Raw genomic sequence first — 72089 nt, forward strand, 5'->3', positions numbered from 1 at the left:
TGGAGCGAGCCGTGCCTTCTCAGAATGGGCTCATTAGACGCAGCACGGATGACATCTTGGAGAAGCTTGCGGCTGCTGTGAGTGCTGAGACTCTGACAACATCTGACAACATCTTGGAGAGGCTCACAGCTGTCGTGAACACTCATGCTCTATGAGCAAACTGGATAACATCTCGGTGTAGCTGGATAACACCGTGGAGAGGCTCACGGCTCTCAAACGGGAATGGTGAGGAACCAGTGATGGACATTAGATCGACTGTAAAATTGGCATGCAGTGGTTCACAATATAGCAAGAACACCACCATTATTTCATGCGGCTACCATATCGGCACCAGCTGCGGTCTCAAGGCTGGAGCTGAACATAACAAACAATTTCTCCCCTGATAACAAACTGTGTTTAGACTCTTCGTTGCAAACACCCTCGTACGCTTATCTCCAAGGCTGAGTCGGACGGCGGGTCTGGGCCCAGCGCTGGATGAATAGCTGCAGGGCAGGATGGCTGTGTTTGGATTGGCTTACTTCTCACCCCTTACCCACCCCTGTTGCTTGTCACGTGCTTCATAATGTTGTGATGTGGACCTTTATGTGCTCTTTGTGCAGAGGAGGTTTTTTTTGTTTTCTGTTCTCATGCTGTCCCCCCATAGGAGCCCAGCATGAGTAGAGGTCTCTTTTTTCCCCTCCTCTTGTCCATTGTATTGTACATTTCAGTGTTTTTCCATAATACTACCGGTCTCCGAACTGTCTCCCCATGTGATGTCTGTGTTGTGTATGTAAGGTCGGGGGGGTCCCATTTCGCTGCAGGCAACTTGCATGTAACAAATAAAGGCTTTCTTGACTTGACTTGACTTCTTCACAGTCCTCATATAACGCGACTCTCAGTGCTACTACCAGGCTTGGAGAATATTCCCACGCTGACTGTCACCCAGCTCCGTGGTTAAATAGTCCTCACAAGATGGCGGATATATTAGAAACAGCTGTGTGCCGCATCGGCGTGGCAGCTCCCGCGCTGAGGTACTTCCGGGTCGCAGGCCACCCAGCGTCAAAGGGCTGGTCCGCGAGCCGGGTCTGTAAGTAATAGTAAGGGTGAAGCGTGCAAAGAACAGAGCCCACCTGGCCTGCCGAGCGTTGAAACGTGTAGCCGCTTGGAGATACGGAGGTTCTTATGATCGGTCCAGACCACCACCAGGTGCTTGCTGCCCTGCAGCCAGTGCCGCAATTCCTCCAGGGCCAACTAGATGGCGAGGAGTTCCCGGTCCCCAACATTGTAATTCCGTTCAGCAGGGGACAGGCGTCGGGAAAAGAAAGCACAGGGATGTAACTTGCTACTAACCTGTTGGGAGAGGATGGCGCTGACCCCAGAGTCCGAAGCGTCCACCTCAACAAAAAAAGGATGGTTAATGTCAGCCTGCACCAACACTGGAGCTGAGGAAAACAGACTTTAGTAGAGTGAGCGCCTGCTGGGCGCTCGAGGACCACTGAAATGACAGTTTAGGTGAGGTGAGTTTTGTCAGGGGCAGAGCAATTTTACTGAAGTCCTTGATAAAGCGCCTGTAGAAATTATCAAATCCAAGGAACTTATGCAACTCCTTACGGGTCTTGGGCTCTGGCCATTCTACAGCCGCTTTTACCTTAGCAGGGTCTGCTTTCAATCGTCCCTGCTCGATGATGAACCCCAGGAAGGAAACAGTTTGAACGTGAAACTCACATTTTTCCGCCTTGACGAAGAGCCGGTTCTCCAGCAAGCACTGCAGCACGAGCCTGACATGCTTGACGTGCTCTGCCTGGTTCCGGGAGAAGATGACGATGTCGTCTAGATAGACAAAAACGAAATGATTTGTAAAGTCTCGTAACACATCGCTAATCAGTGTCTGAAACACTGCAGGGGCGTTAGTGAGCCCGAAGGGCATCACCATATACTTGAAATGTCCCAGGTGAGTATTAAACGCCGTCTTCCACTCATCCCCTTCATGTATCCGCACCAGATGGTAAGCATTGCGGGGATCAAGTTTAGAGAAGATGGTCGCTCCCGGAAGGAGTTCAAACACGGAAGCAAGCAGTGGAAGGGGATACTTGTTCTTTATTGTGATCTTATTCAGGGCACGAAAGTCGATGCAGGGACAAAGAGACTTATCCTTCTCATCTACGAAGAAAAATCCAGCGCCCAAGGGAGATGTGGATGGCCAGATGATGCCAGCAGCCAGGGAGTCTGTGATATAGCGCTCCATTGCCTCGCGCTCAGGTTTGGAGATGCTATACAGACAACTGGTGGGCAAGGGGGCGTCGGTGATTAAATCCCACAGTCATAAGGACGGTGAGGGGGTAGGGATCGAGCCTTGTCTTTGCAAAAAACTGGAGCCAAATCATGATAGTCCTCTGGAACTGCAGACAGATCTGGGGAAAAGTCAGGTTCAGTGGGACAAACAGGCATTTTATTAGGCATAGCAGAACGCAAACACTGTTCATGGCACAAAGCACAAAGTAACATGGCACAAAGTAATATTAAATTAATTCTAACAACAAGCTTAAGCTTCGCTGAGCTTCGCTCAAGCTTAAACTTGCTATTGTTGTTGACTTGCTATTGATTTTGTTCACATCAGGTGAACTCCAGGAAGCCCTGAAAAGTATGCCCAATAATAAGGCTCCAGGTCCAGATGGATTTTCAGCAGAATTCTACAAAGAATTCTGGACAATTCAGGGACCAGTATTCCGCAGAATGTTGCAGGAAATCAAGGAAAATGGCAGACTACCACCAAATATGAATTCTGCAATTATTAGTGTCCTGCTAAAACCAGGGATATTGAATGATAGCTGGTGGGAAATACAGGGACCTTAATTGTGACCTTAATTTGCAAAGCTCTCTCACAGAGATCAGAGAAAATAACTCCCCTCATAATAAATCCTGACCAAACTGTTTTCATAAAAGGTAGGCACTCGTCAACAAATACATGTATATTACTAAAACTGATAGAATATTCATGCAGTAAAAACACTGAAACCACAATATTATCTCTAGATGCAGAAAAAGTGTTTGATAGAGTTAACTTTTTAAATTTTTATTTGCAACTTTACACAAATTTGATTTTGTAAACTCTTTCATAAGTTTGGGGAGGCAAAATCCAATCACCACCTCCTCGCTGTGCCTCCTGCATAACCAACCAATGGTGATGGTATTCGATGTCAGGCGGTGCAACACATTGATCAAAGCTTCAAATCGTTGCATCAAATGGCAATGGAAATGTCACGGCTGGCAAGGCAGGCCGTGTGGAGGTGAGGTAAGACCCCAAGTGCAGGCAGAGGTTGTGATGAGAACAAGCTTTATTTACAAGAAGTGCAGGATTCAGCAGGAGCAGAGGTGGTAAACACAGGTGATGTGTCCCGTCCTCGCCCGAATGACGTCGGAAGTCAGCAAGGGCTACCCATTCATGGACAGAGTGGGCTAAACAAGCGAGTCCATCTCGGTACAAACAATATCGGAACCATGACTGGAAGAAGCCGTGAATTGGCCTCTGCCCTGAAGACCCGCCGCATTAACATCGCCTGTGTCCAAGAGACAAAATGGAGCGGAGAGAAAGCCAAGTAAATCGGCAAAAGGTACAAACTTTATTACAATGGAGAAGCGAAAATCCAAAATGGCGTGGGTATTGCGCTGGCTGCAAAACTCAAAGACAGCGTCGTGGCCGTCAACTGGCTATGTGATCGTCTCATGTCAATTGAAATTGACTCCGGAAAGACAGCTCTGCGAGTGGTCTGCTGCTACGCCCCACAAGTGGGGTGCTCGGATGAGTCCAAAGATGAATTTTGGGTACAACTTGAAGATCATCTATGCTCAGTCCGGCCAGAAGAATGCTTGGTCATAGGTGGCGACCTGAATGGTCATGTGGGGCCAGAGATGGCTACGAACAACATCATGGTGGACAAGGACAGGGCACGCGTAACGAATCCTGGATTTTGCAGAACGCAAAGGTCATTCCGTCCGACAACATTGCCCCGCAACACCAGCTGCCCCCCCCCAACAACCGGACCAGCCCGCATCAAATGGTGGAAGCTGGCCAAAAGCAAAGACCAATTCAAGATGGGACTCAGCCAAATTCGGATCCGAATGACTGCCAACAGCATGCTGGGAGAGACCAAACCAGGGACACGCTTTATCGACAAATTGATCTGGTGGTGGGATGAAAAAGTGCAGAAGATTGTCAAGCAAAAGAAGGCCGCTTTTAAGAAATGGCATCAGACACTGGCAACTCCGATTACCAGCAGTATAAAGCTAGCAAATCGGGGGCAAAGAGAAAAGTAGCAAAAGCGAGATCAGCCCACTACAACCAACTACACGCCGATCTGAAAATGCTGGAAGGAGTGAACAAGATCTACCACCTCGCAAAGGTGCACCACTGCTCAACGCAAGATATCGGTCAAGTCAAATGCATCAAGGATGATAACCATCAGGTCCTCCAAGATCCGCCCGCCATACTAAGGCGTTGGAGCAATTACTTCTCTGAGATCAGTAACCAAGAATTCCCCCACCCTCCAATTGTAGGTGCCGACCCAGTGCCTGGACCAGTCCCACCTATTACATCCTCCGAAGTGGAAACGGCCGTCAAGAAGATGAAAAATGGAAAAGCAACTGGACCTGACGATATCCCAACCGAAGTCTGGAAGCTTCTCAGACAATCGGGAACGGTCATCCTGACAGAATTATTCAACAACATTGTCAGCACAGGCCTGGATGACCAGCATCACCATACCCATATGGAAGAACAAAGGGGAAGTAGCTGAATGCTCAAATTATCATCCTATCCACCTACTATGTAGCATGATGAAAATATTCTAAAGAGTCATCCATGCACGTCTTCGGAAAATTGTCAACGTCACCCCTAATCAGTGCGGTTTCGTAAAGGGATGCGGAACACGGCGCCCGCCTCCTGTTGGAGAAGCATAGGGAAAAGAACAAGATGGTACATATGGCCTTCCTAGACCTTGAAAAGGCTTGCGACAGCGTGCCCCACGACCTCATATGGCACTCCGTACAATTGCATGGAGTCCCCGAGGCATATGTCAAATGGATACAGCTCCTCTGCAACCTCACCAGTTCAGTCCAATGCACCGCTGGATTATCACCTCCCTTCCCAGTTAGCATCGGAGTTCACCAAAGATCAGTTCTGTCACCCCTTCTCTTCATCCTCTGTATGGATACCATCACGGACAACCTCCAGTTACCTCATCCATGGTCACTCCTCTTTGCCGATGACATATTCCTCGCCAGTGAAGACAGGGAAGAGACCCAAACGATGACTCAACTCTGGAAGACCCGGCTTGATGAATATGGTATGAGGCTCAATACGAAAAAGGCTGAATGCCTGGAACGCAGGCCCCCAAACTGATGGCACCATCATAATTGACAACGAGGAGTTGAAGAAGACAGAAGAGATCCACTACCTGGGCTCAGTCATCCGCTTTGATGGAAATATCACCTCCAATGTCTGAGCACGAATAAATGCAGCCTGGTTAAAATGGCTACTGGTGTCCACTGGTGTCCTTTGTGACAGAAGAATGCCAGATCGACTCAAGGGAAAAATCTACAAAACGGTGGTCCACCCAGTAGCCCTGGCTCTGCATGTTGGCCTGCATCGACCATACATGAGCAGGCCCTAAACACCATGGAGATGTGCATGCTCCGATGGAGCCTGGAAATTACGAGATGGGACTGTGTTATGAACAAGGACACACAGAAGCGACTAGGTGTAGCTCCAATCAAGGAAAAGATGCTCGAGTCCCGCCTTGGGTGGTGTGGACACGTGATTTGAAGCGATGAGAACTCCGTAGCAAAGACGGCTATGAGGACCGACCCAGAAGGACGCCGGCTTCAAGGCAGACCGAAGAAACGGTGGATGGACAAAATAAAGGAAGATATTAAGGGTGTCAACGTATCACCTGAGGACACCTTGGACAGAACCAAATGGAGAAACCAGTTTATGAAAGTGAACCCTTATGATATGGTCAATAATGTGAAGTGGGGATGAAAGGTGATAGGTTTGACAATCGCATTTAAAGTATAGAGAAATTAAGGTAACATAGTGCCATATAGACCTTTGTATTTTGCGTAAGAAGCAGTGGTGTCCTCGGGATTCCCATATGCTTGTTTGCCATTCACCTAGGGACCATTTGTGATCCGAGGACACCACAAGTGTTACAGGGTACCATTCTTTTTGTTGTAAAATATGCATGGTTTCTTATTTTCATGGTAATTATGGATCTAAACGGGTAAATCTGTTTATTCAGTAATCACAGAAGCTGTAGTTTAAACAAGAGGGGTTGGGGGGGATTCTGGAGGCGACCACTTGTGGGCCACATGGGCAGTATTTGTGGGGGGATTATACACCAGTGGGGCGGACCGGGGGGGGGGGGGGGGGGGATGAGGGAGATGCCTGGTGTTACATGTTTCTCCTAGTTCAGTGTTTTATTAGGAGGTGTTCTTATCTTCACACAGGCACAGTTTATTTTGATAAACCTTATTATGAGTCATTCCTAGAAAGTAAATGGGCTTCAGAATATTATTAAAATGAAGAAAGCTTAACATATTTAAAATCCCAACAGATACAGTTAGCCTTTATACAGGAGACACACCTGACAGACTCAGAAGGGCTTAAATTGCAAAGAGACTGGGTGGGGCACAAGTAAGAAATGTGGCATAGCCATTTTGGTACACAAAAAGCTTAATTTTGTTATTGTGAAGGAGCAAGTCTTCACAGAAGGTAGACTAATGTGTCTGGAAGCAAAAATTAATGGAATTGGGGCTATGCAGTATTTATGCTCCTGACATAGAGGATGCTGGTTTCTCCCATAACAGAAACAAAACAGTAGGGGAATTATAGATGGTCATACAATTATGGCAGGGGACTTTAATCAGGTTCTCAGTGGAGTGTTAGATAAAACCACAATTTCCAAAAACATGCCCAAGGACAGACTTGCTATTAAAATAATGAGGAAGGATCTAGGTCTGATAGATGTTTGGAGGCTAGTGAACCCTAGAGAAAAGGAGCATGCATTTTTTCTCACAATCACAAATCAAACTCCAAAATTGATTATTTTTTGGTTTGTAAAGCATTTATAGAGAATGTTTCAGACTACACAATAGGACCTGTGTTAACGGATCATGCTATTGTACATTTGGTGTTAGTCCTAGAGCCAGAACTGGAAAAACAGACTAGATGGAGGTTGAACATATCTTTGTTTTAAAGGCCAGAGTTTATTAGACATTTGGAAGAGGAGCTTAAAGACTTTTTTTTTTATCTTAATATGGGCTCTACTGAGAGGATTGGTACAGTGTGGGAGGGATCCAAGGCTTACATCAGAGGGAATATTATTGCCTACACCAGTAAGAGAAGAGAGAGAACAATTACAAAGAGTTAAGATATTGGAGAAAAAACTTTTAGAAGGCTATACTGAGGCACTTTCTATCACAAATGTATTTTAAAAGTTTTAGATGAACAAGCTATTTAACAAAAAAGTAGAATATGCCATGTTTAGAATGAGGAGTAGCTTTTCTGAGAGTGGAGAAAAAGCACAACAGCTTTTGGCAAGACAACTAAATCAGAAAGCGGCTAATTACACAATACCTGCTATTAAGGATGAGGACGGGGAACTCACGACAAGTACTGGAGATATTAATGATGTTCTTTTACATTTTACAACAAACTCTATAAGTCAGAGGTAGAGGATGATATGAATAAATGTGATGATTTTTTTCTCTAAGCTTAATTTGCCCAAGCTTACTGAAGACCAGCAAAGTTATTTAGATAGCCCTATGAAGTTAAAGAGGTTAAGAAGGCAGTATCACTAATGAAAGTAGGAAAGTCACCAGGATTAGATGGATTTCAATCAGAGTACTAAAAGCAATTCATAGATAGACTAGCCCCCATTTTAACCAAGGTATTTGAAGAATGCGGAAGGGATGCCAGAAACATTTAATGAGGCTTTGAGCTCATTGAAAGAAAGACAAAGATCCAATGGACCCAGGCAGTTTTAGGCCAGTGAGTTTAATCAATGTGGACTGTGAGATATTAACCAAAGTGTTAGCTCTTAGACTGGAAAGGTATTGCCATGCTTGATGTATTCAGACCAGGTGGGGTTTGTTAAAAGGAGAACATGCTCGGATAATGTCAGGAGACTTTTGCACCTCATATGACTAAATAGAGATAATAGCACACCTGCAACTGCTTTGGATGCCCATAATGCGTTTGATACAAGGGCGTAGATTTGGTTTTGGCATTGGTGGGGACAGATGATTCAACCACCGAACCCTGCCCTGTTTCTTTTTTTTTTTCTCCTTTTTGTCTTTACTTCTTGATAAAAAAGGAGAAATACACTTGCCTATATATGCTATTCTACATGCTTTTAAACTATTTAAAATTACAATTCATAGTTTTATATGTGAATTATATCATGTTAAATTACTATTAAACAAATGACTGAATGAGTTAGGCTTTAGTTTACTTCAGCCATATTCCATATAAATCAGGTATCATACAAAAATAAAAATAGCTTCAAATACAGTCATGACAATAAAAGAATACGACTTTAGGGACTTAACAACATTAGTTCAGTTATAGTACACCAACATCTGTTATACTTTGGCACTAAGGGAACACTGAATGACCTGGTGGTTTTTGTCCATGAAACTACTCATCTAAGATTACCACAAAGTAAAAGATCTCTCAGCAAAATTATGCAATATTTTAGGCACTATTGCCCCGATCAAATCAGTGAGCTGGGATTTTTTATTCTAAACATGAACTACTGTTACAGCAACAGACATGGACTACTGGTGTCCCACACAACAACTCAATGTCCACTATGTGAAAGAGCCAAACACATGCCTTCTCCTCTTGTTAGCTGAGATAAACTGCTGGCATATTGGTTTTACATCTATACTGTCCAGTCTCTCCTGGTGGACATGGCATACAGCAGCATTGTTTAATCTCATTTGAATCATTGTTAACCTCAGCCATCTTTTTAGTCTTCTGAGAGCACTGAAGCTTCTTTCAGCCTCAGTACATGCGTTTAATCCTCAGATTAAAATTATTATTCTGTGCTTGATGTGCCTCACCTTTGTCCCTGGCTCTTCCCCGCTGACTGCACTAGGACATATTGCCACCTGATAAAATAACACATTGATTCGTGCCATATAAAAAGTGAGACATGTCAATTCAGATTCTTTGTCAAATATACACTAATGAATCAATTTACATCAGCAGCCTGACAATTGTTATGATAATAAATACTAGTTAATCTATAGCACCAAAACATCAGTCAGTCACCTGTGACCTCGCCTCTTCACCTGTCTGAGCTACAACATGGCAGAGCTGCCTCTGTCACCTGATAAATAACAGTGAGACATTCCAAATACATGCAGTCACACATGTGCTTCAAATACAGTAATGATCCACCAACTCATCATCCAATTTCACCTGTGATCTTGTGTCACCATTGCTCTCTGAGCTTTGTGTTGGTTCTTCTGTCACCTGACAAATAGGACATACATGACAATAAGAATAAAATGTGTAGCTGCTTCAGTGTTTCTGTCAATTTGTGCAGATCTTGACTCATCAGTAATGTTTGTAGGCTGAGTGCATTTTTAAAACAATTTGTGCAAACTGCACTACAAGGTGGAATATTTGCAAATCATGACTACCTCATGATATTTTGTTTCAAAAATGAACCCTATGAATATGTCAGTACCATTAGGATGAAATTATTGTCACCAACATTTTAATGTTAGACATATAATTTTAACAGCCTCTGTAAACTAATATCCTGGCTTGCTCGAGGCTCCGTTTTCTCTGACAGTTTCAATCAAAATTAGAAATGCTGCTCTGAGACTGAGATAACTAACAGTGCTGCCTGTTGTGCAGTTAGCTTCCAAAACACGTTATTCATGGTTGCATACAATTTTAGACTGATGTGGGCCAAAGCCTAGCATAGCCTGTAACGTTATTATGACGGACACATTTTATGAGTTAACTTGGCTTTAAGTGACTTACAGGTTTCTTTGAAAAATACTTTCTTATATCCAGGTTCTTCCTTTTTGCTGCCATCCTCCTCTCCTCCTCGCAGCGCAGGCTTGCCGCTGCTAAAACTAAACAGAGCTCCCTGAAAGGCACAGCCAATCACATTGGCCATATTTGTCACATGACGTAGGACTCCACTAGAGAACGTAATTTAACTCTTTCTGCACCGCTGGGTGAATGAGACGTTGACAGATCGTTTTTTTCTTTCTATCGGGTTTGTTTTTCTTTACTCGAAGAGATCAAATTATTGGTGGGGACAATTCAATAATCGCTGGATATTGGTGGGGACATGTCCCTTCCGTCCATGCCAAATCTACGCCCTTGGTTTGATAGAGTGGAGCTTCCTTCAATATACTTTAAGGGCATTTGGATTTGGTGCAAGTCTAACTAGGCGGGTTAGTGCAATTTATCCAGATCCCAGGCCAGCGGTACTGACCAATGGAAGGATCTCACCTTTTTTTAAAAATTTGAAACGAGGGACAAAACAGGAAGACCCACTTAGCCCTCTCCTCTTCTCACTATTCTTAGAGCCTTTAGCAGCCGCAATCAAATCACAAAGAGATACTGGGGGAGTTATACAGGGAACAGAAGAACACAAAATGTTTTTGTATGCTGATGATATATTACTTCTTATTAGGGATCCTTCCTCTTCAATTCCAAAAATTCTGTCCACAATAGAAACTTTTTCTAAGATCTCAGGCCATAACATAAATTGGCCCAAATCAGAGGCTATGCCAGTGTCAAAGGGGTGTTACCAGGTTTCTCCATTCCAGTTTAGATGGATCCCTGCTTGGATGAAATACTTGGGTATTAGGTTATTCTCTGATTTAACTAATATTATTTCTGTAATTAAAGTGCATTACATCAGTGTTAACTTGATGGATGTGGTACTGGTGGTTTACAGCGGGCAATGTGATTACACACAAGAAACGATATAGAAAATGTATAAAATAGATATGTCTTGATTGCATAGTTGAAAAAAATCGCCATCTATGAAGGCTGGGAGCACTGTTTGCATGGTCACTCATTCAGGCTGGGGTATATGCTAATGTTATTTCTCTCCTACCTGTCAGTACATGAAGTTTTTGCACCATTAAGTACCTAACTAGGAATGAATGAATACTGCAGTATTATGTTGGACATTTATTTATGGGACATGTGCCTGTTGTTGCACTCTGAGTGTCCCTTTCACAGCTCAACATTTTTTAACCAGAGTATTAAAATAAATCACAAAGATGAAATTACTAAGATTAGCAGCAGACAACTTGAGTAATACCATCCATCAAGAAAGCTGGTGTGACTGTGATCGTTGCAGCTATATCTGTTAATTTGTTTGGAATGGGTAAATGGCAAGGATTACCAATAGTTTTTAAGCACAGTGCCAAAGCTTTGGGTCCCTCTCTTTTCACCGACCTTATTAATCGCAGGAAATGTTTAGAACAAAGCACCACATATTTCCAACAGAAGTACCCATGCACATACATATTGTTGTGCAATCGGAGTGCTTATGTCTGGCTATTTGTATTGCATTAAATGGTAGCTTGCAATCAGTGTCGGGTAAGTTACTTTAAAAAAGTAATTAATTACTATTACTAATTACTAAGTCAATATTGTATTTAAAATACTTATCTAATTACTGTCTAAATACTTCTTAAAATCCATATAAACCTTGAGTGGACAAACAATAGAAATTAAACTCTTTAAATAATAAATACACTTTTTTAAAGATGGACACTCTACAGTACGCAGCGGTAGCATCTGTTCCACAATGTAGCCTGCCAGGGCTGGACTGGGACAAAAAAATCGGCCCGGGCATTTTGACTAGAGACCGGCCCACCAGGTATTATAGGAAAAACCATAAAGCCTTTGAATGAAAACAAACGCTGTTGTCACAGTGATGTACACTGTCTTGTTGGTATATATGTATCAGTCTAATAAACTTAAACCTTCACCATCCTCCCTATTCTGGTATTCTAAACAGTACCCGAAAGTAGACTGCTTGGTCGAGTTAACCCCCTGAACTATCTACAACACATGGTGAAAACCTGAAATTAAGACAGAGAAGACTAGAGGTGAGACATGATCATTACTGATTACTGATGACAGATTTAGATATATTTTCATAAACCATTCATTTACTACATCAATAAACAGCATGGCAGGGCAAAATATTTTTTCTAACATGGCAACCTTTAAAAAGTGAAAGGAGACAGAAAGACAGATGAGAAAGAAAAACTTAATTGACTTTTTGATGGCATTTCACACACAGTACTGGTACAGTATCTAGAAAATGTGGGAAAATGCTGGCATCATATACAGTACTTAGCTACTTCTGAAGAAATTATGATGGGACCCTAAAAAAAATACTATGTACAATAATGGATTTCTATACATTTTACATCAGATGAAAACGTTTGTTGTAAGATTCAGAGCGATAAACAAACAAGAGAGAAAAGCCGATCAGCTGATCACTGATCAGTTTCATGATTGAAGTAGAAACAGGAGAGGGAGGGGGAGAGAATGAGAGGAGAAGAGGCAGCTGTGCAGCAAAGACACAGAATAACTCCAGCTTTGTGTCTTTTTCATTGTAGCTGAAATACGGGACAAACTGTGTTCCTTTTCACCTCAATACCAAACGCGCAATATTTTCTCTGAATACAAGACGATTCCGTTTTTTACAGGACGGTTGGAAACTCTAATAACTAACCTTATAAATAAGATAAAACAAGTTCAACATCAATAATATCATATCATCCGCCCAGCAGTATAGAAACAAGTTATTGTAACTGACTGTAAAAAGTCAGCATAATGAAAATAAACTCCACCTAAACTTGGTTTATATCTGACCCAGATAGACTGCAGGTCATAACTTCTTACCTGAAGTTCAGTTCACCGCCTCGGGTCTCTGCTCCTCCTGCCTTTCCGTCATCCACCTGCCAGCGTGTTGCATCTCCTGGCCTCCACCACTTGCTAATGTTGCTGAATCAGTGGAAGCTCCGCAATAGCCACCACCAAACAACTGAGTTATTTTTACACATCTCCCTTCATCTGGCCAATCAACCACCTTTCAGTGTTGATTTTCAGTGGGAAAAAAGAAGAAAAAAAAACCCATCGGCCCATAAAAACGAAAAATCACCGGCAAATGCCCGGTATGCCCGATGGCCAGTCCAGCTATGTAGCCTGCAGTCATTTTTTAAGCTCACCTTCAGACGCTTTCTGTGCTGCTGAAGTAAAATCAAGTTTTGCCTGCTTAGCAGGAGTTGCTGCGGTGTTATCCATGGATGATGAACAAGAATCAGTCAGAAGTGTTCGTCTATGCTCTGTGTCAGGCGCTTCGGTAGATTACTCGCGCTATTAACAGCAGCCGATAGTTTTTTCTCCCCAGGACATAGCTTACATATTGCTGTAATGTTCTTGTCTGCTTGTTTCAGAAAAGTGAAGAGATGGGAATATGACCATGTCATAAAACAGCCACTCGCTTCAGCCGAGTCCGACATCTTCCGCTGTAGAATACGACTATGCAGCAAACTGGCGCGAAATGACGTGCAGCTGCACTACAGCGATGTTAAAGCGGCAGAGTTTACTTTTACGTTTAGAAGATAAATTAATGAAATTAAATAATGATATTCAGCGAGTTTAATTATTTTACAATGTAACGCAAGTACATTGTAAGTAACTGTAATTAAAATACCTAAAAATGAACAGTAATTAGTTACTCTACTTTTTCAGTGGAAAAGTATTTTAATTACAGCGTTACACCCAACACTGCTTGCAATTAATTATACTATTGCAATTATACTAGTTAGGTCATTTTAAGTGGCTGTATCTGTAGCAGAGCTACAGAGCAACCAGCCTCTCCGATCCTCTAACCAAGGTTTCCTACCTGTCGCTCGCTATGATTTCAAAACTAGAGGTAATCGTGCTTTGGAGGTTGTTGCACCCAAACTTCGGAACAGCCTTCCTGAGTCAATTAGGTTGGCTGACTCTACTAATTGTTTTAAACGACTACTGTAAACAAATTTTTACAGGTTAGCTTTCCCTTAATCTTTGCGCCTTTATTTTCGGCCATAGTTTGGAACTAGTTGTGCATATGTGAGTCTGTTGAAATGAATGTCTGACTGTGTGGTTGATTGTGTCTGCATGTTTTAACTTGTATACTTCAGTGTGTGGGTTTTATTCAAACTGTGAAGCACTTTGTAACCCTGTGTTGTGCTATACAAACAAAGTTATTATTATTATTTCAGACAGAAAATGAATGACAATTTCCTACTTTCAAACTCGTAGTTCCAATGTGTTTTAATAGTCAGGAATGCAGAAAACCATGAGCTAACAGCAGCCATGAGACTTTGTCCTGTCATCTATAATCTGGGTGACAGAGAGCAGGATCACAGTGTCCAGCCCTAGTGATGCATTGCATAGACTAGATATTGATTAGCTCCTCTGGTCTGCATTGATACATCATGTCATCTTTGTTTTCAGAGCCCAATCCAGGACACAAGCACTTCCACTGAACGCTCACAAAATAAAAACCCATGGCACTAATAGTGAGCTGCAAATGTCTGCATGATGATGGATCAGGCCATCTGCGCAGTCCCAGGACTGGACTGTGGAGTGCAATTTTCATCAAACAATGCCTGACAGGGGCGTCCATCATCACAGTCATGTCGATGTACCCGGTCCCTGATGGAACGAAGCCTGTTTACATCAACACAGCGACAGCAACTTTATTATTTTCATCCTTTTAAACGTTCCACTGTTCTTTACATACACAAGTTCATTATTGTCAGGTTACACATGCTAGGAGTCATTCTTTGTAATGGATTCCCCATTTACATGAACAAACTGCAGTCTATTGATACAGTGCAGTACATTTACTACCTACATCATGCTGTAATAGGGGAAAGATAATATTACAGTCAATATTGTGGAGAACTGCACTGGCAGGACAAGCAGGGAGATGAGTCCACCGTCAGAGGCCATAAGAAGATTATTTGTAACCTTCACTAATTAATTATTATCTAAAGGCTTTTTAATTACATGGGTTACGCAGATAAAACCACTGTCACTTGTAACAGGAACAGGAAGTGATAGTCTACTGCAGAGAGACCCAACACCAGGTGAGGTCTTGTATGGTGTGTACTAGTTAAGTCTGTGGCACCAAGACTTTAGAACAGTCTCCCAGCACAGCTTTGGTTAGCAGACTATCTGGATTCGTAGAAACCAGCAGTTTTGTTTAACTAGGCTTTTAAACTACAAAATTACTTCACTTTCACTAATTTTCCTTTTTTATCTTACCATTTTGTTCTATAATGCTTTGCAGCTGCTTATTGCCCTTTATAAATACATTTTTTCTTACTTTTCCTTTATTGCAGAACAGAACAAACAGACAATAAAAAATCAGAACTAAATACAAAAAACACAAGTAAAAGACAACACCGTGGGTGTGTGTACGTGGGCTTATTTTACTTTTCACTTTTTCCTCAGTAGAGTCTGATGAATATGACAGAAGCAAGTGAGCTTGTAAAGGGAAAAAAGGGAATATTAATATTACAGGTAGCATTGTCACCTTGTAAAAATGATTGTGATCGGTAAATGGAAAGTAGTGTGTTGACTCTAGCATGAAGGAGGAGACAGGACACAAAAAGCACCAGTGGGAGGGCATTTGTGTTTGTTTTCAGGAGCACTGCCTGATTTTGGCTCCTTTTTAAGTTACCTCTAGACCTAAACAGGAGGCACCAGGATCAATGGGCACATGGACACTTAACACATGGAGAACATTAGCATCATAAGCTTTGTTCTTTCCAGTCCAGCAGAGACGTTGCCAGTTCATCATCCTTTATTCCTTTAAGTGCCGTCTCCAGTGGTGGAAGATGCTCTTGTTCAAACTGTGAGTTTAGTTGGTGCTGGTAGTGATGACAGTAATTTTCCAGTGGTTTCCATTATTAGTGGTTCCATTTATTAGAGCGGGATCCACCCCCACCCCCACACATCTTTTCAGGCTCCACCAGACTGTCAGGACATTGAATGCGTTCCTCTCTTTACCCACTCGGCACTCCAGAAGGCTGGACTGTATAACACATCCACAGGTACAAGCACCATGCCTTACACCCAACCTTTGAAAGAAACTAGCTCTATATCATTCATGTAGTTTCCACAGTAGTCTTTTCTTTACACTACTTCCAAGCACTTTGCAACTATTTTATTCTCTAATACATGCCTTTCTCATTTTGTATATATCCCTAAATTTTATATATTTATCCTGTTTGCTAATCAGATTTTAATCTGACAGAGTTTGTGTGGAGCACCCACAACTTTGTTGTACATGTACGATGACAACAAAGGGCTATTCTGTTCCACACTGTTCAAACTTAGTGTCCCTCACAATCACGGACTGACAATCACATTTTTCCACTTTTGTTAATCACTAGAACTATACCACTGGATGCACTGATTTCTTTAAATTAATAAGAAAATTGTGGTGAGGTGTGAGTACTAGCACTTCTTCCAGTGTTTAAGTCATTTCTAGCTCGGGGAGTAAATGGACTGCATGAGCAAAGTCAAGTGCTTTGTCTTATGCAGCCAAACACATTTGTCTATGCTTTTCTAGATTAGTGGTTTCTATCCATCCAGCTGCATCGGAGAGCAACTTGGAGCTATAGGATGTTTGGCATGTAGACTAGAGCAGCCGGGAAACGAACCACGAACGAAACCTTCCAGTTAATAGAAAGAAGTAGATTAATAGTACTCTATTTACAGATTAAATTTGCAGACTGAAAGTGAATTTCAAATGCTGTGTCCATTACATTTCATGCCATTCTATACAATTTAATGGGATCTGTCAGCGCACAGCTAGTTTCCCAGTTTAAACCCCCAGTTTAGCTTGAGGCCTTCTGTGTGGTTTACATGTTCCCTGTCAGCTGTATATTGGATGAGTTTTATTTCTATTGTAGACCCAAGTGCTGGCTAAATCAAAACCCTTCACATTTCTACAGGCTAAAGCTGTGTGCAAAGACTAAAAAGTGCCTGTTACTGATGCCTGTGGTTGTGTCAAGCTCTCCCAAACAGATGGTCAGGACAGCAGTGGTCCTTAGGCTAATCAGAAAATGGGGAAATACCAGAGGAGAGAAGAGCGAGAACAGAGAACAGATTGAGTAAGCTGGCAGAGTGGGAAACATATCGAGAAAGTGTCCTATAATCTAGAACCTTCACATGGCTTATTAGAGCTTGTTTTCAAGTGTCTCCAAATTGATTTTGGTCTTCTCCCACCTAGGACTGAAGATGGTTTCTGAAGTGAGCAGACATAAAATAGAAGAGTGAGACAGAGGAAGTGAATGCAGAGCTACAGAAGAGTTTTATTAGACATGCTACAGAGGTAATGCGGAACACATAAGAGACACCGTGAAAGGGGAAACTCAAAAAACAGAAAACCAAGTTGAACCTCCGTTGTTAGAAAAAAATTTATCCTTTAATTGCACCAGCTTGAGTCCAAATCCTTACATTTTGAACTACATTAAAAAAACAAAAACATAGCTTTGACGATAAAAAAAATATATGTATATACACCAGGATTAGTTCAGAACAAATGCCTATGAAATCAGGTTTGTGATTTAAAAATAAAAGAATTCGGTGAACACTTTGAATCGTGGACATTTTCCCCATATACACAACAATTAAAATGCTCTTTTTTGTTCATATGACTTAACACTAAAGGCACAGAAACTTTGGTCCAACTGAGTAGCCCTCTCAAGTAAAGTGTCACATGACAATGCAATCACAGTGGACTCATCTTTTTACTGCTTCCACAGCATGCAACACTTATGTGAGATCCTATCATCATGCATGCTTTAAAGAACACTGTCACCAACTATTAAACCTCACTGCTATAGAAAAGAAAAGCAAGGAAGGCTTCAAAAACACATAACAAAATACTTTACTACATTGTCATAGTTTCTTATGCATGGATTGTGCTAGAACAATCTTCCACTGAACATCCCTTTGGAATAAAGGCGTTCCAGTTAAACTGCCTGTCATAGGCTACCAAAAACATTTTGCCTCAGGAATATTCAGCTCTCCTGCTGCTAAACTAAAAAGGAAAATGTCATCTAAAATTGAAGAAGAAAAACACAGCTATGCCTAGTCAGAGGCACAGCTTCTAGACTGTTCTGTCTAGATGAATAGAAAACATCTTGCATTCTCATCAACTCCCAGAAATATTCAATACTAATGTGCCTCAGTAGGAGTTTGATAAATTAACATGTCCAACTGTAGGAAAAGATTGTTGAGTAAGGCACACGAGTACTGTATCTTTTCATTTAAAAATTAATCACCAATTTACATCCAACTAACGTACAGGGGGACAACCAACCATTTCAAGGTTCTGCTTGACGAAAAAATATGGAGAGACACTTAAGAAAGAGCTGGGGAGATCCAATGTTGTTCTTTTTAAAGAAAATAAAAGGATATACAAACATATCAAGGAATGATACAATCAAAATAACTGATTCAATCTATGTGGTCCCCCTGGTGTTCAGACAGTCTAAGAGCTTTAAATAGTTAAACCATCATAGTCATACTGTCAGGAACCTGTGGGTCACATTCTTAAATGGTGGACTTGGAGAACGAGACTCTCAGGTGCTGGTTGCCTCCCATGTTATAGTTGTGAAGGTCGATCAGTGCCTGGATGGCTTCCTCCACTGTTGACATCTGGATCAGAGCCATCTTGCGATCTCTTGAAAACATGAAGCAGAGACAAATACCACAGATTAACTAGAGGAATGGAAGTGGCAGGATGGAGCTTTTCGGGAATCTTTAACAAATGTTAGCCTGGACTTGTCCAGTAGGTAGGACAGCTGTACATACTGGAAAAATTTGAACGCTTTCACAGTGCCTCCAGTGTTGGAGAAGAGCAGCCGCAGGTCATCTTCTGTCACATCTTGTCTGCCAAAGTGAAGGACACAGACTCTAATCAGACATGATTTTAGCATCAGCTCTTTTCTCCAAGTCTAATCATTTAGCAGTTTTAATATAAACTGTTAACAATGAGATCTGTTCATTAACCACCACACCAAGAACACAGTTAATCTCTTGCATTAACAGCTGTGCTAGTTAGTAGGGGTATTTCAGAAATCCTTCAGTGGCATGTCCTCTGTGTGATGCCGACTGACCTGACTGGTACTTACGGGATATTGGAAAGGTGAAGAGTGGCAGAGGGTGGAAAGATGTTCTGGAAGTTCTTGGAACCTGGTTTCTTGAAACGATGAAGTGGGGAGTTGGCAAAATCCTTGGTTAGACCTTGGTCATCCAGGCCGTCCCGAGGCAATGCCACCGTCTGGTGCTTGGAAAGTGTCACCCGGATGATCTTCCCGTACATCTTTTGGCCATTCAGGTGGCTCATAGCTTTCGTGGGGGTAAAAGAAATATCAGTAGGATGAATGCTATGTATCAATAGATCCCAAAGTTTTTACATTCCTATGCCATTGTAACACAGTGAAATCTTTCAACACATCCACTCAGATGTAATGTAAGATGGCAGTGCGCATGGACGCAGCGGCTCGTCTTGGGACAAGTGAGAGTGGAAGTTTTGTGTGTTTTGCAAATCCGGCATTCTGGCTGTAAAACTTGCGGCCAAGAGACCTTACTAAAAATCAGGGCAAAGTACGTTGTTGGAACTACAATGCTTGCTTGCGACAAGAGCAGGGTAATATGGCCAAAAATATTTATCACGATAAATATTTGAAAATTTGCGATAACGATATAACTGACGATATAACTGATGCGAGACAAAATACAAAATACAACTCCACAACTTTACTAGAGCAAAAAACCCATCCATTAATTTTCACTTAAACAAGCAGCTGTTTTTATGTGCATTAAAGCTATATAAAAATTTAACAGTGCAAATGCAAATTCCTTGCTGAAATTTTTTTCATCCGTTTCACTCAACGATCCGCTTTCCCCCTTCTCATTCTCCATTGCCGCCATGTGCATATGAAAACAAAGGCACTGCGCATGCGCGTTTTAACCATATTCTATCGCAAGATTTTATTTTCTTATCGTTGCCTAACATTATACCGGTATTACCGTGAACGGTATAATATGGCCCAGCCCTACTTGTGACTTGAACATATTAAGTCAGTAAGCTAAATGCTAACCCCCATCACCCATATTATCCAATGTCCGCTCCCTCGACAACAAACTGGACAAGCTACGTCTGCTGAGAGAAGCCCACAGGGAGTGGAGAGACTGCCTTCACGGAAACATGGCTCCAGGATAACATACCGGACACAGCCATACACCTGGAGGGAATGACATTGTTCCGAGTGGAAAGAGACGCAGCTAGCTCCGGTGAGAGTCGAGGCGGAGGTCTGTGCATCTATATTAATTTATATTAAAATTCATGTGTTAATGGCAGCTGAGTGCAGTGTTGTATGACTAATGTGGCAGAGTTTCTCATTGTGAAATGCCAGCCATTCTACCTGCTGAGAGAATTTACCATTGTTATCACAGCTGCTGTTTACATAACGCCCAGCGCTAATACCGAGGCCACTGCTAATGAGGACGGGTACACGACGCCATCAATGAGCTACAGACAAAACATCCAGAAAGAAACCCATATGCTGTCTAAATGACTACCATCCCATTGCATTGACGCCATTTGTGATGAAGTGTTTTGAACAGTTTGTCAAGCTACACATCGGGGTAGCTCAGGCGGTAGAGCAGGTCATCTACTGATCGGAAGGTTGGTGGTTCGATTCCTGGCTTCCCCTAGTCTGCATGCCAAATATCCATGGGTGAATGCACAAGTTATATAAAGCGCTTTGAGTGCTCAGAAGAGTAGAAAGGTGCTATATAAGAACCAGTTTTTACCTGTACATTGATTTTAGCTCAGCATTTAACATCATTACTTCACAGAAACTAACTGAGAAACTCTTACTTGTCCTGAACACAAACATATATGTCTGTGGATCCTGGACTTTCTGACTTACAGACCTGAGTCTGTCCGTGTTGGGAAAAACCATCTCCAAACCCCACTGTGTTCTCAACCTACTGTTGTTTGTACTGATAACACACGACTGTGTATCCAGATATGAGGGGAACCCAATTATTATGTTTGCAGATGACACCACAGTGGTAGGACCGATTTCCGGAAACGATGAATCAGTGTACAGGAGAGAAGTTGAACACCTTGTGGGGCTGGTGTAGAGAGAACAATCTGGTGCTAAACGTAGCCAAAACGAAAGAGATGATCATTGAGATATGTACATTACATATCTAAATCAACAGTCATGGTAGTGTTTTAGTTTAAGGTTTTAATTATCTATCATTCTCACACAGTTATTGTTATTGTTATTGTTATTAGGGCTGCACAATATTAGGAAAACCTGCGATGTGCAATAACTGTGATCAATATTGCGATAAAGATATGACGATAAAATAAATAGCAAAACAAAAAAAACGAATACATAATTTCCGTTTTACTGCAACAGTTTTATTTAAAGAAAGCTGCTGTATTAGCAGTGTAACAACAAAGTGCACTTTAACATTGAAACATTGCCCCCATAAAAATTTTTCTGAGGCTTGAATTCTGAAAGGAAGGTCAGGAAGTGCACTGTGAAACTCATATATGGTTCCATTGTACGACTTGACTATAGGTCTGTAGTGTTTGCGTAGTTTTCAGCTTGGCTCAGTTCAAACATGACGGTCTTGCGGAATGTTTCGTACATTTGTGGAATGGCGACACGGGAAAAGTAGTTTCGTGAGGGGATGCGGTATCTCCGGTCCACTTTATGTATCAGACTGGTGACGCCCTCTCTGCTAACTGTATTTATAGGCATCATGTCTTTAGCCAAAAAATGTGTAATGACCTCTGTTATTTCTTTGTACCGCTTCGACGTTTTCTCATAAGGAATTCCACTTGAAAAACTCTGATACAGAGACGGCTGTTGGACTGCGGTGCTCTTTGTCTTAACACTAGAAAGCGAAAATTTCAGAAGAAATTTTAAGTGTGCCTATGCCGCTGGTAAACAGTGTAGTTTGCCATTCATACAGCTACAGAGAGCAAAACTCAGCAGAGCAGCCATTCTCCACCATGAACTATGGTAAAAACAAACACCGCTCGCGCCTCACAGATGACAGCTTACAATTTTGGGTAAAGATGAAGTGACTTTGTACAGCCCCGATTTGCAGACGCTGTGCACATAGTTTCATGAGCAGAAGTCCCATTGTACCACGGCAGACCCGACAATGTTTGCATGAACACGCTTTGAAGCATTACGTTATGGACCACTTTTCACACATAGTTGGTGTACCCACACAGCCGGCTGTAGCTTTTCAACTCACAGCCTGACACACACCCAAAAAACAGCCGAGAGAGCACAGACTACGCCAGAGAGGCGTGATTGCAGATGCCGCTCAGGTGGGTCCACCTCCCCTGCAGCGGCACTGCAGACCACGCCCCGCCACACACATCAATCACGTAAAATAAATATTTATGCACTTTTGCATTCACTTTTTGTTTTTTGTTATTTTTACACAGTGTTCTGAATGATTAACAATGGTCTACAGCCAATCTTGTGTATTATTATACAAACTTTGGTTGTAAGATGCCCTACCTGGCCCCCTGGCAAAAGCTTTGCTAGATCCGCCCCTGCACAGTTACCAGCTGTCAGCTAAATAAAAAAGGAGCTTGGTGTTTATTTCTCTCAGAAACAGTTCATAACTTCCCTTCAACTCATTCATGTCACCTAAAAAAAAGGTAAACCTGTTTCTCCATCACCAGTTCAGCTCTGATGATTCGGTAAGGTCATCTCCTGGTTTCCACCAGCCGCTTCTACAGCTGTGGCTCCAGCAAACATCAGCTGATACTAGAAATTAAAATCAAATGAATTCTAACAACAGCTGATCAAGCTTAAACGTGCTGCTGTTGTTTAGCGCAATAAACAAACAAGAGAGAAAAGCCGATCATTGATCAGTTTCATGACTGAAGTTTGAACAGGCGAGAGAATGACAGGGGAGGCTGTCATAAAGTTCAACATCAGTAACTTAGCGCGCACACAGCTGTATAGAAACTCCGTCGTGCTAGGTAGCACGCAGTACGAGTTATTATAACTGATTGTAAAAAGTCAGCACAACGAAAATAAACTACACCTAAACTCGGTTTATATCTGACCCAAATAGAGTGCAGTTCATAACTTCTTACCTGAAATTCAGTTCACCTCACGCTCTGACCGGCAGCCGCCTGCTTCTCCTGCCTTCGGTTTCCCTGATCCACGATCTACCACCGGTCGATCGGCGGTCGCCTCGCCGCCTCGTTCCCTGCATGCTCTGTCTGACACACACCGGTGGATAGCTGCCCTCGGTTGTAGCTCCGTGTCAGCGACCACCAAACAACTCAGTTATTTTTTCCACATCGACCAGCATCTGGACAATCCACCGCCTTTCACTGTTTGTACCGTTACTAAAAAAAAAACCCTCATCGGCTCATAAAAACGAAAAATAAGTCCAGCTATGACCCTGAGTCAAAAAGACAGCCAGTTAGCTAGCTAGCTGTCTAGCTCTTTGCAGGCACCGAAACCATCAGAGCTAATATGGGATGTCTTGGTAACACGAGCAGATATTTGAAGTTTACATCTGGCCAATCCACCACCTTTCACTGTTTATACCGTTACTAAAATGAATAAATAAATAAATCATCGGTCCATATAAACGAAAAATAAGTCCAGCTGTGACCACGAGACTTTACGAAGGACCGGGTGTGAAACCAGAGTAAGCCGCTCTCACTGTCATCCAGGCCGGCTGTAGCTTGTTAGCAAAGCCGCGCTAGCCACACTAGCCAGCTAGCCTCAAGCAGAAACGACATCGTCAGAACATTGTCGCTAATATGGGATGTTTTGACAAAACGAGCAGATATTTGAAGTTTACACACCTATATTCTCGCCTGAAAATATCTTAAAAGTTTATTTTGTGACCTAGAAACAGTATTAAGAGGAAAATAAAAACTAAGTGATGGCCGCCATTGTTTGACTCGGCAGAGGCGTGCTATGAATTGTGGGATATTGAGTTTTCCACCAAGCATTACCGTAACTTTTGAATGATTTGCGCAACCTTAAAAATTCCAATGGCTCCTGAAAGCAGCGACGCTGTGCGCACCGTTGATATTGTCATCATTACGGTAATCCAAATAAGGGTAGACAGGCCGTACTACTCCCGGCATACCACTAGAGAGAGCCAACACACCACAAATGAAGTTTGAAATTTGTATCAGTGGGACCAAAAGATGGAGCCAACACACCACAAATGAAGTCTGTTTCTATGGCGCCAAAAGAAGAATCTTTCTAAATTTGCGCTAAAATATTAATATTTAAAAAACTATAAAAGTCATAAACACCAAAAGTGTATACCATACTAGTCCAGCTCCAGCCGCACAAAATGATCTAACATATGTAACCCTATTGTCAAAACTGTTTGGCAGAGAAGCGCGGGAAAATTTTCACTAAAATATTAATATTTAAAAAACTATAATAGTCATAAACACCAAAAGTCATAGCACACCATTCCTGATGCAGCCGCACAAAATGAGGTAACATATATGAAGCTTGTCTCAAAACTGCGAGGCGAGATTCGCTGCAAAATTTCAGGCGGAAACTGAAGAATAATAATAATAATAATAATAATAATAATAAATCCGACGAATAGTAATATGTGTGCCTCTTGGCATAGGCACACATAATTAGCAACCTTTGTTTGGCTAGCCGTATCTTTCTGGAACTCTTCAAACAGTTCTCTGTGGTTGTATTGAAGATGATGGTGGAGATTAGTCGTGTTTCCTCTGGTGGTTGCCACAAGTGTTCGGCAAGTTTTGCAGAGTACCTGCGTTTGGAGAACGTCGTCTTTATCAAATCCAAAGTACCTCCAAATAAGCGAGGTACTATTTTTTTTAGCCACGAGTTCATAGTCAGTAGCGTTCTCGTCATGCGTCTCGCTCTCAGCCATTACAACTCTGACTCGTTGCTGCAGCGTTGTTCAATCCCCACCTACGCAGGAGACGGGCCTCTAATCCATTTGATTGGTTAATGCCGTGAAGGGCTCTATTCGACTGGTCAATGTGTAAAAGGGTTTCTTTGATTGGTAAATTCTTTAAAACACGTGTGTAAACATTTTAAGGTACCCAATTATCGCAGTTTACGCCGTGTTTTGCGATGGGCCCATCGCACAGGCTGATATCGCGATGACAATAAATTTTCAATTTATTGTGCAGGCCTAATTGTTATTATTAGTATTATTATTATCGATATTTTGTATTTCATTTCGTATTTATTTTATTCAAGTGACTATTTTATAGCAACACGTCTGGCATGTATGATGTACGAGTGTCTGAATGTGGGGGATGAGCGAAAGAGATAAATATGAAGCCATCATACCAGCTTGGACGTCGCCCGGACAAGGACCGCAGGGTCAGGGCAGCATGATTGGAAGTGGGCTACTGGAACGGCATCGGCATGATTGGAAGTGGGCTACTGGAACGGCATCGGTGCAAGAGAAAAAAAATAAAATAAAATAAAATAGGGCACTGTTGGAATGCTACTACGCAAGTAACCCCAGCGGAAGGGGTTACAGGAATAGGATGGCGGAACTATGGAATCGTCGATACCCAGCATCCACATTGATGGCAAATTAACTAGTACCTCAGTGTTCCAATATTTGGAAGAATGGACTGCTCTCATGGCTAGAGATTGACAAGGTACAACACGTATGCTATGGCAAAGGGGAGCCAGGATGACAGGTCAGGGGGAGTCATCATCACCCCCAACTGAGATTGGGTACCAAGCCCCAAGTGCAACGGAAGAAAGATCGTTGAGTGCAAGAGGAACTGACCTGATAGGATCATGGCCAAGCTTGAAACCTGGATCCACTTCCCAAGACTAAGTGAAACACCCTCGTACTTCACTTAGTACCCTCGATCGTGGCTCAAGAGTTGGCAGTTTGTCTTGTAATCGGAAGGTTGCCGGTTCGAGCCCCGGCTCGGACAGTCTCGGTTGTTGTGTCCTTGGGCAAGACACTTCACCCGTTGCCTACTGGTGGTGGTCAGAGGGCCCAGTGGCGCCAGTGTCCGGCAGCCTCGCCTCTGTCAGTGCGCCCCAAGGCAGCTGTGGCTACAATGTAGCTTGCCGTCACCAGTGTGTGAATGGGTGGATGACTGAACGTGTAAAGCGCTTTGGGGTCCTTAGGGACTAAGTAAAGCGCTATACAAATACAGGCCATTTACCATTTTACCCTCAGAAGATCTACTAGATGTGAATGCAGCACTACAGACAATACCTACTGCCACCATAACCGAGACTAACCAGCTACACCATGGCAGCAGTGATCAATGAGATGCTTGGCTACAAGTTGAACAGCCACAAGGAGCAGTACCCTCCATGGAGAAGGAGACTAGAGGTAAAGATCAAGGTAGCACAGAGGGAGGTTAGCCAACTATCGGAGAGGCAGAAAGGAGCAACGAAAAAGGTGCCTAAGGAGTACAGCAAGCTGTCCATATCTGAGGCCTTGGAAGCTGCCAACAGAACCATCCAAGGTATACTCCCAGTGACAGGGGAACAATATGAGAACAGCACCACTAAGGCTGGAGACGGAACAATACTGTAAGAGCGTATGGGAGAAGGACGCAACCCATAACGCCAATGCTCAGTGGCTAGTGGATCTGAGGGCAGACCACAGCAACCTCCCTGAACAGTGGCAGACATCCAAGAAATGACCTCCAGTATGGAGAGTTGGACAGCACCAGGCTCTGACATGGCTCAAGTCTACTGGCGGAAAAGGTGACTGTACTCCCTGAGTGTCTGGCAGTACAAGGGAATGAGCTGCTAGTTGATGAGAGACACACGGAATGGCTAATCGAAGGCTGGACAGTCCTGATCCCCACGGACCCCCCAGAAGGGACCGGTCCCTTCCAACTAACAACTAATAATCTGCCTGAGTACCACATGTAAGCCTGTGTCAGGCATCATAGCGGCTAAGATGAACAGGTACATGGGTCAATACATGCGTGGGGCACAGAAAGGATTTGGCAAGAATACCAGAGGCGCAAAATACCAGCTACTGGTAGACAGAGCAGCTGCCAGAGACTGCAAGACCAGGCTGACCAACCTGTGCACTGCCTGGATTGATTACAAGAAGGCCTATGGCTCAGTGCCCCACACCTGGATCCTGGAATGCCTAGAACTGTACAAGATCAACAGGACCCTAAGAGCCTTCATCAGGAACTCAATGGGGATTTGGCGGACAACACTAGAGGCCAAATTCAAGCTCATAGCACAAGTCGCCATCAAGTGCGGGATCTACCAAGGAGGTGTGCCTTGGTAGATCCCACACTGTTCTGCATAGGCCTGAACCCCCTAAGTGAGATCATTGACAAGACTGGCTACAGATACCAACTATGGAATAGAGCAATCGTAAGCCACGTCATGTACATGGATGACATCAAGCTGTATGCAAAGAGTAAACAAAGTGATTCACTGATCCACACCACCAAGATATACAGGACTGACATCGGAATGTCGTTTGGACTGGAAGAGTGTAGTCCAGGGGTTGGCAACCTGTGTGATGATGAGTGCCATCTAAAAGTTCCTCAGAAGTCAATGTGCCATACAATTGCATTAGCAATAAATTTAATAACGCTCTATATTAACAGTTACACACTATATAGAACAACTTTATAGAATTATATTTGTTCGCAGATGTTGGCAGCTATCAGCGAATAGTTATCAGCTATTTTGAAACAAAAAGAAGACTTTTTATCCATAACAAGAACTCCATAACAGCAAATGAACTGTACAACAGAAAATGCAAATGCTATTTATGGTCTCCTCACAACAATGATAAGAAAAATAAACTGGGCCAATATGGCATGCTTGTTAATACAGAGATACACATGTTAATGTGATCTCTGGTCTCCCACTCAGAGACACAGGTCTCCGAGTGTCCAGCATTCAGACAGCTACCTGAGGACACTCTTCATGTGAGAGAAAATCTGCTCACACAGATATGTAGAGCCAAATACTGTCAATAAGGCCTCTGCAATGTTCTGAAGACAGTTAAACTTGTCAGGTAGTGATGTCCAGCAGGTGAAAATGCAAGATCCATGAACACGCACAGCTGTGGATTCCAGCTGTGTTCGTAGTTCTGCAAACTTTGACCCCCACAGAGTCGAGCTTTTCAGTTCAATCAGCTGCATTTCGATGTCTTCTGTGTCCAGCCAGTTAAGGCGAGACAAACCCAGCTGCTCATTAAAGCTTTCTGGTTTGATCAGAAAAGAAAACATTGGTCCATACACCTGAAAGTCCTGAAAACGCATTGTGAATTCTGTCTCGAGTCTACGGATGTATCCGTGTATTTCCGTGGTGCTGATGCTGCGCTGAGCGGACAGCTCCTGAAGCATTTGAAGTGTCGGAATGTGGAAATTTCAACATCGCTTGAAAAAACTGCCAGCTAGCAACGTCCCTCTCACCGGTAGGCTAAGTTATTTTTAGCCAATTACAAGTTGAATCTGGTAGTTGGGGTTGTTAGCTGAGATACCGTCATTAAGAAGCGGCACAACTAATGTGTCTACGCGAGCTAATTTCCGATGTGCACCGCTGGCCCGGCCATTTATTTTTTAATGCACCTTCTCAGATTAATTCACTACGTGTTGTGCCCAGGCCTGGACTGGGACAAAAAAAAAAAAAATCAGCCTGGGCATTTTGACTCGAGACCGGCCCACCAGGTATTATAGGAAAAGCCATAGAGCCTTTGAATGAAAACAAACGCTGTTTGATTTCATTCAAAGGCTGACTCCCCCGGCACAACATGACTCCCCTGGCACAACATCGCCTGCCGGCAAAGACATCGTAGACATCCTGGAGTCAATCGATAAGCGATTGTCCAGTTTTGATGCTAGGCTGTCCCTGGTGGAGATCTTACACCGGGAATTTAAATCTCTGAGAGAATCCCTGGAATTCAGCCAGCAGCAGGTGGAAACACTTGCTGCGGAAAATGCCATGCTACGGGACTCGGTCAAATCTCTAACCGAAAATGTGACCCAATTAAACATAGAAAATAAAAAAATAAAAGAGACCGCTATCGATCTACAAGCCCGTAGCATGAGAGATAATCTTGTGTTTTCTGGTATTCCAGAGTCTGCCGGAGAGGACACGGAAACGACCATGAGAAGCTTTATTAAAACCCACCTGAAGCTGCCGGAGGACACGGTGAAAAACATAGGGTTTGAAAGAGTGCATCGCATCAGGGCTCCGAAGACAGGAAGCGGGAGACCACGTCCTATTGTGGCCAAATTCGGCCACTTTAAGCAGAAGGAGCAGGTGAAGAGTCGCGGCACAGAGCTGAAAGGAACGGACTTCAGCGTGAACGACCAGTTCCCCAGAGAGATCCTGGAACGACGCAGGGTCCTGTTCCCAATCCGACGTAGTTTTATTCAGAAAGGCTCCCGGGCTGTCATCGCCGTGGACCGGCTCTATGTGGACGGACAGCTCTACCGCGACCCCGGCACCACTCCATGGCTGTATTGACCCCACACCAGATAAGAATCCGCTACAGTATTTTCTTTTTTTGTTTTCACTCACTCTCTCTTGCATTAACATCTGTTTAACTTTGTAATATCAGTTTGCTAATCTAGTATAACGTCACCGTCACTCTCCGCCAATGCCTTAATTGGAATGTGTCCGTTTTTATTTCTTTTTTCCCTTTTTCTCTCTCTTGTCGCTCACCTTGCTCTTTGGTTTCTTTGTTTCTCTTTTCTATCACTGCGGCGATCACCTGTTTCCCTATCCATCCACAAACAACACCGTCTATTTCTACATGCTCACTCTGCACGATCACGCACACACATGCGTTTAAAGGCAACACATGTACAACAGCCACACAGCGCACACAGATATAGGACACACACGCACACATTTGCTCATATTAGTTATTATGCACACACATAGTCAGACCTATGGAGCTTCTCGCTGCGCATTTTCTTCTCTTTATTTACAAAAAAATATGATGTGTTTCCATTTTCCTCACCCGTCTAAGCAAGACACACAGCGTATGTCATTAGCCACAAACACACAACTATGGGCACGCTAAGGTTTGTCTCATGGAATGTGCATGGAGCTGGCTCTAGGGAAAAAAGGTTAAAAATACTTAACCAACTTAAAAAACTACAGGCAGACGTTGTTTTATTACAGGAGACCCACATACCTGTCACAGGTTTGATTAAACTTAAAACACCTGAGTTTCCTAATGTGTTCTCAGCCTGTTATAATTCTAGACAAAGAGGAGTAGCAATTTTAATACATAAAAATATTAATTTCACAATATTCGACACAGTTATAGATCCAGAGGGCAGATTCCTAATCGTTAAACTATCTATACTTAACCAAAAGCTATGCATTGTAAGTATATATGGTCCAAATGTTGATGACCCCTCATTCTTCCACGGTTTTTTAATACACTCTCCGAACACCTAGATTGCACAATTGTTCTTGGGGGAGACCTCAACCTGGGACTAAATGAAGAAATGGATAGGCTCAATACAGCAGGAACTCAGCGTAATTGGCAGTCCACAAATATAATCAAACAGTATATGAGCGACTTTGGTCTTTGCGATGCATGGCACTCCCTCCACCCCAACAGTAAGGAATATTCTTTCTTCTCACATGTTCATCACTCCTATTCTCGTCTGGATTATTTTCTGGTCAGCAGCTCACTGCTGAGGGACATTTCAGACACTGAGATTCATCCTATAGCTGTCAGCGATCATGCTCCTGTATCTTTAACACTAATGCACAAGAATAATACTACTCCAAGTAAAAACTGGAGATTTAATACATCGCTGCTCAAAGATGAAGAGTTTATCAAATACTTTAAAAAAGAATGGACTTCATATTTAGACTTTAATGACACTCCTGGAACATCAGCATCTGTCCTCTGGGAAGCAGGGAAAGCCGTGATGAGAGGTAAAATAATCTCTTTCTCATCACATAAGAAGAAAGAAGAAAACAAAAATATTCAGGAACTAGAAAAAAAACATCAAATCCTTAGAAAAAGCCTATGTATCACACCAAGATCAAGAAATATTAAACAAAATACACAAAACAAAACTAGAATTAAATGAAATTATTAATAAAAAGACTAAATTCTTAGTACAAAGACTTCGCCTGCAAAATTATGAACACGGTAACAAATCCGGACAATTTCTTGCTAACCAGTTAAAAATCAATAAAGAAAAAACAACTATATGTGCTGTTAAAGATTTATCTGGGAATACAATATATGATCTTAAAAAAATAAACAAAATTTTTAGGGATTTCTATGAAACTTTATATACACCACAAATAAACCCATCTAAAAATGAAATTGATCAGTTTTTGGACAACATAACTCTTCCAAAATTATTAGACACCCAAGCAATGGCACTGGATTCGCCACTGACGCCAGGTGAACTCCAGGAAGCCCTGATAAGTATGCCCAATAATAAGGCTCCAGGTCCAGACGGCTTTCCTGCAGAATTCTACAAAGAATTCTGGACGATTCTAGCACCAGTTTTTCACAGAATGTTGCAGGAAATCAAAGAAAATGGTAGACTACCACCAAATATGAACTCTGCAAATATCAGTCTCTTACTAAAACCAGGCAAAGACCCTGTATTTGCCTCAAGCTATCGTCCAATATCCCTTATTAATGTAGACCTTAAAATAATCTGCAAAGCTCTCTCAAAGAGATTAGAGAAAATAACCCCCCTTTTAATTCATCCTGACCAAACTGGTTTCATAAAAGGTAGGCACTCATCAACAAATACACGTAGATTACTTAATTTAATAGACTACTCATGCAGTAAAAACATTGAAACCATAATATTGTCTCTTGATGCAGAAAAAGCATTTGACAGAGTTAACTGGAAATTTCTATTTGCAACTTTACACAAATTTGGTTTTGGAACCTCTTTCATAAACTGGTTAAAAATATTATATAATTCCCCAACAGCATGTGTCAGAACAAATGACCAAACATCCTCCAGCTTCTGTCTCCTGAGGGGCACCAGGCAGGGATGCCCACTCTCCCCTTCACTGTTTGCAATTTTTATTGAGCCATTAGCAGCAGCAATTAGACAGGCTACAACAATTAAGGGCATAAAATGTAAGAATGTAGAACATAAAATCAGCCTTTATGCGGATGATGTGTTACTTTTTCTCCAAAACTCACAAACCAATCTCTCTGGGGTGATTGCATTGATAAATTCTTTCTCAAGAGTCTCAGATTATTCAATTAACTGGTCAAAATCTACAGTTCTTCCGATTAATTGCTCCTTCCATAATTCTTCTCCTACACCACTGCAATCTGGAAATATAAAATATTTAGGTATTAATGTCTCTCCTAAGCTTTCAGAATTAACTAAATTAAACCACATCCCGCTTTTAAGGACAGTAGAAAGGGATCTGGCTAGATGGAAATCTTTACCCATATCACTCATGGGAAGGGTCGCTGCTATAAAAATGATGGTCTTGCCAAAAATAAACTATTTGTTTTCAATGATCCCAAATAAGCCATCACAAGATTGGTTCAGATCTCTAGACTCATATATTTCTAAATTCCTTTGGAAAGATAAACCCCCACGTATCAGCTTAAAAACATTACAAAGGACCAAGGATAAAGGAGGATTAGATCTGCCTAACTTTAATCACTATTTTTTAGCCAACAGGCTTCAGTTCATCTCTAGATGGTTTAAACACACCTTCTTAGATGAAACTTGGATAGATGTAGAACAGGCACTATGTAATAATCTAGAAATTTCAGACCTACCATTTATCAGTTCAAACATCAAACGACATGAATGCTTTAAAAGCATCAACATCAGCTCTTCTCTGACAGCATGGTGGGAGTTTCTAAAAATGACAGAGTCCTCATTAATCCCATGCAAACGTACACCTATCTGGAACAATCCGGACATATTACAAAACAATAATATGATAAACTTTCCCGATTGGAGTTGCAAAGGAATTAAATACTTGGAACATATATTGGAAGGAACAGACTTTATTTCGTTTGACAGACTAGTTACACAATATGGGATCAACAAGAAACGATTTTTGGAATATCAACAAATTAAATCCATAGTAAAAAAGAAATTTAATCCCAGTGAAGCTGAATTACAAACACCACCAAGTGTGGTACATTTTTTTAATCTAAAATCCCCCAAATTATTGTCTAAAATATACAGAATGCTTTCTAAAATAGATGAATCAATATCCCTTCCTATTGCAAAATGGGAAGCAGATTTATCAATCAGCTTAGACCAAAACCTTTGGTCTCATATTTGCTTAAAAACCTTTCAATGGATCAGAAATCCCAGTTTGAAATTAATACAATACAAAATATTACATAGAGTGCACTATACTGGTCATAGGATGTTCAAGATGGGCTATACGTCTTCCAACAACTGCTCACACTGTCTAGCAAATACACCGGACAATTACATCCACGCTCTTTGGTTCTGTCCACCAGTTTAGAAGTTTTGGCGTGAGATATGTGAAGACTTCTCAAAGTGTCTGAAATGTAACATTCCAGCCTCCCCTTTAGTATGCTTGCTGAGCAACTTGGATGAGGTCACTGCAGAAATAAACACAGCCCACATTGTTTTTACAGCCCTATGCATTGCCAAGAAAACGGTCCTCCTTAACTGGAAAATTAAAAATAATCTTAATTCTAATCAATATAAAAACCATCTAATAGATCACATTAGTCTTGATACAGCCTCTGCCACCACATTTGATCAATCCCTTTGGGCTCCTTTGATCGGCTTCATCACCTAGTGGGGGTGAGGGGGTCATGGTTTGTACCTGCCTTCGCTATTGTGGCTGATATGGGGGTAGGGACGGCCTTAGGGCGTCTGGGGAGCCCCTAGGAACGTTTTCCCTGGAGGGCCTAACCCGGGGGATGTGGCCATGACCTGGTTAGGGGCTCTGATGGCTCCTAGATGGTGTTTTCCTTGTGGCTGCGTACAGCGGAGATGGGGGAGGGTCTGTACTGGGGGACGTTGGTTACTGGCCTGGTGGCCTGGTTGCCCCCGGGTGGGTCCGGGACGGGAGTGGAGGCTTGGGGGTCTGGGGGTACTCCGCCCCCGGTCTGGGGTGCTGGCAGGGCCTTGGGGGCTTGGGTCCTGGCTGTTGTGTCGCCGGGGCTGTGGGCGGGTGGGTGCAGGGGGGCTCAGCCCCAGTGCAGGGGACCTCTGGTGCATCAGCCCAACTAGGGGGCTCTCTAACTGGTGGGGAGGCTGTTATATCTTTGCAGGTGGTCTCCTCTCTACAGGAGCTCACTTTGCAGGTGGGGGAGAGATATAGGAGAGGTAGAGAATGAACTCAACCTGGGTGTCTATTGTCTCGTGTAGTTTGGGAGATGATTGGATGATGGGGTGGGTGCAGTTTTCTCTGCGGTGGAGTCGGGTGGGCTGCCCCGGACTCTGTAGGGCTGGGCGGTGCTGCTGCTGTGGGCCCCGGTCCGGATGGGCCTGGGCCCCCTTGCCCTGGTGGTTCCAGAGTTGGGGGTGCCTACTGGGGTCAGCGGGGGAGCTGGCCCCAGGGAGGGGCCGCTTGCCCCTCCCTTTCTTCCCTCCCCATCCTCAGCTACCTCCCTCTTCCCGCTCTACCACACCCACCCACACACGCAGGGCTTGGGGTGCAGATATGTCACCAGGGTGCAGGGGAGGCACCCACCGTCCCCCTTCTGGCCACCTGTGCCTTAATTTTATTCTACAACCTAGACATCCACATTACTCACACTCTCACATAACACATACATATAGGGCCTTGGGGGTGGGCACGTTTTACAGCATCCAGAGGACGGTCGGTGTATTCCAACCCACCTCTGGCGCTGGTGCCCTACCCTCAATTTTAATGCATATAGACACTGAGGGTTTTCGGGAGGAGCCGTGCTGCTCTCTGGCAGGAAGCACCATGCCCTCCTGTGTTTTAAATGCACTTTAGAACAGCACACAGCAACACTACATATGAGCGGGCGGAGGGAGGTTTGGGGTCTTCACTCACCCCGGTTCTGTTAGCCGTCAGGGCTGGGGGGCTGGCCGTCAGATTGGGGTCTGCTACTGGGGCGATCGTGGCTCAAGAGTTAAGAGTTCGCCTTGTAATCGGAAGGTTGCCGGTTCGAGCCCTGGCTTGGACAGTCTCGGTCGTTGCGTCCTTGGGCAAGACACTTCACCCGTTGCCTACTGGTGGTGGTCAGAGGGACCGGTGGCGCCAGTGTCCGGCAGCCTCGCCTCTGTCAGTGCGCCCCAGGGTGGCTGTGGCTACAACGTAGCTTGCCATCACCAGTGTGTGAATGTGTGTGTGAATGGGTGGATGACTGGATATGTAAAGCGCTTTGGGGTCCTTAGGGACTAGTAAAGCGCTATATAAATACAGGCCATTTACCATTTACTGCAGATAAGGAGGCGGTCCGCTTGCCTCCACCCCAGAGAGAAGGGTTACACCTCCTGGGTCTAGGTGCGGCTTGCCCCTCGGGGGGCGGGGGTACCTGGACCTGGGATATAGAGTATGTAGAGTATGTATAGAGTATATCTATATGTCAGGTTGGGTCTTAGACTCGACCTCTCTGGGAACATCTCAGGCCCTCCAAAGTACGGAGGCCTATCTCCCCTCACCACACTCCCTGCCGGTGGCTGATGCCCTCAGACGTTGGTGTGCTGGTGGTTCTTGTCGGCTGGGGCTGGGCACTCATGTATGTACCGGCTCACTGGTGGCCGATTGGCGGGGCCTGGCGCCTGTGGCCCGGCTGGGCCCCTTCCGGGGGGTGGGGTGTCCTCAGGCCTCTGGCCTCTGGGCCTGAAGCTCGCTCCTCTCTGGCGCAGCTGGCTGCCGGCAGAGCCCGCGGGCACGCCACTACAACCCCCTCTGGCCTCTGCTCTCTGGCTGCTGGGTGACCTCTCGTTTGGGGCTCTACTCAGCTCTTCCCAGGAGGGTGGCACGGTTCCCCCCCTTTGGTGGTCCTCCTTGGGTCCTTGTACTCTGGGGCCTCTGGATGTCTGGGGCCTGGATCTCCTCCATACCTGCTTCATGCCCTGGGGGATGGGGCTATGGCTCCCCACACTCCCTAGCAGATCGTTACATGGAGAAACCTTCGGAATACAAGCATGCTTATCCACACAGGTGTACACATGGGTGTTCACAGACACAAACTACACCTTTCTTGGCTGCTACCTCAAAGCACATTGTGCGCTGTCTATCTTGCGTGCTGCACAATAACATTTAATATTTAGTATCTACTGTTATCTACTGCTAGCTAGTTTATTGTGATGGTGCTGTATTTATTATGTTGCTGTTTTTTGTTTGTTTGTTTTCTCTTCTGTTTTTTTTTCTCCATACAGGTGATCCAGGTGTTTTGTTTGTTTTCTCTTTCTTTCGTCTCCCCTTTCTCACCATCTCTTCTCCCCTCTATTTTTCTTTCTCTCCCTCTCTTTCTTTCATTCTTTCTCCCTGTCCTATCCCCCAGTCATGTCTGTCCCGACTGTAACAACCGAAAATAAAATAAATACATAATTATAATAAAGGTCAATCAAATGGACCAATATGGCAAGGCCATGATAATCCACTTGGTAAAGTAAATCCGCTTGGCATCTCTCTTGGCCTTAAGACAACAATTCTGATGGCTAAAGATCCAAACGGGACAGGGGGGAAAAAAAAGAAAAAAAAGAAAAAAAGAAAACAAACGCTGTTGTGACAGTGATGCTGTCACAACAGCGCTGCTGTTGTTTAGCGCGACATCCGCTGGTTTCCTCTTTCTGGCGCAAAGTGGGCGATAAACAAACACGAGAGACGGGACTTGTGACAGAAAAGCCGATCAGCTGATCAGTTTCATGATTGAAGTAGCAACAGGAGAGGGAGGGAGAGAGAATGAGAGAAGAAGAGGCAGCTGTGCAGCGTAAACACACAGAATAACTCTGTGTCTTTTTCCATTCTAGCTGAAGTCCGGGACAAACTGTGTTCCTTTTCAGCTCAACACAAAACGCGTAATATTTTCTCTCAATATGGGACGATTCCATTTTTTACAGGACGGTTGGCAACTCTACTAACCTTATGAATAAAATAAAGTTCACTATCAGTAACATCATAGCACCCACCCAGCTGTATAGAAACTCCACCATACTAGCTAGTACGCAGTACGAGTTATTGTAACTGACTGTAAAAAGTCAGCACAACGAAAATAAACTCTACCTAAACTTGGTTTATATCTGACCCAGATAGACTGCAGGTCATAGCTTCTTACCTGAAGTTCAGTTCACCTGACACTCGGCCACCTACCACCGGCAGATAGTGGAGGTGGCTGATATCCAGAAATCCTACCAGCAGACAAAGCTGGACTGAAAGACAGCACAGAGGCACTAATCATGGCAGCACAGGAACAAGCTCTGAGCACGAGATCCATAGAGGCTGGGGACTATGACAACAGGCAAGACCCCAGGTGCAGGCTGTGTAAAAATGCCCCTGAGACAATCCAGCACAGAAGTGCAGGGTGTAAGATGCTAGCAGGCAGGGTATACATTGAACGCCATGACCAAGTGGCCGGCATAGTATTCAGGAACATCTGTGCCATGTATGGCCTGGAAGTCCCAAGGTCAAAATGGGAGACGCCCCCAAGGATGGTGGAGAATGGCCGAGCTAAGATCCTGTGGGACTTCCAGATACAGACAGACAAAATGGTGGTGGCTAACCAAGCTGGAAAATTACTAAGTGCTCAGAGAAGAGCTCGAGAAGATGTGGAGGGTGAAGGTAACAGTGGTCCCAGTGGTAATCGAAGCACTTGGTGCAGTCACTCCCAAGCTAGGCGAGTGGCTCCAGCAGATCCCAGGAACAACATCCAAGATCTCTGTCCAGAAGAGTGCAGTCCTAGGAACAGGTAAGATACTGCACAGGACCCTCAAGCACCCAGGCCTCTGGTAGAGGACCCGAGCTTTGAGGATAAAGACCGCCTACAGGGGCGAGAGGGGAATGCATTCGATCTCAAACAAAGCACTAAAAAGCATTTTGTTATGTTAAATAAATAGATGGACACTTTGTTGAGCCCATAAGGGAAATTTTTGTGTTACAGCAGCATGATAAAGTAAAAAATAGTAGACTGTACAATACATGACAATAAACAACACAGTTAAAATAAGAGTGTCACAGGTGTCCAATAAGGGCCTTATATTATGAGATATAATTCCTGCACTATTTACAACAGTGACAAAAAACAAGAAAAAGTAAAAATGGTTTAAAAAGTAAAGTAAAAGTTGGTTAAAAACAGTAAACGTAAGACTGGCATTGTGTAAGAGAGAAGTGTAAATTGCATTAATAAATAATATGCAGACTATAAATCTACCTTAGAAGTGTGGAGTGGAGAAGGTGCGATGGGTTGTCCATGGTGGAGAGCAGTCTCGTCCCTCAATGACTCAAATGCCTCCAAGTTTTGATTTATGATGCTTCCAGCTTTGCGGATTACTTTATTGATCCTACTGCCATCGGCACTGACGTATCACTGCAGACCCCACCCACCCTGGCAATGGACTGTTTAAAATGCTTCCATCTGGTAAGCAGTATTGAAACATACAAACACGCACCACCAGACTGAGAGACAGCTTTTTTTCCCCAGATCTGTGAAATACATCTAAATTCTATCTGTGACTTTCTGCACACATGCACATACAGATAGTGTCCACTCAACTGTTTTATAGTGCACCTCAAATCAACTCCATGCCTTTTATTTGCTGAACTGACAATGACATAATGAAGGAACTGCCCACACCTGGCCATGAAATCGTCTTTGAGTCAATTAGCTAATTACTTTTGGCACGTGTTAAGGAGCAAAAACTCTTAAACCCTTCACCCAATTTGAATGTGGATACCCTCAAATGGAAGCTAAGAGTCTACACATTGTCCATATCGGTTATTTAACTATAATTGGAATACACATTTTAACAAAACAAAACAAAAAAAAAAAAAACAACAAAAAAAAAATCACGAAAACAAAACAAACAAACAAACAAAAAAAACCCTTGTGTCTGATGTGTGCCGGGGTACCAAAACAAAACCTCATTATGTGTGAACATATAATGACAATAAAGGATTCTTGCTCTTCTTCCAGACTTGCTCCACATAATTCCTCACCATGTCTGCCCAACCTTAAAGAGGTGGTCGGCAATCCAGGAGACAGTAGAAGTGGTGATATCCATCCCGAGCAGCTTCTCACTTGAATTGTTTTTCCTTGGAAAAACAAGGAATATGATTCTCACAATGCTACCAGTTCCACGCATGTGAAATCGAGCATGTTGCAACAGGCAGATAACAGCATCATCCACCCCAAGAGGCTGGTAAGTGAACCGAAGAGTGTTGTTTCAGTGCATGTTTCACCTGGAAGCAAAGTCGGGCAAGAACCAGTCTCTCCAGCACCTTGATGACATGTTAACGTCAAGGTAAGTGGTCTGAAGTCATTCAGACCTGATGCGACCAGGCTGTGGAGCTTTGCTTTGGTGTAGTCCCTCCACTTACGCTCTTAGCTGGACACCAATCACTAGGGATGGGTACTGGTATCCAGTGCCATTATGGCACCGGTTTTGACATAAACGGTAGTAACCAGACCGAAAAGCAGCGCACAATTCGGTGCTTTTTTTTCTTGAGATGTCATACACTTTGGATTCTAGCCAATCATTTTACCTTTGTAAGGATAGTAGGCGGGCCCAGGTACGTACGTTCTTTTAGAGCAGATTAAAAATGCCCAAGGCGAAGTGGTCAAAAGTCTGGCTGTACTTCACAACAAAAGACGCAAACTCAGCAGCCTGCAACAAGTGCTTTAAGGTGATACTGTGCAAAGGAGGTAACACCTCGAATCTGATGAAACACCTGGCGACGCATAGCGTTTTTTTAAAAGCCAAGAAATGCACCGTATTTGATAGCTTGCTGCAAGACCTCACACCGAGCACATCTACTGCGGTGCGGAGTTAGCAACAACCCCCAAGAACCCGAAGAGGAGAGTTCTGGCCCCTAGCCCTGCCAGTGTAGCAGAAACGATGACGGATGATGATGGCAGCAGCAGCCGTTCTTCTCTGCGTGAGAAGCTTAATGTTGTTCGTGTGTAATTTACGTTGAGTAGGCTAACCACGTTATTAATTTAATGCACGTAAGGTGAACTAGCAAACACCATCGTAGTTACATGCGGCTGTCTTCTTGTTTGATAGAGTGATACCATATATGCCCTATAGCTGCAGAAAAGGCTAACATTGTTATCTTTTTACAAAAAAAACAAAAAAAAAAACAGCTAAACATGAGAGGTTTTTGGACAAAGTTTGTGTTCTCCATTCTTTAAGCACCGGTTCGAGCACCGGCACCGTTTGAAAAGTACCGGTTTGGCACCGGTATCGGATGAAACCTAAACGATACCCATCCCTACCAATCACAGTCATGTATGAAGAGGGAATTTTAGATGACAGTGGGAGTGGGGTTGGTTCTGAACACCCAATCTCTGCATGGAGGAAGGGATGTGTAGTGGTGGATTGTTTGATGGCTGAGGAGGTGTTAAGATTGGTGCTGAGTGTGGAGGGGCAGCAGGGGGTCCAGTACTGACCCTGTTAAGATAAAGAGTCAGTTCATTGTTTATGCTGTGTCCAGGCTGCTGCCAATTTCTCTGCTTGAGGGCATCAGTTGCATCTCTCTCCACACCTCTTGGAGTTTGGTCTGTATGCATCTACACCTTATTAGCCCCACATTCAACTCATTCAGTAGGGCCTTCTTGTCAATGTTGATCCAGGGATTATTGTTGGAAAAACAGCATACAGTCCTGGCTGGAATTCAATTCAATTTTATTTATATAGCGCCAAATCACAACAACAGTCGCCTCAAGGCGCTTTCGGTATCTTCACAGAAATGTATGTAGTCAGTGATGCAGTTGATGTCATCCCCATGTGGATCACAGACCATGTCCCTGGCTGTAGTCCTGCAGGGGCTCTGTCTTCCTTACCTCGCCTTCTCACAGATTTGGTAGCAACAGGAAGCCTTAGAAATGGAAGAACTGTGCGTGTTCGTCGTCATAGCAACACGGCTGAGCGTCCCATGACGTAATTCGTATGTGACGCGAACGCTACAAGGTGGACATCGAGGCGACGATATGCCTGCTGCTCGGTCTGTGGACCATGGTGTTTTTTCTAGCCACACCCCTTGTTGCCAGGTTTTAAAAACGGCGGTTTTGATTTTCATGAATGAGACGCTCTCGTGACGCCACTGACTAGCCAACTGGTGGCATGCAGTCTGTTGACGTCACATTTTGGGATCATTTGGAACCATGGCCAAGTAGGTGCTAAAAAAGGACCTGGTACTATATCCTAATGGCAAACCCTGAAAACTGTGACGAGCCAATCTGAATAGATACTAATGGAAAAGGGGCTTAAGTGTCCTGTATGTTGACATACAAAAGGACTCTTTATTTTTTTTTTTTTTTTTGCACAAATGGATAACAGTTCACTGGTAAATTGCAAACTGCATCCAGGACAAATAACCATGTTACACTGCTAACTTCATCTCTTTTAAAATACCTGCAGAAAACATGCAGACACAGAGCTAGCCAATGAAAAAGCTGAGTGCATGCTGACCCAGGACTATGTGTAACAAAGGCAGCGATGAACAGTCAGGCTTGAGCACTGTAGCCTCTATTTCTACCTATACGTGTGTTTCTACAGTAAAATCACTGGTTGTCATCTTTGCTTTGTGTTCTTATGTAAAAACTAAAAGACAGTGTGTATGTGTCCTCATGATATGCATTTGTGCTGGTGTGTGGGACTGTATTCTAATGTTTATATTGTTAGCTGGCAATTATACAAGCCTGCGTTTCAGCTCATTTTACTGAGTAAAAAAGTAACAGAACAAGTTGTGTACAGAATTACTTTCTCTGGCAAGTAATGACTGTGCTGCATTACATTTAAGAAAAGTGTAATGATCAACACAGGACCAAAATATCTATTACACAGCATACTACGGGACTTGCACTACAGACAAGTCAGACATCCATATAACAGAGGGTGAGATGATATCCACTCACCTAGCTGGGCCTGATTGGACTCAGACATCTGTATGAGAGCACTGTCCTTCTTGTTGTAAAGAATTTTCACCCTCTGGACATCACCATACACTCCTGTGACAGACCCAGAAGCAGGCAATAGGAGAAGAGGGACGAGAAAAAGCAGGCAGTTAGAAAAATCTCAAGGTTTCACAGGAGACAAGGATATTTCAAAACAAGGTACAGCAGAGACGACAGCATAGAAACACAGGTTTATTTTAGACTGTAGAGTGTGAGGTGTATGAAAGTGTGTGAAAAAACAGATAAAGGATAAAGAAGAAGCACCCTCTAAGCAGAAACGTTATCAAGCTATGTGAGATGGCTAAAAATAAAAACAGCATGCAAAAACCAATGGCTTAGCCATGCATTAACTTTTTACTAAGTAGTAAATTTTAGGGCAAAGTAATGAAATGACATAACCCAAACCAATTAACAGGCGGTCAATGAGTATTCAAAATGACCAAATCTACAATCAGCAAACAAATATAGAGAAGCTTGTAATGCTAACAATAACAATACTAATAATAACAATAATAATACTAACTATAATAATAATAATAATAATAATAATAATAATAATAATAATAATAATAGTAACAACAACAACAAAATGTCAGAATGAAAGTAGAATAGAAAGAGTAGATACAAGAAAGAAAGGTAGAGCTAAAGAAAGAAGAGAGAGAGAGAGCTAACGATAACATACCGAAGAGGGTAAACAGACTTTGGGGCGTAACCATCTTTAGAGGGAGAGAAGAGCAACAAGCAGCGTGAGACAGGTAGAGAGGTAGAAGAGTCGGAGCGGAGCGGAGGTAGAGATGGACAGATCGATCCAGAACGGAGGTAGGTAGGAGGAATGGTGGTTTTTGTTTTTCCCCGGAGAGTGATGGAGGTGGTGGGTCATGGAGGAGGGAAGCAAGCGGTGGATGAGGGGTCATGGAGGGGAAGAAGGGTTGGTTAATATGGGAGGAAGAAAGGGTGATTGAAGGTTATAAATTTATAAAATCCCCACCAGCACACGGAGTGAAGGTGGAGAGAGAGAGAGAGAGAGAGAGAGAGAGAGAGAGAGAGAGAGAGAGAGAGAGAGAGAGAGAGAGAGAGAGATCAGGGAGGCAAATGCAAATTTGGGTAAGGAAATTTAAAAAATGAGGAATGGGGGAGGGACAAAAAAAATAAAATACAGGTCAGTACACTGGAATAATGCAGGTAGTTTGGTCAGAGATAATGGCTTGGATCAATGTTGTCTTTGGAGAAAATAGAGCAAAGTTTAAAAAAAACAAAACTGGCTTTCATCCTGGACAAGCATGGGATAAAGGTACATTCATCTCAAATCATAATAAATCATTAATATTCAAACTCATTCACAACAATGGGAGAAACAGAACATGCAGCAGCTGTGAGAAAACTGAATGTCTTTCAGCAATGGTATGACACGAGTTCACAAGGAGATTAGACAGCATGCAGTATAAAAGGCAACAAAATCTTGCATGCAAGAGTTGATGTGAAGGCCACTTCAGTATAACATGGCATTCACACAAATCCACAAGGCTAAAAAAAGCATAAGCACAGTATCTCAACATCAGGGCTTTAAGTGGTGTAGATACTGTCCAAAGGCAGAATAACACAACCGTTCACAGTCAGAGATGAGCAAAGACAGAGCAGACAAGTCAGATGCCAAATCAGTTTAAACACAAACCAAAAACAGAAGAAAAGGGATAAAAGAGCAAGCAGCAGGTGTTTGTTCCCAGGGCTTAGACACAGTTAGGAGACCACAGAATGATTTCATATGAGCTTTCATATGAGCTGAGGAGAGGTGAGGAGAGCTTAGAGAGAAAAGAGAAGACAGATAGTTAGCAGAGTTAGATGCAGTTTGACAAGAGACGGGGAAGGCTTGATTATCAGAACAGGAAAGAGAGGAGAGGGTTTGGGTGCCTATGAAATAAACAACAAATCCCGCAGTCACTAAGTGGACCGAAAAAGGAAAAAGAGGAGGGGGAGAATAAGTTCTTGCTGTTAAGAACAACACAAAATTACAGTAAAGAAATGTTCATAGGAAAAGTATTTTATAAAACTAGACCTATAACAGGAGCCCAGATGTAGAACATCAACTGCTCCACACAGCTCAGTGATTACAATGAAAATGATGTCTACACACGCTGGTTAGGAGGTAACACATACAGGCAACAGGCTATCTGAATGCGAACAAATATTATACAATCAAATGAACCTTTGGGAAACTACAGCTTACATAAAGGAAGCCTTGTTTTTCCTGGAGTCCTAAGACTACAAAGTTCATGAAAACCAAACTGTGTGTTCAGTCTGTGTGTCTCAGCGCAGATCACACAAAAGCAAAGTAAACTAAATTATTAAGATTAACAGATTCATGGGTCAAACATGAGTTTATGGATTTTTTTTATACACATCTTTAATGACAAGCACAAGAAAACAAATCTGGAAATAGAAAAACTGACCCACAGCGAGCAACAGAAAAAACAGGAACAGATGAATGGAGGTGGTGTGTAGGAGCGGTGGAGTTTTAATTGTAGACGTTCCATTTTACTGGTGTTACTGGTGTAAGTATTACTAACCTCCTCATTGAGGTTGCTAACCAGCAGGACCCCACTGGAGCCCGTCTGCCCAGCGAGGGCCACCCTCCCCGCTGCAGCAGCAGCAGCTGCCGCCGCACTCAGAGGGTTCAGGGCTCCTGACGGGAAGCAGACAGACAATCACGGAGTGGAAAATCATTTTCTTACAGCAGTTGAAACGATAACGATGTTGATGATGGTGACAATACATCATGGCAAGAACACAGTACAACCCTCTCAGTGGATACAAGTATCAAAATTGGCACTTAGCATCAAACCCTGCATGTCTGACCACACAAAACTGTTTCTTTGTACCTTACACAAAATGTTTTCTACTGTTTAATACACTGGATGCACTTTATCAATTTTTTCCAAAAATGATCACAATAACTGTAACAACCGCAGTAATGCAGCCCAGACACACTGGGTTGTGTTTCTCTTCCTCCTGGGTATCTATCACATGTGAGGTGAATGGTGTTACCCTCTTAAAATAATCTCAAAATAAGAATGTGGACATGTAGCTGTAGGAATAGTACTTTTTGTTTCACCCAACCAACTCTTACCAGTGGCGTTTAGAAGCTGTGATTTCACACCAATAACCAGGGACACAGTGCAGCTTTGGAGCCAATCAAACTGAGGGCAGAACACAGACTGTTGTTCTACATTAGACCCTGACACAAGACAGAGGTTATATTGAATAGATGGAACAACTTACTTATATAGCGTTACAAACATTACCTACGGTGGTTAATGTTCCATTTTGAGTTTCCTTCACAGTAATTCAACACACACTCACAACTTGATCCATGACACCTTAATGACTCCAATGATGATTTGGTGGGTCAACAACTCTCAGGATTACCTCCTAGGTGAAAACTCCACTACTCCATTTATTCTCTTTTGCTTATCCTCATCATGACCGCAGAGGGGGGCAGAGTCTATCCCAGTTACCATAGGGCGAAAGGATGGGTACACCTTACACAGGTCACCAGTCTGTCGCAGAGCTAACACAGAGAACCAAACAACCATTCACACTATGGGCAATTTAGAATTGGACTGGTAATCTGGCATAACAGATTACCAGTGGGTAATCTGTTAAATAATAACAGATTACCAGTGGGCGCTCACGCTGTCATTCCCGGGAGCCACCGTCGTCGACATAGTGGACAGAATTCCCAACATCCTGGTGTCCCACCCACAGGCCAACCGGCTCATCATCCACATCGGCACCAATGACATCCCCAAACAGCAATCTGAGCTGCTGAAGCTGGACTTCCTCCAAGTCTTCAGCCTCCTTGGTCAGTTGCAGGTGAGTGCTTTTATCTCCGGGCCCACCCCCACCTGCGGCAGAGGGATAGGCCGTTTCAGCCGGCTGCTCAGCCTTAACACCTGGCTCTCCTCCGCCTGTGTCTCCCACGGTGTGGGTTTTATTAACAATTTTGATGCCTTCTGGGAGAGGAGGCATCTTTTTGGGGCAGACGGGCTCCACCTCAATGCCTGGGGACGCCGTTTGCTGTCCGCCAATTTGGTATTTGGCGTACAACACTCCCGCACACGGCCCTGTCATTACCCCAAACTGACATTACCTGCTGATCTGTCCGCCACTGACTGATGTCCCCCTGGTCCCAGCTCCTATATTTGTTCCACTTTTAACAGTAATACACAAAACTCTGGACTCGGACCTCTCTCTCCCACAGTCAACACAATACCCGTCATAATCACAAACAGAGAGCAACAGAATTATCATAAATCCAGTAACTCCAAAAACATTAATAACCTCCGGCCTCTTCAAAAATGTCAGCATTCATTGAACTCTACTGTCAAAAATCCACCAGTCTCGATCAGTATGGCACTTTTAAATGTCCGCTCTCTGTTGAATAAGTCTTTTATTATTAATGATTTAATTTTAGATAATAAACTTGATTGTTTATTTTTAACTGAAACATGGCTGGGTTCGAATGCACCAGTTGTTCTCACTGAGGCCTCCCCACCAAATTTTAATTTTTCTTTTTCTATTAGAAGTGGTAAGAGAGGTGGTGGGACGGCATCTTTAACCAACAACACACTCACCACCAAACAAATTTTATTTGATCATTTTACCACTTTCGAATTCCACGCTATTGTTTTTAGCAGCCCTCCAGTTTTATCTGTCACAGCTTATAGACCACCTAAAGACAGTGCTGCTTTTATCAAGGAATTCTCAGAATTTTTAACAAACATACATTCAAAGTATAATATGATAATTCTAACCGGTGATTTTAACCTGCACATAGATAATCCTTCTGACCCTGCATCAAAAGAATTCTTAAACATTCTTCATTGTATGGATTTTACCCAGCACGTCACGCAGCCGACTCACAACAGAGGACACACTCTGGACCTGGTCATCACCCATGGGCTGTCCACCAGTGTGTCCTCTGTTGTTGACTTGGCTGTCTCTGACCACTACTGTGTGTTTTTTAACATCACCGGTTTTATTCAGCGGGAGACCTCGGTGCGAACTGTGAGGAGGCGCTATCTAACCTCTGAAGTGGCTGCAAATTTTACCAGGGTTTTAGACGAATGCCCCCCTGTGATTCTACCTGCACCCTGTGATTTTATTTTTAATCATTTTAACAGCAAACTGAAGAAAAGCCTTGACTCCGTTGCTCCACTCACCACCAAAAAGATTAACGTAAATCGTGTATCACCCTGGAGAAATGAAGAAGTCAAAAAACTCAAAAGAAATTGCAGGGCAGCAGAAAGGAGATGGAGGAAAAATAAAAATGAAATCAACTATCAAATACTTTGCGAGCAACTTAAAATTTACAATAATACACTAAGGAATTCAAGAAATTCATACTTCGCCAAAATAATCAGTAATAACAAAAATAATCCCAAGGTCCTCTTCTCCACCATAGATCATTTATTTAACCCTGATTTTAACAGCTCCCAAAGACCCCCACAGACTCACTCTGTGAGCAGTTTGCAGACCACTTCAGGGGAAAAATCAACACCATCAGATATGATATTTTATCTTCTCGCGATATGATTTTAAACACATCTGAGGGCTCGATTGTACCTGAGGAGACACTGGACAGCTTTGTCCTGGTTAATGCTGAGAACCTTAAGAAGGTTTTCTCCACAGTGAGACCCACCACATGTCTTTTAGATCCAATCCCCTCTTTACTTTTTAAAACACTTTATGGATTTTTTGAAGCTGAGCTTTTATACATGATGAATTGCTCTCTTCAGTTGGGTGTCTTCCCTGCTGCCATTAAAACGGCGGTGGTGAGGCCCCTTCTGAAGAAGAGCAATTTGGATTGTAATGATTTTAATAATTACAGACCTGTATCCAACTTACCATTTTTAAGTAAAATTTTAGAAAAACTTGTTTTTACTCAGATTAATGATTTTCTGAATTTTCTGAAATTTTCTGAATGATAAACAGATCCTAGAGATATTTCAGTCTGGATTTCGGGTGAACCACAGCACAGAGACCGCTCTCCTAAAGGTTTTAAATGATCTTAGATGTAACTGGGACTCCCAAAAGCTCTCAGTCCTGGTGCTATTGGATCTAAGCGCAGCCTTTGATACAGTAGACCACGCTATACTTTTAAACAGACTGAAACACATGGTGGGCCTCTCTGGTGCTGTACACAACTGGTTCACTTCCTATCTCTCAGACAGAACTTTTATGGTGTGTATGGATACATGCTCCTCTAAGATCCATAAAATGACATGTGGTGTGCCTCAAGGGTCGGTTTTAGGCCCTGTACTTTTCAATTTGTATATGCTCCCTCTTGGCGGTGTCATCAGGAGGCATGGAGTGAACTTCCACAGTTACGCTGATGAGACCAGACCAATGGATGCCCTTTTTAACTGTATTTTAGATATAAGATCTTGGATGGCAGAAAACTTTTTACAGCTTAACCAGGACAAAACTGAAGTTTTAATCATCGGTCCTGAGACTCAGAGAGAGAAACTCTTGTCTAAATTACAGGCATTTTCACTATGCCCTTCACTACAAGTGAAAAACCTGGGTGTTATTTTTGACTCTGAGCTTGGTTTTATCCCACATATTAAACACGTAACCAAAATTGGATTTTATCATCTAAAAAATATAGCCAGAGTCCGCCCTATTCTCTCTCGGGCCAACACGGAGATGCTGATGCATGCTTTTATTACCAGTTGCATTGATTACTGTAATGCCCTGCTCTCTGGTCTTCCCAAAAAGAATATTTCACCTTTACAACTTTTACAAAACTCTGCAGCTCGTGTGCTGACGAAGACCAGAGGGCGGGCCCACATTACACCGGTTTTAGAATCGCTGCACTGGCTCCCCGTGTGTTTCAGGATTGATTTTAAAGTTCTTTTATTGGTTTTTAAATGTCTTAATGGTCTTGGGCCTTCTTATCTCTCACGTTTGCTTTTACCATATGAACCCTCGCGGACCCTGAGGTCCTCTGGTACTGGCCTTTTGATTGTCCCTAAAGTCAGGACACATACTCACGGAGAGACAGCTTTTCAGTGGTATGGTCCTCGACTGTGGAACAGCCTGCCGGAGGAGCTCAGGGCCGCAGAGAACGTACATGTTTTTAAAAACAGGCTCAAGACCCACCTTTTTAATTTAGCTTTCACCTAACGTTTATTTATTTTATGCTTATTTATTCTATCCTGTTATTCTACTTATATTATTAATTTAGGTTTTACCTAATATTTATTGATTTTATTCTTATTCATTTTTTTTATCTTCTTACTCTATTTATATTTATATTGTATCACATTCTTATTTATTTTATCTCTTTATCCTGTATATATTCTTATTAGGTCATATCCCCAGTGTTTCCTCGGAGGGGGCTCTCTGCACTGGGGCTGTGATCGACCGTGGCTGCTGGGGCTCTGTGGGTCCTCTCAACCTGGCTGGGGGGCTTCTTTGCCTCCCTCCTGCTGTGTGCCCAGCCTGGAGGCTGCGGTCTGTGACCGGCTCCCGGTGCAGACGGCTCCCTGTGATAGTGTTTCCTCACTTGGCTAATGCGTACCCAGCCCAATTTTACTCTTTAAGTGTGTGTGTGTGTGTGTGTGTGTGTGTGTGGGGGGGGGGGGGGGGGGGGGGGGGGGGGGGGGAATGTGTGTATTCATGATCGTTTATGTTAATGAGAGTGCGGGGAGTAAGTGGGAGGGTGGGGTGGGGTGGGCTGCTTTTAACCATGTAAAGCACTTTGTGCTACATTTTTTGTATGAAAAGTGCTTTATAAATAAAGATTGATTGATTGATTGACAGATAGATAACGGGCCAATGGACCGGCCTGAAGAGCTGCTGCGCACCAGCTGTACGAACACTGACAGCAGCCCATTCTTTCATTTTCATTACTGACACTGTATTACCCAATCAAATCTCTCAATGCGATCAGCCCCTCCCCTATCTTCATTGTGACCTCACACAGCTGGTACAAGAAGTTTATTATGGAAAAAGTGAGGTGGAGCTAAAATGGTGAGAGAAAACAATAAAAACAAACTAAGAATGGATTCAGCAAAATGTGTCAAATTAACTGACATGTTAGCTGTCAGGGCTGCCGCACCATGAACAGCAATACCAGCAACAACTAGTAACCAGGCCTCAGAGTCACAGGAGGCTGCTGCTGCTAGCTCCAGCTGTAGAGAAGTGAGGAAGAGACAATATGTACATAGCTTATCATACTATGTACATTAGACTATACGGCAAGGTTTAAGAAAGGGCACTAACTCATGTGCACACGAAGAAACTTCATCAATTGGTTTAAGGCTAAATAAGGGAACTAAGTCAGTCAGTGGTACAAAGTCTCATGTTGTGGTGGTGATGGTCCAAGAAATGTGACTGGTGCAAAACCAAGCTTTTACCTACTGCAGAAACTGTCAGAAGCTGACACCGTGTGGATGCAAACCTGAATCTGTGGTCTTACCTGCACAGAAATGTGCATGTGCAATATTTGAGACCAGACACATTTCTGCAATTATACAGATTTGGGGGTTTAAATTAAACAGAGGAGCTTTTTATTTTCTGTATTAGATACACCCTTACTCTGCTCAACCTCCACAGAGAAAATGACAAAGTCAGTATGAGAAGAGGGACACCTCAGTGTCAACCATGTTCATTTAATTTTGTGAAACATACTGGGAGTAAGTCCAGAGTATGACTGGGAAGTGAGTGAGCAATTTAAAAATGTAAGTGGCTAATAGGATTTTTCAAATTAATGGTTCCAGAGAGACAAATATTTCTGGTGCTTGAATCCACTTTTGAAAGGATGTAGAGTTATCTGCAGCAGGAACAACTGGCACTTTAAGATCCTTCCTAATATCTTTTCTTCTTGCCACTGTATTCAAAAAACCTGAATCCTACAGACCAGCAAAGGAAAAACAAACAAACAGCTTACTTTTAAAGAGGTGATCTTATGATCAATTGCGGTCAAGTGCATCCAAGTGTATTAAAGTACCTAGCTGCTACTTAACCACTTAATTCCTATGGAAGCAGTAAGGGTGTGCTTAGTTTTGACAGACCTGCTTCTACGTATAGATTAGGTTAAATAAATGTCATGTACAGTCGTTCATCAGTCTATAAGGCATTTCTGGTAGAAAAGCACTAAATAAGAGCCAGTCCTTTTACCATTTATCTGAGACTGTATTTAGCTCATTAGCCTGCTGCTAAGGACCAGATTCTCTTTTACACATAATTAACATAAAGTTGTTTTTTTAGTTGTTAGTTTAATTAGTTCATGTGGTTATGGATCTGAACTTAGTTAATCTGATAATTTACCATTTTTTTTAAAAAAAGGAGGGGAAAAAGTAATATTTACAAATGTAAGTTTGATGAAAACATCTCCTTTGAAGATGCACGTGTGAATTCCCATCACACCAACCTAATTTAGAATGCAGAGTGAGAACAAACAACATCAAGTTCAAAAGAGGAAAGATAAAAGTGGTGATCTACCTGGGATCTTACCGAGGAGAGAACTGGAGTCTTTGCTGAAGGCAACGGCAACTGTGGGGTCAAAACTGGGCTGGCCATCACCAGCTGGCAGCTCAGGTCGGGTGTAGTCGCGACTCTTATCATTGTTGTACTTCACATTCAGGTTGACCAGCTTGGAGAAGTCAATACGGAGTGTGCAACAGGAATTGTAGATGTTCTGGCCATCCAGTGCCTAGGAGGAGGAAAATGACATCTATGCTCAAGAACTGAAAAGGTCGTTACATGATTTGTTATTATTGATGGTAGCAGCACGACGCCACTTCGCTGAGTCTGGCACATTGACCATTTAACTATTAGCCACATTAGCCATATTTTATGATTAACATAGCTGCTACTGGACTGTGGTTAGATAAAAGATGAAGAGCAGACTGAATACTGAGCCATGACAGAACAGATTACAAATCCATGATCATGCTGGCTGTGGGGGAACTGTAGATTCAATTCAATTCAATTTTATTTATATAATCACAACAACAGTCGCCTCAAGGCGCTTTATATTGTACAGTAGATCGTACAATAATAGATGCAGAGAAAAACCCAACAATCATATGACCCCCTATGAGCAAGCACTTTGGCGACAGTGGGAAGGAAAAACTCCCTTTTAACAGGAAGAAACCTCCGACAGAACCAGGCTCAGGGAGGGGCGGGGCCATCTGCTGCGACCGGTTGGGGTGAGAGAAGGAAGACAGGATAAAGACATGATGTGGAATAGAGACATTAAGATAAGATGGGGCCTGATTATTAGATGAACTCTGCAGAGTCCAGAGCATGGATAACTAATCCAGGCAGGGCAGCCTGAGCTTTCAGGCCTGAGGACCAGAGGTGAGGGGTGAAAAGCTGCAGACTGAGGGAAGCTGAAAGCAGATGTGGACAACACAGTAAAAAGTAACTTTTCTACTTTTACAGTAACTTACAATCTTTTTGACAGTAAGCGCTCAGGTTTTTATATGATAAAATAAATAAAATCTGAAACTTAACGACTTATTTTGTTAAATATAACTTAGAAATGGGAAAATTTGATGAAAATTAAGTTTTTCGAGATAAGACTTCATCACCATTACTTACATTGTTGCAGGATTGGGGGTGTGTCAAAAATGATATAGAGTATTTTCCTAAGACTCATATAGAGTTTGAAAATCTAGTACTGGGACAATCCTATTAGACATGCAAGAAAACATGACCTTACCAGTTTGGCCTGCTGTGCACTGACAGGATCGCTGAACTGCAGAAGAGCCTGGAACTGATTGTTCTTGGTGAACGTGATTATCTTCATGACTGTGCCAAACTTGGAGAAAATCTGTCAAGACAAAGAAACTGGAGGTTTCTTGTTCAGCCACGAGCTGCAAATACTCTTTGTTAACTGCTGCCTACCTGTTGCAGTACATCCAACGTTACAGGGTAGAACATGTTATCAATAATGATGCGCAGCACAGGACTGGAAACTGCAGCCAGGACCTCCTGTACCTCGGACCCTGGTGACTGGGCTGCTGACACTGCTTGCAGCATGGCCTGGGTCCGCTACACCCAAACACAAGCACATCACACAGCTTTTTAATGATTCCAGATATTTCCAAGCATTTAATGCAGCCAAATAACAGCATGTATTTGCAATCAAGCAGTGATGAGGCACACAAGTAAAAAGCATGTTTTAAAAACATGTTTTCTGGAAATGAAGCTGTGCAACAACTAACATATCAGTCTGTTAGTTTCCACTAACCTGATTAGCAGCATCAGTTTTGAGTTCTTTGTGATTGGAGTACTGAATAAACACTTGGATGTTACGGATAAGGGGAGTTACTTTGGAGTAGTAGTTAACCATAGTGACAGCTGCCTCCTCTGTCCCCATCTCCAAGAACGCCTGAACATTAGAAGCGAAGGCAAAAGAAGAAAGAAAGAAAAAGCTGAATTTGTTGACTCACTTTTACTTGGTCATTTTAATACTGAAATTCAACATGTTGCAGTTTGGCTGTGTCTGGAACAATTGTCAGATGCATTTACATGCTGTTGTCTAAGAATGGCTTGTCCTGTGTGAATTTATCTGTGCTTTCAAATTAAGCCTAACAACTGTTTTGCATGAAATTATACAAATGCTAAACAGCACACTGCCTGATTCACTTACCTGATTCTTTCCCTTCAGTGTGAGAATATTGGTTACTTTGCCAAAGGGGAGGCCGAGGGCAATGACCTCAGTCTCTGAGGCCTCGTTTGGCAGCTTCCTAATGTGGATCACACGAGACGGCGGGGCCTCCTCCACCCTTAGCTTCTTACTATCACTGCCATTGGGAGCCCCATCTAAGATTTCAGGAGAAATGCTGATTAACTGAAAGGTGCACTACAATGACACACTGGGATCTTAAAGGTAAAGCTCGTGATTTTCTGCTACTGTCAACAAATGTCTAGAATTAGAAACAATGGGGCAAACTTAAAAAAAAAAACAAACAAACAGAACATTTCCTGCATCAGCAAGTATGCTAGGCTAGGATCCACACGGCACTGTGACGATTACGATGTGCAAATTTTTTGTGATCACGTGGATTTAATTGTGGAAACAAAACTGCAATGCAGTGAGTGTAAAGGATTATCCGACGAGTTGTTCAAGAACCAAGGACGAAGTGTGGAGAGCGACAGGAATCAGCAGGTACAACTGTTTCAAAGAAAACCCAACTGAAAATCTATGGAAGCTAAAGCTCAGAGTTCATAGAAGGGGCCAACACATCCTTCAGTTTAAGACTGTCCATGTGGAAGACTGGGCCAACATCACTCATGTGACTAGTTTCTCCATACAGGAGCCATCTTGAGTATTAAATAGCATTAAATACATTTCAGTAAGCCTGTTCAATAATTTTTTCCAGTTCAAATGTTCCAAGACAGGACTGGAGCTGTACCAGAGACTAAGTCAGCACTGCTGAAAGTGTGGCTGCATTCAGCGAGGAAAAGAATAGTTGAGCTTGTGTCCAGATAGATCCTTGTGAAACAAGGAAACTCCATCAGAGTATTGAAAGCTGGCATACCGGGAAGTTCAACTGCACAAGGAAGCTAGCAGATATGCTTAGGCCGTGTCACAAACCCAACAGGGGCAGTGTGGGAAGTGGAAGAACATCAGAAAAACCTTCATGCTTGGAATGATAACATTTAAACAGAGAGGAGGGATATCCTCCATGTCTGTTCCAGCCACTGGCTATGGTGTGTAAGTGCCCTCCTACTAAGGAGCGTGATGTTACCCACCAAACAGCTTTCTCCACCTAAACTCATGCAGCCTATTTCACCTAATCCTTAGGTCTTCTGTAATGCCACCTGCTGTATCGACTGGCTGCATGCAAATTCCATCAATCCCCTCCCAGTTCATGGGCGGTTGGAACGAACTCACCACTGTTACTGCTCATGCCAGAGTTGGAATTGTTGTACATACTCAGCTCATCCGATCCTCTCTGTGGAAGGAAAAAAAACAGCATCAGGCACTGCTGAGAAAAAGACTTGTACTTTCCTGACAGGCCCTTGAAGAAAAAACATCACACTAATGGTTTCGCTCCTCTGCCTGTGTCAGTTTAACTTGCTAAAAGTAAGATGTGTCATCTCACCCTGAGCTACAAGGTCTCAGAAGGCCTGCTGGCACTGCCAGGCACCCTCTGCTCTTAAACCCTGACTGATGGGATGGCAACCAACATAGCTAGGGACCCATCTCACACACAACTTTCTAATAGTTTCATATCCCACCTCCTTGTGGAGCTGTCGCCGAATTTGAACTGTTTGTTCTTCTGTCACTTGCAGGCTCAGCTACAGAAACATGGTACAGATAAATTCAAAGGGGAAAAGTAGCCCGAATAAGGCCAAAACAGTGAGCACACAATGTGTCACAGCCAAAAGGGTAGGAGTAATGTGTCTTCTAACAGCTGGAAGCCCTCTGGTCTTTGCCTCAAACACTGAAATACTGATGAGATAAACCCATTTCCCAGGAGCACACTATCAGAACAATCTGGCAGTTCAGCCTTTACACACCTTAATGTACCTGGCACTCAACAAATAAGATTAGCTGCCCGGAGCAGCTATACGCATTCACGAGCAAACAAGTGTGAAATGTGGAGTAACTTTTCCACATGCCTACATGCATATTTACTGGAGCAATATAAGGAATATAAGGTTTCAGGTGTATCCATTCTTATCCTCAGTCTGAATAAACACACTGACACAATAACTGAGAGGCACATGTTAGATTAAAACACGGATATTTTCAAGTGGAACCTGTTTAATAGTCAAAGCACATAAATCCATCTGTTAACCGATAACAAATAAGTCACACACATATTTTGCTTTCTTGCAGTACATTAGAGCTTCAGATATGATTATTCAGAATTTAAACAGAAAAGAACATTAACACTTATTCATGTTTATGAATGGACTCCATCATTCCCTGAATTAAACATCATCTACAGGTTGTGGATGGTTAGTGGTTAGTTCAATACTGCAGGACAAAAGTTATATTCCTAAGAAAATGTAATATTAAGCTCAAACAGCATGCTCTTAGAAAACAGTATACATACAATAATCATTACTAATGCAGCTTCTTCCTTGCCATAAGGGGTCACCACAGCAAGTAGCGTCACCTATTTGATTTGGCAGTTTAACACCAGATGCCCTGCCTGAGTTTGAACCAGCAACCTTTCACTTGCCAAGCAAACTTATTAACCACTACACCTTGGAGCTACGCTAATGCAGCACACACACAGACAAAAACAAACAAAAGACCACCTGCTTTATTTTTGGTGGTCTCCAAGTTTTAGATACCCCCATCTAGGGACTGGAACCGAGAGCCGGTTCTTGTAGAGAACAGGAGTCTCTGTTTCTACCTGTTAATTACTCCCAGGAGGATTAAGTAAAGTACTGCGTTACTTGTTTTCAATTCAGTTTATTTATACAGCACCAAATCACAACAACAGTTGCCTCAAAGTGCTTTATATAGTAAAGTAGACCCTACAGTAATACACACAGAGAGAAAGCCAACAATCATATGACCCCCCATGAGCAAGCACTTTGGTGACAGCGGGAAGTGTTCTGTATGTTTAAATATGTACATATGTAAAGAAACTCACCTTCACACCAACTGCAACATCACTGATGCTGAAAGAAATAATTTTCATGTGTTCACAATTAAGGGATTTAAAACAGCAGACCAACATAAAACAGAAACATACAAAACAGCATTAGATATGAGTACTATATCAGCATATTCTCATGAGACTCAAGTCCATAACACATAGAACCAGAGCTGTTTCTTAACTCCACACTGTGCACTGACTGAATACATGGACCCTTTATTAATGCTATTACAGCCACTTATACATGCAGGCTATTTCCTTTTCTGTGCTGATATGTAAATAGCTTTGCCAAACGTGTATTCTACGCCTACATGACCTACTGCCTTTCCATCCACCCGCGTCCCCATGAGCTCACTTATGATTCATAACATCTTTAATTAACGTTCAAGTTATTAATGAACAGATACTATAAATGACACACTGTAGTACACTTGTAATACTAGTAAGTCAACGTTATACTTTAAGTTTAAGTTTGATATCAACAGGAGGTATAGCTTAACTGTTTCTATGCTTTAACCGTAAAACTCCACAAAATAGGATGTTTTTAACCGGAAGTTGGGAATACTGATTTAAAGTAAGGGCACATTTCACTCTCTTTACCTTTTACATACACTGGTTATTTAAAAGCAGTCAGGTGCTACACAAAGGAGCAGTGGTAGTGTAGCATGTAGTTAGCATAACGGTTTGCTAAACTTTATTAGCCGAGCCGGTAGCAAGCTACCGTCAAGTACAACTTGGGAAAAAAAAGGAACATTTTTTCCCTGAAAGCGTCGCTTTATATGAGAGGCTTTTAAATAACAACTAGAACAGTTCATAAGAAAACCAGCGACTCGGAGCTAAGTTAGAAAAGCATGCTAACATTAAGCCGTTCCTAAATAGCAAAGAAGAATGCGGCGCTATGGAAACCCGCTAACACAACATTCACATTTCCCCCACAACTCTCTCATAAAATGACGTTTTCACATAGTTACACCTCTGCTGTAATGTGCGAAATGCCGTGTAGTTAGCTTCACTGATTTAATATTACCCGTCCATTTCTGTAACAATCTCGGCGCCTCCGTGTTTGCTCCTGTTTTTCTCCCGTTTATGCCGACACCGCACACAAGCTACCATGCAAGTGAAATCAAAATGGAGGCGCTGTGGCCCGAATCGGTGACGCAAACACCCGAGAAGTGCCGAAACTGTGAACGCGCCGCTTCGCTGCAGAGGTGCTCAATACTGACTCGCTCCGTTCACTCCAATGGACCGTTTTTAGTTAGCAACATACGTTCTAACTAGAAAGTGCATTTTCTGAAGAAACTGCAGTGTGAATGCTTGAATCTGAATGTATGCACTGAAATGAAATAAATACTGAATATTAAGCTAAAAATGTTGAATTAGCTGGAAAATACAGAATTTTTAACCTGAAAACAAAAGTGCAGAACTTTTGAAAGCTGAATTTCACACAGAAGAAGTTGGAAAATAGCTGAACATGTTTAAAATGTAAATTAGAAAAAGATGAGTAATGACAAAAGAAAATGTAGTCAGAAAACCTCTGAATGAATAACAATAGTTCATATTCTTCTAATCACTTAAAGAGTGGAATTATGTATTATAAATCTCTAATTCATAAAAAAAAATAATAAAATAAATGTAAAAACAAATTTGTTGAATTGAACTGAAAAGATGAACAAACATTCTGGAGAAAATACAAGCTTTAATATACAGCATAATGTTTTTCAGACATATACACATGTGTATATCATGTTTAATGGTATTACATACATCAATTTGTTTTGTATGTCATAGAAAATAACATCAAAATCTTAAGTCATATTTTACAGTTTCTTTCTGAAAAGGACTTAAATTAATTCAACAAATGGTTTTTTTTTTTCAAAATAGAATAAAAATCATTTTAAAAAGAGACGTTTGCAATGTTTTAAGGTGTTAATAATCTGATCCTGTCATGTGTCTGTTCAACTTTAGTTTTTGGCACAGACTCGATTCTTAAAGAACAAATTACAAAATAATAAACAAATAAAATTGAAATTAAAGTAGCTTTTTTTTGTTAAACACTTCACAGGAGAATAAATAAAAATAACTAAATTAAATAACTAAATAAAAATAATAAGCAACATATGAAATACATGAAAATTCAACTTTTAAAACCACAATCCTGAACCTTTAAATTGTGTTGGTTTCTTAGAACATGGCTGAACAGCTGTTTCTATCGGTCTACTTAATCTTCTGATCTGTCTACACATCTTTTTATTACTCATTCTTTTTTATGTTTTAATGTAAACAGTGTCCACACAGTGGTAAAAGAGAACTGTATAGAGATTTTTGAGTAAACTCAAATGAAAGTCTAAGGTGGTGACACAGTTTAACACATACAAATAATCAAATAAACACATTAGTCCTTTTTGTGAACATGGATAAATAAGTATCATTAGTTTACAGCATTGTTCAGCCATGCCACTAAATGCTTTTTTACACCGTGTTTTAACCTGGGCTCAGACACGAAGTCCCAAATTTAGTTAGTCCCTGACTTTGAGTTGTGGTTATGACTAATTACTATACAAAAGGCTTCATCTATCTGAACTCTAAGGACACAAATATGAAAAAACCTATACTTACCAGCTGATACCCCACACTACACACTAGGTGTGCCATGTGACCTGAAACTTTGGTACAAACTCATCATAATCATTCTGTTAACACTGTTTTTTTAACACTGTTTGTGTTGCTGTTCAGCAGTTTAAAATGTTTTAGATTGGATTACATGGAATGAATTTGAGTTCTCTTGGGGTTTTTTGTGTGTGTTTCGTTCTTAGCAGATTTTTTTTCCATACTGTTGAATTCCAGTTACCACATTTCTGGTCATATGACATCGAAAGTGTCCACTTAAAAAAATCCCCACAGTTAATTCAACATTAAAACAAAATAGAAATATGTTAAATAAATAAATAAAGGTTTGCTCTGTGATGAAATATTAAATAAGCATACATTGTACAGAGCACTAACAATGACAACAATCCTATAGACTGTTGATCAGAGAGAGGCAGTCATTATGTCCATTTAAAACCTGTAATCAAAGAGCACAACATTTCTGTGAAACTATAAAGTCTCATATGATCCTCATCATGTCCAGTGACTTCAGAGTGGATCCTCCCTGTCATCCGGCCAGTGTTTGATGTGTGGCAAACAGCACAGAAGCAGGATGGCTGAGGACTTTAAAAGAAGAGCAGAAAACAGGAACATATGTAGCTGTAAATGTAAATATCAGTGATACTTGTCTTGTCAAAGGGAATAAAATAATGAAAATGTTAACTTACACACTCATTTAGAGAGGATCTTGACACTGCACAGAGGAGGCACAGTCAGTCTGACAATGATGGTGATCTGCAGGGATGTTGTCCTGCAGCAACATTCCTGCCGACTGGCCATATGATCCAGAGTAGTTGGTTTGTAAGGAACAGAAAGGTGTATGTTAGGTAGCGTGCACTTAGAGCTGGTCCTAAGAAACAAACACATCCTGTAATAAACTGAATACCTGTAGTAGTGCTGCTGCAAATATAAATCCCTTCTATCATGTGTGGTTTCAAAGAAGATGTTTTGGAGGCTCAGTCACAGAAACTGTGCAGTCTGTTCAGTCCTGAGTGTCTCAGCTCTGAAGGGGATGGATCACAGAGGGAAACACCTGAGTACAGACATTAAAATACACTCAAAATAACACTCCTAAGGTCAAGTGAAAACACAATTTAAACACTTTACAAAGAATTAATACATGTTTTCATGGAAATAATGTCATTGTCATTTTTGTTGTGAGTAAATCTCACCGACTGCTAGTGGGACAAGCTAGAAGGAGGACTTATCACAGAATCTCTCCTGTGCTCCAGATGTGAAGTCTCACGCTCTGATCATACAGCGATGAAGATGGTGATGATGAAGCCTCTCTGATCTGTGGCATTACAGTTTCTGGCTACTATGTGCTTCACACTGTTGGATCTTACATGTGAAGCTTGGAGAAGACACAGAACTTTGTCTCTCTTAACAAAAAAAAGAAAAGAAACCTAACAACCTCCCCCCCCCCCCCATTCAACTCCCACCTACCCACTCCACTCAACTCCCCAGCCTCACACCATCCAATGTCTATTCAAATGTAGGGTATCAGCTGGTAACAAAAAGCAAGTGTAACATATGTAGTACATATGTAACACTGCTGAAACATTTCTGGCCAGAAATGTGCAGTTATCAGCCAGTGCATTTATCAACCCAGACCCAGACCCACCCTGATAAATGCACTGGCTGAAACATGATAAAAGCTCATAAAAATGTATGTTTCATCGAAAGATTTGTCCAAAAATATAATCATATACTTTTGAAAAAGTTTAAAGATTATAACAAACTGAAATCAATTACATTTTTGTAAATAGTATTTCAAAAATAGAGGCACAGATAAACTGGCTTAACTGTCATTATTGCTGTAATTAGGTTTTTCTTTTTCTTTTTTCTTTTCTTTTTAAAAAAAAGCAACCGTTAGTCTGTGTTGTTCTCTCAGAAACAATGAAGAATCTGTTGAACATTTATGTGTTGTGTGGGCAATCCTCTGGTCCACCCTCCCTCCCTTCCAGCCACAGTGAGACTGGGGCAGCCTGGCAGGATTTTGAAGCCTGGCTGCAGAGAGAATTTGCCTACACTGTTTGTTTTAAACTGGTGTATTTGATTTTTCTGACATTCATAGATTACTGATTTTTAGATTTTCTGTAATAAATAAAATTGTCATCTTTTGCTGATATCATTACTTAATTCATTTAATTGTATTTTATGTAAACAATTCAAACATTGTACTGCAATGCAGGGCGTTTTTTCTTAAGTCAACTTTTAAATATCGCTCTACTTTCTTAAGTCATTCAGAAATATAAAAATTACTTACTGTAGTCAAAGATCTAGATCATGAATCATCACAGGGCAATACACAGTATACAGGGTCATGGTAACTATGGTAGGTCTTCATGACTCCAGAATGGAGACATCGCTCTGGCTGAGAAATAAAAATTAGGTCAAGCAGTGTGTTCTTCTCTGTGGTAGGGGCAGTGATGACCTGTGCGTATCCCCTAGACTCAAACAGCTCCAGGATTGGTTTGTTTGCACTGGATAAAACATTCTCATTAAAATCACCACAAACTATGATGGGATGACAGCCCATGATCTCTAATGAGTCTAATAGGCTTACCAGGTTTTTCAGGAATGGCCTCAGAGTGTAGTCTGGAGGTCTGTACACAACTGCAATCAGTGCACTGACTGGTGCTTCAACCTTTAAAGCCAGAAATTCAAGGTCAGTTACATTATGGATGTACTGTTTTTCATGCACTTGAATGTCACTTTTCACATAAACAGCAACTCCACCACCACTTCTGTTTGCCATCTGGGGAAAGTTTGTGTAGGACAGGTGTCTGTTGCGTTTGAACAAATTGTAATTTTCCAAGTGGAGACTCTCTGCGACAAAAGAGCCCCGCAGGTGTGTTTCTGTTAGGCACAAAACATCTGCTAGACATAATTCATGGTGACTCTTGATGTCATTAATGTGAGCTGGCAGTCCCTCTGTATTATGATGAACAATGGTGAAAACGTCTGACCTGCTGAGTGTTTGTCTCACGTGTAGAAGAGGCATCATATCATCAAGGTTGGCTTGTCTCATGTTCTCAAGCGCTGCAGTGATTTCTGGGTTGGTGAATATTTTTTTCTCCTCCATATCAAGAAGATACAGTCCACTGAGAGACGTCACTCTACTGACAGCTACGTAGGCCATGCCGGGCTCAAAAATGCTCTTAAGAGAGACAACAGCTGATGTGGTTGTCATACCCTGTACCTTATGAATTGTACATGCAAAGGCCAGCTTCACTGGGAACTGTCTTCGTACCACTCCTTTCTGCTTTAGATTCTCCTCTGCTCTCTCAATGTACACCATGTCGTCTGCTGGTGTGCGGTTATTCTTTCCAGATGTCTCATTATCCATTTTAAGTCCAAGCTTGATGATGTGTTGGTCATTTTCAGAGTAAACTACTCTAAGTAGTTTTCCAAAAGCTCCATTAACCAAACCATTTTGTATGTCAATGTTTCTGGTGAGCATGACACGAGCTCCTTCTGCAACTTTCAGTGTGTCTGGTAACTCGTTTTTACCTTCTTTCAATGGTCTGTCTTGAAGTGCCATTCTGCCAGTTCTAGGATCCTTTCTATAATCATCTGCATGGATGTCAATGATATGAGTATGGAGCAGAGTCAGTGTTGCAGAGTTGTGTGCATCCACTTCTTTATTAGTTGCAAAAATGTGCAACGCATCAGTCGGACAACGGGCTGGTTCAGTTATGGCCTGTAACAACAAATATCTATCTGCTTCGCAAAGCTCATCCAACTTTCCTTTCACACGAATTCTGTTCAGCATCTCAGCAAAGACAACATCATCTTTCTGACGCATAATCTCAGTCAGAGTGATCATCTGAAAATGCTCCCGCCACAGGTCGATCGCGGATGGGTCGTGCACACAGAGAGGTTTAGACTGTCGCACTGGGGGTAGCTGATAGAAGTCTCCAACAGCAATGACTGACATGCCTCCAAAGGGTCTCCGAGTCCCTTTGATCTGTTTGAGTCTTGCATCTACATATGCAAAGAGATGTCTTGACACCATAGACACTTCGTCAATGACGATTATTTCAGCATTCAAAAGTTCTGATCTGACTTCATCCAGCTGATTGCCAAGTCCCTGAATGGGAGGTTTTAAGCTTCTAGGCAGCTTGAGTAGAGAATGCAGTGTTGTTCCAGAAATGTTAAATGCTGCAGTCCCAGTGAAAGCAGTTAACAGGACAGTGGGTTTTGATATGTCAACGTCGTCTGCATATCTAGGCACTTTGCTCAGTATCTTAGATGCTTCTGAGTAGATGCATTTGATAAGATGTGATTTTCCTGTTCCAGCACCACCATTAATATAAAAGAAAAACTGCTCTGGATTTAGAGCACAGACTCTTTTAATGCACCAGTCTCTAACTGCATAAAATATGCAGGCTTGCTTCTTATTCAGATTCTGAAACATCTGACGTAACAATGTGGGATCAATAGCAGGGGGTTCCCTGATGGCTCTGGCTTCTGTTGAAGCATCAGCCTGACGGCTGTAGTCGGGCACATCTTCCTGTTCATTTTCATTGTCTCGCTCTCTTTCTTGTTCAACAAGTGGCAACCTTACGAGATCTGATTCAGGTGCCAGATTACACCATTCGTCAGTCACACCTCTGTTCTGCTCATATTCCTCAACAGCGCTCTCGATCTCCTCACTGTTTTTCTCATATTTCTCTCTGTTTCTTTTGACAATGTGTTGCACGTACTCAAGACGGTCAGTACCTGGTAGCTGTACACAGCCAGCACCATAGAAAGCCTGATAGGTTGGCAAAGATGGTGTTTTCAGTTCGTTGTCTGAACGATGAGGAAGGTACAGTTTAAGCAGTCTTCCGAAATATTGCTCTGGATGTTTTTCTTGTGAGCAGCGGTGAAATCTGATGATAGCAGGCTTATCATTTTTGCGCCTTTGCACAAATCCCATCTCATTGAGAAGGGGCAAAACATCTTTACCTTTTTTCTGTTGGCCATAGACAATCCTGCAAGTAGCAGCAAAGTCTGCCATGCACATCTCCTCATACTCTGGTGTTTCAGGTCTGGCTTTGTATTTGTCATTCAAAGATGTCATCCAAACATTGGAAGACTCAGATGTTGTGTTGTCCAGAACAGACAGGGGACGACTCATTTTCACTGGATTATCATCAGTTGGTATGAATATTACAGCACGTGAACATTGCTTCATGTGAAGACCACATGCACGAGCAACACACTCCTGCGCACTGATCTCTCGCTTCTTTGAATATGCCTGCATGACGGCTCTCATTTCATCGCACTCATTTACACTGTCTTTATGGGAGTTCTCAATGACAGTTTTCAGGTACTCAGATAGCCCGCCCTCTTTTTTTGATATATATTTCATTAAATAATTTGCAGCGCCGAAAGCATCTAAAACAAAGCTTATGTCGATATTACTGTTCCAGGCTTCAAGCAGATGTGGATTATAGCCATTTATCCAAGAGTCTTTTGGATCACGCTTTAGTATGATCGTACTCCTTGTGTTCATTTTATTCAGGTATCTCTCATATTCTGCATGTGTCAACTTGCATCTTGCCAAGAGCTGCTCTAAACTCATGGAAGCAGTTTCAGGCTCATTCAGCAGCTGGTTCAGTGGTCTGAGCTTGTTCTTTGCTGTTTCTACCTCCAGTTCATCATCCTCACTGGGTCTTGTGATCATTGTCTCATTGCAGGGTGGTTTGGGAAAACCAAAACGGCACCCGGAGCTTAAACTCCTAAAGCACGTCTTTGTGTGGTTCTTACTATGTTTTTGCACTTCTGTAACTTTCTTGTAAAGTTCAGGTTGTTTATGTGGATCAGGCAGCTGAGCTGTGATGTATTTGTTTATAAAATCAACAACAGTTTGATCATCATCCTCCTCAAACACAGGAGCACCTTCTACCCACAGGAGACAGTGTATGTGTGGGCTTCCTCTGTGCTGAAACTCGACTCTGTAAAAGTAGTCAATAACTTTGCCAAGTGGCTCTGCAGGAGATAAGAGTAAATCTCTGAATAATGCTTCAACTCTCTTGTCAAACATGCGCATTGTTGTGACAGGATTGCTTCTCAGGATGTCACACTTTGCTGACCAGTCGAGTCCTTCAAAGTTCACTTGTTCACCTTGCTGCCTTGTTATTGCCTCAATCACTTCGGGCCAGCGCATTTCAGCAGCTGAGAATGTGCAAAAGAACGTGGGAGTTCCCAACTGTCTGATCATCGCAAAAAGATCTCTTGTTGTTTTCTCCCAATAGGCTGGGGTTCCCCTCAGAGGCTGCATGAATCTCACTGCATCTTTATTTCTCACCAGTTTCTCCACCTCATGTTTATCTTGTAACATGCCTGAGGTTATTTTTCTCCCATCTCTGGTCAAAGGCTTTGCCTTCCTTAACTGTATTGTCATGCTGGAAGTAGCCAAGTGTATTTCAGTCACAAACTGTGCAAAGAACAAATAGTTTGTGTCTTTGGCAAAACGATCATCAATGCAGAAAAGCCTTGATTTGAAATACCCACTGGGGGATACTTTGATCAGCCTTCTTTCATCCAGTGTGTTTTGACCTGTAGGAAACTGCACAGGGAAGGCCATGGCCTCCAGTTTAGGGGTTTTGAAAAAACTTATTGGATTGTTTCTCTCTGCAGGAGCAACAGAGTAGATTCCTTCACTGAAACATAATATCTCCTCAGCCACATCAGGGGGCTGCAAACAGGACTCGAGTGCAAAACCACCGTTAGTCAGTCCATCTGCTTGCTCTGAATCATCTCTCATGTGCTCATGTGATTGTTCACCATCACAGGGTAACATGTCAATATCCTGTTCATTTATTTTTTTGTGCTTCACTCAGTGCATTGTTCTCACAGCTGTCAATTTCCATTAAATCAGCCTCATCATAATCGTTCTCATTCATGTTTTCATCATCCTCCTCCTCCTCATCTTCATCAGGAAGTGTTGGATCACACAGCTCAGCATCATCTCTGATGCTCACATCCTTATACTGTGGATGAATCTGCTTGAGTTTATGCAGTGCTTGCACAAGTTTAGACCAGCTTACAGTCTGAAACAGCTGATGACCTTTGTAAGACAAGCGTCTCTTCAGTTTTACTCTCATCACCTGAGAATTAATTCTCAATCGAGGTAGTGCTTCAACAGTTTCCTGTACCTCTGATGGGACACAGACCACATTTCCTCTAATTGCTCTCTGTCTGCCTTTGGGAAGAGGAATAATCTTGGCAAATGGTATGCACTTGGCTATGAGATGTCTCTCCAGTATGTTGAGATCAGACAGTTCAGGTGGAATATCAGCAAGATCCAGTTTATTGGCAACAGCAAGTGCTGGCATGGATCCATTTTTAAGATGATCGTGGCAGGTGTGACAAATCCACTCTCTCTTTCTCTCATCAGGCACATTGCACTGCTCATTTCTGCAGTTTTCATCACAAACATGAACAAACCTTCCTGTCAAACATGTTGCAACCACATGTGGGTTTTTGACATACTTTGACCTTGTGCAGGGTCGCACTTGGTTTGGAAATGAAGCCTTGAAACAGACAGTACATGGGTATGATGGTCCAACTTTGATTTGTGATTTGAACACAGATATGGCCTCGTTGATCACACTGTTGTCACTCTCTTGGGTTTGTCTGTTCACCCATCTGTATTTCCTTTTTATTTTCATCGCACATCTCATATTGTGCATAATCCTGAATGCAAGATTACTTTGATACCTGTCTCGCATTAGTTGTTTCATTAGTTGTCTGTGTCTTACTCTGAATGCGTTGTCACCTGCATAATGCTGAGTCACTCGAGATCTCTGTCTCTCTCTGAATTCTGGGCTCTCTTGATACCTTTTAGTGATATAGTTTTTTTGTTTTTGTCTGAATTCAACATTCTCACAGTAAAGTCTTTTTATATAATCTTGTCGTTTTTGTCTGAATTCAGCATTCTCACAATATAGCCTTTTAATATATTGTTGATATTTCCGTCTAACTTCAGGATTGATTTTATATGCCTCGCTTGTGGAAGATTTCTTCTTTTCTTTGTAATCTTTATTTGAAGCATACTTTTGTCGTTCTTTCCTTTTTTGGTTTTCTTTTCTCCGATTTCTCGGTTTGTCTGATGCCCTTAATCTTCTTTTCATGTTGCGCCTTTGCTGTTTATTAACTTTTTTCAGTTTTTGTAAAACTATATCAGAAAGATCACAGGCAGCAACATTTGTTATTGCAGCATTTGATTGACATGAAAAAGCATCCCTTGATGGAAGGAAACTTAATTCACTGCATAGTTCTTCAGTAGATCTATTAGGAGGTTCATTGTGATCTTCATATGATGTGAACTGAGTCATGTGGACTTCTTTTTGTTTCACCGGTGGCGTACAAATGGACATTTGACAAAAGATGTTCTCAGTCAGATCAGTGGTTGTGTTTCTCCTTGTAGTAGAGGAGTTTGCTTCATCAACAGTTGTATCAGAGTGAGTAGGTGCCACAGCAGTGGCAGCTGTTGGTCTGCAGACTGTGTCTGTGATAGTATCACTCAGGTTGACTGTGCTCATACTGTAAAACTGCACAGGCTTCAGTTCATAGGTACAAGAGGGTGATATCTTCATCATTTCATAAGAATCTTGGATCCTCTTAATCATGTCACTGAGGAGTGTGGATTTCAGCATCACAGCTGTACCATGATTACGTGACCATAGTGGTAGAGGAAGACCACTGGCTGTTCTGGAGTGTGGATCAAAGAAACCATATTTGCCTGATGTGGATCTGAACAATGCGATACACAATCCACTCATAATCAGTAAGGCATACTGCACATCTGACAACAGGCAGCTCAGTCCTGCTTCTAAGCTGAGAAAGGTATCTACTGCTTCCTCTGGAGGTTCTTCAAATGTCCCATACTGGGAAGGCTGTGTCATGTCAACATGATACATAGACCTGCGAGCATCAACTTTGTCTGGCAGCTCATTGGTTGCCAAATGAATATTTTTAGGAAATCTTTTCTTGGCCTCTTTGTACATCACATCACCTTTATCCAAGACCAGATTAAGGTCAGCTGTAGTCATGTTTTCATTCTCATGAAGGAATGCAAGAAATGTGAGTGAGTTACATGTGCACTGCTTGTTTCTGGAGTCTCCATATTTAGGATGTGAGATGCACAGACATGTGTTACAGAGGGCTGGTTTTCAAGGTTCACTGTTTCTGCATGTGATGGCCCTGCCACATCACTGTGATGGCCTCTTTTCACAACATTAGCATAACCCACCTGTGGGGCACTTGACACCTTATGTTGGTCTCTATGGTTTACCTGATGTTCATTAAATTCATGCTACAGTCCACTCTTTACAGCATGAGCATAGGATACCTGTTGTACATGTGCAGGAACATGTTGACCTGCCTGTTTGACACCATCAGCATTGGTCTTTGCAGACACACTGTCTTCTGCAGAGCTCTGAGGAAAATCACACTCAGCTTGTTCACATGTTGGTACTTTGTGAAACTCATGGAACTTCTTCCAGCGTTGTTTTGCAGCTTGTGACTTTTTCTGCTTCCTTGGCATTTTTACACAAGTGTTTCTCTTAGTCTTTAGAAAATATGTTTATAAAATAAGAGTGGCACACACCAGGAGACGTCTTCTTTCTCTTTATAGTTCAGTTTTTATTTCTCAAAAACAGTTGTCTTTGTTTGTTTGACAGTTTGTTCTTCAGTCGAGAGAATATTATGAACTCTCTTTATTGGCTTGGCACAACTTAGCAGCAAGCCCAGAATAAAAAACAGGTAGAGAGAAAATCTAGAAGAGAGAACAGGCAGAGCAGGAGAGACACGGCTTGGAAATCACAAAAAAAACGTGAATTAGAGTTTTCTCTGTTCAGTTTGTTCTCAAGTAGAGGCAATATATTCTAGAGGCAATATATGCACTCTTTATTGCTTTATTGGCTTGGCATTTTTCAGCAGCAAGCCAAGAGTGATAAACAGGTAGAGAGAAAATTTAGCAGAGAGAACAGGCAGAGCAGGAGAGACACGGCTTGGAAATCAAACCGCAGAGTTTTCTTTGTTTGTTCAGTTTGTTCATAGGTTGAGGCAAAATATGCACTCTTTATTGCTTTATTGGCTTGTGCATTTTTCAGCAGCAAGCCAAAGAGTGAAAAACAGGTAGAGAGAAAATTTAGCAGAGAGAACAGACAGAGCAGGAGAGACACGGCTTTGAAATCAAACCGCAATAAGATTCTTGGTTTGGCAAAATTTCTCACAAACCACAGAGTGAAATACAGATGGAAAGAAGGCAGAGACAACAGGTGGAGCAGGACAGAGGATAGAGGGGATGGGGGGGTGGGGATGTGAGAGAGAAGACTGGAAATCTGGTCCTTGTTCTTCTTCTGCACACTGTGAACAAAAAAGAAGAAAAAAATTATAATTTTATTAAAATGATATCACATGGTAATTGTATGAACTAATTGTGACTACTGAAACAGGACAAAACAAATATTCAAGCTAAACTGTTGTTGGCTGCCATGTGCAAAAAGTTGCATAATTGGGTATTTTTTGGAAGAATAAATATTTAATTAAATTCAGCAATAATATTTTTAAATACAAATATGATTGAGTGAATCATTAATCACATGTAGTGTGACTACATAAATGTACGAAAAAAATATTTTAGCCCAATTGTTAAGCTGCACTTATGTGTATTTATTATAAAATTGTGTTAAAAGGTCTAGTTTGAACGAAAGTTTGAACCCATCACTTTACAGCTTATATTAGTCAGATTATTTTTTTTATTTTGGTCTACTTCTCTTACAGTATGTGCACACCTACCAGGCAAAGCACAGATGTCAGTCAGGTTCCTGAAAGTGTAAGACGAGAAATAATATGTTAGTTGTCTGTACAGTCCCAGCCAACATTTATATGTGAGGCCCATATGGTTTGGAAATGGGCTGAAAAATGGGCCCCATATAGGATTGTCCGCGGGTTCCATAATGGCCCCATATTAAATGCCCATATAGGTGTTATATTGGTAAAATCTGGGAACTAAATGGGCCCCAACTGGGCAAAGTACACAGAAACCCACCCGGGCCCCATCTTTCAAGTTTTTGTGGGTACCATGTGGGTACCACAAAGGTTAAAAAGTGGGTTTTAAGTGGGATTGTCCGCGGGTTCCATAATGGCCCCATTTTATAAGCCCATCTCGGTGTTATATTGGTAAAATCTGGGAACTAAATGGGCCCCAACTGGGCAAAGTACACAGAAACCCACCTGGGCCCCATCTTTCAAGTTTTTTGTGGGTACCATGTGGGCACCACAAAGGCTAAAAAGTGGGTTTTAAGTGGGATTGTCCGCGGGTTCCATAATGGCCCCATTTTAAATGCCCATCTCGGTGTTATATTGGTAAAATCTGGGAACTAAATGTGCCCCAACTGGGCAAAGTACACAGAAACCCACCCGGGCCCCACCTTTCAAGTTTTTTGTGGGTACCATGTGGTTACCACATAGGCTAAAAAGTGGGTTTTAAGTGGGATTGTCCGCGGGTTCCATAATGGCCCCATTTTAAATGCCCATCTCGGTGTTATATTGGTAAAATCTGGGAACTAAATGGGCCCCAACTAGGCAAAGTACACAGAAACCCACCCGGGCCCCACCTTTCAAGTTTTTTGTGGGTACCATGTGGTTACCACATAGGTTAAAAAGTGGGTTTTAAGTGGGATTGTCCGCGGGTTCCATAATGGCCCCATTTTAAATGCCCATCTCGGTGTTATATTGGTAAAATCTGGGAACTAAATGGGCCCCAACTAGGCAAAGTACACAGAAACCCACCCGGGCCCCATCTTTCAAGTTCTTAGTGGGTACAACATGAGGAAAACATGAGCTAAAAAGTTGGAATGGCATTATCAGTGGGTTCTGTAGTTGCATCTTACTTCTAGTTTGAATTGGCTAATTTCTGGCACTGAGTGGGCCCCATGTAGTAAAACAGTCACAAAATCAATTTTTCAGATGGCTAATACGGGTTCTGTGACACAAAGACACCAAATATATTAAAGCTGACCACAAACAAAAACTAGTTTGTAAATAAAACCATTTCAAAAATCACGAGGGTACACAAAACAACATTTTTCACATTTATTTTGTCCAACAACTGTGATTTTACGTAACTGTATTCCAAAGTGCGTAAACTTTTAAAAAACTAGAAATGTCAAACTACATCAAAATTCCTTAGATATTCGGAACTGTTGCAACAGTGAGAAAAAGTCAGATGGAAAACTCAAAAGCTTATCTTGAATCAGCAGGGTTTCTTTTTTTACAGAGCCGTAAGTCTATTTTGTACCCTTGCAGCCCTCGGTCCTCCTCTGTCTTTAGCTCCAGTGAACCACTTGGAGAGAGCCTTCTCTGCTTCTTGCAAGTTGACTTTTGATGTTAAATAATTCTTCTTCAGTGCCTCTGCAAATGAAGAAGAAAAATGGGCAAGCCAAAGTAAAGTTAATCTTAGCTTACTTAATTTGGTGATGATTTGCAAAGAACAATGTTTATTTCACTTTATTGCCTCAAAAAATATATATAAATTGCATGATAACCAATCTCAGTTACACTTTCAAACACTTTATTAAAAAAGTTTA

At 42.2% G+C, this 72089-nt stretch overlaps 1 protein-coding gene across 3 annotated transcripts; it reads right to left on the minus strand.

Moving 5' to 3' along the window:
* Positions 1-18515: 18515 nt before the first annotated feature.
* LOC134634934 (polypyrimidine tract-binding protein 2-like) lies at positions 18516-57973 on the minus strand. Of its 3 annotated transcripts, none has more exons than XM_063484401.1 (14): positions 57878-57973; positions 56845-56872; positions 55167-55185; positions 53877-54049; positions 53475-53615; positions 53129-53275; positions 52944-53054; positions 51719-51929; positions 44776-44891; positions 42894-42927; positions 42173-42265; positions 19243-19459; positions 18923-19000; positions 18516-18791 (listed from the first exon to the last, which is right to left on the minus strand). In XM_063484401.1, the coding sequence occupies exons 1-14, from the start codon at positions 57961-57963 to the stop codon at positions 18662-18664; spliced, it is 1584 nt and encodes a 527-aa protein (XP_063340471.1). In that variant the 5' UTR covers positions 57964-57973; the 3' UTR covers positions 18516-18661. The 3 variants fall into 3 exon arrangements, with proteins under 3 accessions (XP_063340471.1, XP_063340470.1, XP_063340469.1); XM_063484400.1 differs by having other exon boundaries at positions 51731-51929; positions 55125-55185; XM_063484399.1 differs by having other exon boundaries at positions 55125-55185.
* Between the last annotated feature and the right edge of the window lie 14116 nt (positions 57974-72089).

The sequence above is a fragment of the Pelmatolapia mariae genome, linkage group LG9, assembly GCF_036321145.2.
Source record: "Pelmatolapia mariae isolate MD_Pm_ZW linkage group LG9, Pm_UMD_F_2, whole genome shotgun sequence".
NCBI lineage: Eukaryota > Metazoa > Chordata > Actinopteri > Cichliformes > Cichlidae > Pelmatolapia > Pelmatolapia mariae.

Excerpts from the sequence above, each read along its gene's own strand:
- LOC134634934 (XM_063484399.1), bottom strand. The coding sequence starts at position 57,963 with ATGGTAGCTTGTGTGCGGTGTCGGCATAAACGGGAGAAAAACAGGAGC. Across the intron at positions 53,616-53,876 it reads CACTGAAGGGAAAGAATCAG|GCGTTCTTGGAGATGGGGAC; the intron begins GTAAGTGAATCA and ends TCTAATGTTCAG. Across the intron at positions 51,930-52,943 it reads GTGCACAGCAGGCCAAACTG|GCACTGGATGGCCAGAACAT; the intron begins GTAAGGTCATGT and ends TCCTCCTCCTAG.